We start from the raw sequence: 72,089 nt of genomic DNA on the forward strand, positions 1-72,089 counted from the left end.
AAATCAGGATCACACTTTGAAAGTGTTGGAATAATTAAGACTGGAAACAAGTCTTCCACACAACCAGGATGGGAAATCTGTTCAAAAATTACTGAGAGGGGCTGGAGTGATAGCACAGTGGGTAGGGCGTTTGCCTTGCACATGGTCGACCCGGGTTCAAATCCCAGCACCCCATATGGTCCCCTGAGCACCGCCAGGAGTGATTCCTGAGTGCAGAGCCAGGAGTAACCCCTGTGCATCGCCGCTTGTGACCCAAAAAGAAAGAAAAATTACTGAGAACTTTCTTTTGAAGATACTTAATATTTTTCACTTTTTTTTTTGGGGGGGGGGGGTCACACCTGGCAGTACACAGGGGTTACTCCTGGCTCTGCCCTCAGGAATCAGCCATGGCAGTGCTCAGAGAACCATATGGGATGCTGGGAATCGAACCCGAGTCAGCCGTGTGTAAGGCAAATGCCCTGCCTGCTGTTGCTCCAGCCCCCTATTTTTTACGGTTTAACAATTTTTTCTTATTGTTCTTTCTGTGTCACTCAGAGTCTTTTTCAGAAACACAAGGGCTAGCAGAGAAATAGAAAGCTCCAAGAGCAGTGTTTCAAAGTGTGACTCCTTGGCATACTTGGTGAGACTCTCTTGGGGAGCTTGTTTACAAGGAATATCCTCAATCCCATCCAGATGTGTTCAGAAAAGTCTTTATGAACAAGTGCCTAGGAATCTGAATTTCAATAAGTTTCCAAATGATCCTTTTAAATGTGTTTTAGTTTAATGTTGTTGCTGTTGTTGTTCCTTGTCGGGGGAGTGTGGAGAGACACACCCAGAAGTTCTAAGTTATTCCTGGCTTTGAGCTCCTGGATAATGCCTGGTGATGCTCATGGGACCGTAGGGGATGCCAGAAATTGAACCCATGCCAGTCACATACAAAGCAAGTGTCCTCCACTGTCAATTTTCTGTATTATCTCTTCAGCCCCAGTTTCTAGGTGATTCTTATGGCAGCAAGCCAGCAGTTGTCGGAGTATTGCCTTTCAGAACCACAATCTTAGCTCATGTCTAGTCCAGCAAGTCTTGTGCATGACTGTTCACCCACATCCTGTTTTTAATCAGTGGCTTGTCTATAATTTTAAAACTAAAATAAAATTGTCACACACCATCATGAGGATATACAACTGTCTTCAAGCACAGTTAGTAAAGATCAGATCTGCACCCATTACCTTCTTTATTTTGCCCACGTTTATTAAGAAAACATGACAAAACTTCATTAGTATATTATTTAATAATAAAGAATGTGGTTCACATAATTAAGCAGTTTTAGAATATTAAGTTTTTATCTAACTAATTTCTTTCGTTCTCTAGTTTAGCTAAAGTAGTGATGAGGTTTGAAGATATATTAGTAACTTCATTCTGTACATTTGAGGACAAGACAATTACATCATAATTTTACCCTCCAAACAGCAAAAATAGAAATAGTGTTTTCTTATTTCCTCTCTGGCATTTCTGGTTCATTAGTGTTTAAAGATCCAGGTAGGAAACAACTATGGTCAGGATGGAAGTCAGTTTCTTCAAACATCCTTTAGAAAAGAAAGTGTGTACTATGCAAATTTTGCTTTTTTTTTGAGGGGTCACACCCGGCAATGCACAGGGGTTACTCCTGGTTGTGCACTGAGGAATTACTCCTGGTGGTGCTCAGGGGACCATATGGGATGCTGGGAATCGAACCCGGGTTGGCCGTGTGCAAGGCAAATGCCCTATCTGCTGTGCTATCACTCCAGCTCCAAATGTTGATCATTCACATTCATCTGTGTACCAGCATTCATTGATGTAAAATTTTATAATCTGACCCTAAAGCTATTGGACCTTATTCGCCAAATTGACAGTTTAAGAAATAGAGAAAATCTTATTTCTAACCACATATGTTTACATTAACAATTTTATAATATCCCTTATTACAATTTGATTTAATGTCATGAAAAAACGCTATTTGCACTCTTCCCAATAATTATCTCCTTTCTAGCTCCAGTCTGAATTAGATGATCCTTAAATATATTCTTAAAGTATATCAGCTACCTTTAACTTAAAATTTTTCATACTCTATACATATGTTTTTGACACTATTCTAAGTATTAATATGAGGAACTGTTTGGAGTTTCTAACAGTTCCCATTAATTAGATTTGGCTCCAAATTGTTCGTTGAACTGGATAATAAAGAGACAAATGAAAATTAAACTTACATGCTCTATTGCTTATCAAAAAGCTTGTCTCATCAATAAGTGAGATTTTTAAACTGAAAACTGCAAGAATATAAGAAAGAAGGAAAATTGGATGCAACACCAATGATGAGTTCAGTTATATGTGAAGGAAAGGCTAATAGACAATCTCACAAGGATATCACAACAAAGTTCTACCATTTTGTATTTAGCAGTGGAAGGTTTCCTTTTCAGTCTTTCAGATTTGGAAACATGACACTGTTAACTATCATCATTATTATTTTTTGTTATCTGTATTTTCTCTTTGATTATTTTATTGACTCAAGTGTTCTGCAGCTATAATGTATATTTATTTTTATTTATTCTGCTACAGACAGTCTTTCATACTATATTAACTCACATTTTAAATGGTTTTATTAAGCCATCAGTCAGTAAGCCTTCAAATATAAGCTTGTTTTCATTTTCCTAATTTTTTATCTTTTCTCCTTAAAGATCATCCATTACATATAAATTGGACATTTTATTTCTCTCCACTCTATGCTTAATAATTCTCTCCCCCCACCAGAGGTAATTTTTTTCTTGAAATAATGTAGATTTTTTCCGTCTATAAATGTGTTTTGTATGAGGATTTAATACCTTCAATGACAATGTTTTTAGAATAAAATTGTGCCTATTTTTAAATCTTGTGAGTCGATGTTAACACGCTGGTATTTTTCTATTCTATATTTTTATTTCTTTTGTCAACTTCAGGTTTATTTTAAAAATATTTTAGAGATTGCAGAGATAGTACAGTGGATAGCGTGTTCGCCTTGCACATAGCTAAGCCAGATGTGATCCCCATATGGCCCCTTGAGCCCCACCAGGAATGATTCCTGAGTGCAGAGCCAGGAGTATGCCCTGAGCACAGCCTGATTGGCTTTCTCACAAAAAGCAAAAAATAAACCAAAAAACTTTAGAACAATTTTAGACATACCAAAAATTATGAAGATAGCAGTACAAAGAATTCATATATAACTATTTTACTTTTTGTATGTTTGAAATTTTATATGCATTCTGTATAATTATAATTGTATAATTATAAATAGTAGTTTATAATTAATAAACAAATGCTGATATAATATTAACTACATTCCACTCTTCCTTTATAATTTCATTTACTCAGTGTTATCTTATATTTCTGGATGTCATCCAGATTTCCAAATTATATTAAGTCATCATGTCTACTTAGGTATTTTTTGACTGCTTTTTTTTATAATTGACTTGTTTTTGACAGTTTAAGGAAATATCAGTTGGTATTTTATAAAATGCCTCCCAGTTTGAATTGTCTCATGTTTCCTAATTATTAAATTCCTTCAGAGATAAAGTATCATTAACAATACATTTTACCACAGATACATATTCTCAACAGAATCTGATTACAAATTTAATAACATGACTTTAATAACATGGTTTGAATATTTTTTGCAAGCATATCTGCTTGCAATTACTTTTTTTCTGTCTTGTCAATGTTAGAATCTTTGAAATAAAGACTCCATGCCTAAAAAATGGAGAGTTATGGCTACCTCATGGAGAGTGAAAAATGTCATATGCTTTATGACATATATTAATTATGTCACATATAATTCATCTGCATATAGTTCTGTCTTTACCATTTACAATTTATTGGTCATATAAATATGAATTTATGCATTTTATGTTATATTTCATATTATAACCATGTATTCTTAATTTGTTGTCCATCCTGGTACATATTAGTCATGGAAAATCGGGGCACAGCGGCGGGTAGGGCGTTTGCTTTGCACACAGCTGACTCAGGTTCAATTCCCAGCATCCCATATGGTCCCCTGAGCACTGCCAGAAGTAATTCCTGAGTGCAGAGACAGGAGCAACCACTGTGCATCGCAGGGTGTGACCCGCAAAAAAAAAATCATAGAGACTTAATCAATAGGCTTTTGCATCTCTTTGATATACTCCAACTATGGGAAATTTTAATTTATTTATCTTTATATTCTTTATATTCTGTAACCACAAAATACTCCAGGTTTTTCTTGTATATTTCCTGTTTGAGTTCTAGAATCTGTCACTATCATTGTACTGTCATTCCGTTGCTCATCGATTTGCTCAAGCTGGCACCAATAACGTCTCCATTGTGATACTTGTTACTGGTTTTGGCATATTGAATACGCCATGAGTAGCTTGCCAGGCTCTGTGATTTCTCTAAGTTTTCTTTCCTTGGTTCTTATAGTGGAAAATAGTATGAGGACCCAGACTTTAGTGCTTGCTATATTCATTGCTACAAGTTCCACTAAGCTGACAAAGATACATGTGTCTATACTAACCTGTTTATGCAAAATATTTCTGGTTTCTTTGTGTTAATCCCTGTGTCCATATTAAGCTAATATTGAGTGTAAACTGATGTCTCCAATATTGCTCCATTTCCACATGGATCATTCTAGCCTCTTCCCCTGCTTTGAATAAACCCCATTCCAATAGTGAGAAACAAGACATCTACCATTAGCTACTTATTTATTAATAGTCTAGTTCCCATTATATATAAATAGAAGTTTATATACCAAAATGGTTAACTGATACTCTCACTGGAAATAATCTTTTCAACTGTAGCACACATGTATGCATAGTATTTAATCTTAAATTTTATAGACTAAATTATTTCCAAAGTCACTTGGTCAGCTCCTTTTTCTTCCACTTTGTTAAGTAAGTTGTTACATATATTAGTAATATAATTAAGTTGTCATATTTCACTTTCCATGCTGGGATCCCCTAATCTTCTCAGTGGGTTTTTACTAATTTGCATATATTGAGTCATTCTCTGTGCTGTAAAGTTCTGTGGGTTTTGACAAAAATGCATAGTATAATGTACCCACAATTACAATATTATACAGAATAATTTTACCATTTTTTTCCTCGATCTTCTCAAAACATCAAGGACTACTAGTCTTAAGCACAAAACTTTTTTATTTCTATTCAATCAACATCTCACCTTTATGATTAAATTTAACCTAAGTTATTAACTAACTCCAATTACAGTAATGCTCGCTGGTCATTATAATATAAATTTTGGGAGCAAAAATGGGGGCATAAAAATATAACTCCATAACATCCTTATCCTAAACCTCACCAAAACTAAACATGCACATCCTTTGAGGAATAGAGGGATTGCTCAGTGAGAAGGGTGCTTGCTTTACATATGGGATCAATCCAGATTCAATCTCCAGCATCCTATACGGTCATAACAAGCACTGCCAGTAATTCCTAAGAGAAGGAGTAACTCATGAACATTGCCGATGAGTATGGCCCAAAAACAAACAAACAAACAAACAAACAAAACCCCATGACTTTCTCACATAAAAAATATACTTCTTTCATCCTAACTGTCCCCAATATCTTAAGCAATTTGAAATGTAATGTCAAGTCCCATTTCAATATCACATACTAAGATATAAGTGATTTTTAAATTATGGTTAATTCTGAGATAAAATTCTCCCCCAGCATTAAACTGGTGAATTCAGACAAGTACTTCAGAAGAAGATAGCTTTTCACATTCCAAAAGGGAGGAATTAGAGTGAAGAATGTAGTGACATGTCTAAGTACAAAACCTGGGAAAGTAAAATCCAGTAGATTTTTAAGGTTTACAAAGCCTTTGGTTCAATGCTCCACCTTCTGGAAGCACCTGGATAGGAACAATGCCAGATACTATTCAGAGAAGCAAACCAGCCTGTAAAAAGCCAAAAGTCCCACTCTTTAAAAACAGTGTGTGGGAGTCAGAGTACAGAAGGAAGGGGGAGCAAGGAGGCACCCAGGTCATCTCTAAATTACCTTCAGTCTCATGGCCCCTTATTTTAACCAATATTCTTTCTGTTCACTTAATAACATGTTTACTCTCTTCTTGCAAGGCTGAAAATATTTCAAATTTTTATATTCTAGATGTCTTTGACTAACAATCAATTTTACAAATTTCTCCTCTCTTATTTACTGTGAGCATTACAGAGAACCTAAGTCATACTTTTAATATTTTGCTTTTATTTCTCCTCTGTTACATATTCAATCTTATTGCCCACAAGTTCAACCTTCCAGAAAATAACATGACACAGTTTAGCCAAGTTCTTTGCCTTCTTAAAAGAATTGTTTTTATAGGGGTGGAGCGATAGCACAGCAGGTAGGGTGTTTGCCTTGCACATGGCTGACCCAGGTTCGATTCCCAGTATCCCATATGGTCCCTCGAGCACTGCCAGGGGTAATTCCTGAGTGCAAAGCCAGGAGTAACCCCTGTGCAGAGCTGGGTGTGACCCAAAAAAGCAAAAAAAAATTGTTTTTCTGGGGCCAGAGCAATGAAATAGTGGGTAGGACATTTCCCTCGCACATGACCAACCCAGATTTTATTTCACACACCCCATGTGCTCCCCTGAGAATTGCTAGGAGGACTTTCTGAGTTCAGACCCAGGAGCAACTACTTAGCACTATCAGGCGTGACCCCAAAATCAAAAATCATAAATAACTAAAAAATAATTGTCTTTGCTTTATTATCCAATACCATGTTCCTCATTTCCATTTGATGACATACCAGAAGCATGTTAATTAAGTACTTTAATGCTTGTTTTTCTAATAATATTGTTTCTGATCATTTATGTATTTTCGAATAGGATAAAGTCTTTCTTATAGCACCCCTCCTTTCTTTCTGAAATCTCACAATATTCACATTTAATATCCATATTCATACCATCAAATAGCCTAGTCCTTTTACAACAAGCTCCTCAAAACTCAGTAGGCTTTTACCATCAATTAGATCCAAACTTCTTTCTCATTTTAAGATATTTGTGAAAGACACTAACCTCTTTTCTATACCAAAGTCCATATTAGTCAGCAAGCCATAAACAATACCACATAGTGGGTGGATTGAACAAAAAAAATTTTTTTTTCACAGGTCTGGAGACTAGTAAGTGCAAGAACAGGGTTTCAGCAAAGTTCAGTTTCTGGTGAGCATGCTCTTTCTGTCTTGCAAATGTCTGCTTTGTCCTCAAAAGGCCTTTCCCACCTTCAAGGCTCTGCTGGGTAGTAAGCCTCCACAATTGTGACAAAAAAGACGGTTTTTGCCCCAGCCACCTCATTTGTTGTATTTTAGAACAGTAGCCCAAATGCACTAAAACAACTCTAAAATTCACCAGTGCAGTCCAGCAGTCCATCTGTTCAATCTGCACATGTAAACAGCATACACACACACACACACACACACACACACACACACACTATATCCACACACTGAAAACTAGTGATCTCCTTACTACTGCTATAGTGTTGACTTTTCCAGAATTGCATAAACATGGAATCATACAGTACCTAGTTTTTTCAGTCACACTTTCTTTACTTAGCAATATTACATCAATGATTCATCATTTTTTTATCCCATACTAGCCCAGTTTAATCGCTGTATTTCCAGTACACCATTGCTTTTTAATTCATTAGCCTATAAAAGGGCACTTTAATTGACTTCAAATTTTATTGAGAGTAAGGCTGTAACAAATATTTGAATGCGGGTTATTTGGTGGACATACAGTTTCACATCCTTTGGGTAAGCACTTAGATGTGTGATTGCTGAATCATATGGTAGAACTAACTCCGGTTTTTGTTAAAATAAAATCAAAATCCTAAATTGCCTTTCAAAGCAGCTATAGAATATTTCACCTTTGTAGCAATGAAAGAGTTACTCTTTCTGTTGTGTCAGTTCGCAATCTTATCAACCCTTAATTTTGTAAGATATTTTTGGCTATCTATCCCAACCTAACAAATATGCAGTAACAAACTCCACGTTTAAATTTTAAACTCTTGAATTATGAGATTATGTAGTGGACACTTTTAAAGCATTTATTTGCCAATTATCTATCAGCAATAGAGATGCATCTATTTAGATATTTTGAATATTTTAGTTGGTTTACTTGTATTCTTATTTTTGAACTCTAGAAGTTTTTTATTTTTGCATAGATTTTGGATGCAAGTGCTTTCTCAGATACATGTTTGCAAATATTTTCTCCATGTTTGTGACATTCCTTCTGATTCTTCTAACAGTGTCTTTCCTGAAACAGAATTTTTAAATATCAATGAAGTTATAAGTAGTTTCTTCCACAATTTATTTTTTCAGTATATGTGAAAATTATTTGTATGTCCAAATGCAATGATACACAGACTTACTCTTTCACTATTTTTCTAGAAAGTTTACACTTTTATGTTTTACATCTAAGTCTATAACCAATTTTAGTTAACTTCTGTGAAATGTGTATTTTGCATTTGAATATGCAATTGTTACACAGTTGCTTGTTGGAACACTTTCTCCTTTAACTATTCTTATTCCTTTGTCAAGATAAGAACAGGCACTACAATCTGTTTTATTTATTTGTATGTATATTCCTTTGCCAGTATCAGTTTTAATTATTGTTGGTTTTTAGAAAGTCTTAAATTTGCGTAATGTATTTTCTCCAGATGTGTTTTTCTTCAGTATTATATTGGCTATTCTAGGTTGTTTGCCTTCCCATTACAAACTTAATTATTCCTTTCTCAATAGCCACACAATAGCCGGCAGGAATTTATACTAAAACTATTAAGAGTTGATATTTTAATATTATTGAGTGTTTTGATCTATAAAGACATACTATTAATACAGTTATTTGACATTTCTTAGATTTCTTTCAACAGGGTTCTAGTTTCCACATATAGATTTTGTATACTTTTTTTCCTAATTTTTACCAAAGTATTTCATTTTTGGTATCATTGTAAAGAATATTATTTGTTTAGCCTTCAAATCCGGTTGTTCATTGCTGGTGGTATAAGAAATCTACTGCTTTTAAAGTATTTTTATACTGTGATCTTGATTTATCCACATATTCACGAAAAATTTTTGTAGTTATTGTTGAATATTGAGTCATTTATATATATCAATAACAATGCCATCTATAATCAGCAACAATTCATTTATTTGTTTTCAGGCCAGAGAGAGAAAGAGTGTAGTGGGTGGGGAGCTTATCTTGTATCTGCATGACCCAGGTTGGATCTAAAGCATCACGTATGGTCCCAAGTATCACCAGAAGTAATCCCTGAGCACCATGGCATGTGAACCCAAAATCAAACCAAAATAAATATTTCTTCTTTCTCAGATTGCATATCTTTTATTTTACTTCATTATCTTATTACATTGGAAAGATTGGACTGCAGCTGAATCTCATGAAGACAATGTTCATGAGAAACGAACTAGTTCCTGACGTTCCATTTGCTCTCAACAGAATGAATATCTCCAAATGCAGTAGTTATGTATACCTGGGTCAAGAACTCAACATGATGAACGACTTGGTGCCAGAGCTGCGCAGGAGGAAGAGAGGGCTTGGAACACCTTCAAGAGCATCAAAGAAACTGTTAAGAGGACCAAGAACTTTCGGCTCCAGGCACCATTCTTTCTGCACAAACATACACCTCAGAGACCTGGGCCCTACGAAAAGAGGATGAGAACGCTATCCAGGTCTCCCAAAGAGAAGTTGAAAGAACTATCCTTGGAATATCACGTTTCACTCAAGTGAGAGAAGAAATCTGGATTTCTGACCTCTGTCGATGATCGAGAATCAGAGATGCTGTCTCGTTTGCCAAGGTGTCAAAAATCAGATGGGCCAGACATGTAATGCAATTTGGAGATAACTGCTGGACTAGCGCTATTACCAGCTGTATTCCACGAGATGTCAAAAGAACACCTGGCTGCCCAACTACGAGATGGTCAGACTTCTTCATCAAGACCCTGAATGAACGGTTTGATGCTCTTCATGTTCCTGGAGCGATCAGATGCCATTGGGCTACACTAGCACGTGACAGGGATGAATAGAGATGTTACTGGTGCCCGCTTGAGAAAATCGATGAGCAACGGGATGACAAGTGATACAAGTGATACAAGTGATCTTATTACATTAGCTATGGTTTTCAGTACAATGTTAAATAGAAGTGGTAGAAAGGACTTTCCTGGCTTGTGCCCTTGTACCTGATCAAGTTTCTCATCATTGCAACACAAACTCTAAGAATTTGGACATATTCTTTGTCAATGTCAGGGAATTATCCTGTATGTCTGAAATATACATGTTTTATCCAATTTCAAACTATTTCATTTATCAAGTTTTGAAAATCCTTCTGTCTATGATACCTCTGGATTTCTGCTGATGGTTGATTATTTTCTTTTGTTCTTTGAAATTTTTATTATTAAGGCATTTCTTTATTGTATGGTTTAATTCCTGTTTTCTACTCCTAAAAGTGTACCCACAGGGGTCAAAGCCATAGTACAATGGACAGAGCATTTGCCTTGCACACAACTAACTTCAGTTCAATCATTAGCACCCCATCTGATGGGGTCACCCCAATATCCACCAAGAGTGGTCCCAGAATACAGAGCTAGTTCCACCAGATGATCCAAAAGCAAACAAATAAATAATAAACCCACAAAAAAGTGACAACCTAGCATGCAAATAACTGAATTCAATTAAATACATTTAGATTCTCTGAGCAGAATTTTCTTCCGCCCCTCTCGGAGAGCCCGGCAAGCTACTGAGAGTATGGAGCCCGCGCGGCAGAGCCTGGCAAGCTATCCGTGCATATTACATATGCCAAAAACAGTAACAATAAGTCTCTCAATGAGAGACGTTACTGGTGCCCGCTCAAACAAATCGTTGAGCAACGGGATGACAGTGAGCAGAATTTAAAAGCAAATGATTATTTTATTTTTATTCTTCAAAATAAATACACCAAAATAAATACATCATAAAATCATTTAACACACTACACCTAGGATAAAAATTTGAAAGATCAATAGACCTGGGTTAATTTCCCAACTCAGTTTTTGAGCTAATTGTATAATCCTGATTAGATTTTTTTTTGTTGCAGAAATCTTTAATACTACCATCTCTTTTATTTTTTCTTAATTTTCTTTTTTATTAGTGAATCACCATAAGGTACAGTTACAGACTTACAAACTTCCATGCTTAACATTTCAGTCATATAATGGTCAAGTATCCATTCCTCCACCTGTGCTCATTTTCCACCACTAATAGTCCCAGCATCCCTCCCTCCATCCCTACCCCATTTTCCCCACATCCCCCACCTTGCTTCTGTGGCAGGGCATTTCCTTTTACTCTCTCTCTCTCCTTTTGGGTGTTGTGGTTTGCAATAGAGGTATTGCAAGACCATCATGTTCGGTCTATAGTCTGCTTTCAGGATGCATCTCCCATCCCGAGAGGATTCTCCTAGCACCATTGCTGACTTTTTAAAAAGCAAGTTTCGGCAGCAATGAGATGCGCTTGAAATCTTGGGATGGGGGAGGTATTGGCACCACTCTCCACTGAGATGTGACCCGGGTGACCGCACATGTGTGGCCTCTCCATTGCTGGATAACCATGGTCCTGAAGGCCAGCTAAACTACTTTTGGTACCAGCAGCTTCTTGCAGAAATGTTTCTAGACTCTGAACTAAGCCATGGCCCCATGTCACCCCAGGAGGGGAAAGGTTTTTCTTTTTCCACTTTTCATTTCTGGAGGGAAAGGCATAGCGACTGCCACCTTATAAGGACCACTAAATAGAGGTACGAGCTTGCAATGATGCGATTTCTGACAGAAATTTCCCTGGACTTAGTTACTAAAATACAGAAATCCCAAACCACGCAGCTGCGACCTCATATCTCTTCATTCTCAGGAATGGAAAACAAATTATCAAAAGCTTCCTTTCCAGCAGGTCTGATTTTGGGGTGGGGGGAACTCCAAACAAAAATAGTGAGGTTTTTGTGGAAATATTGAATGTAATCAAAGTAAAGAGAAAGTAAAGTGAAAATTATCAGCTACACAGGTGGGGGGTGGGGGTGGGAGAGGAGGTATACTGGGGTTTTTGGTGGTAGAATATGTGCACTGGTGAAGGGATGGGTGTTTGACCATTGTATAACTGAGACTTAAGCCTGAAGGCTTTTTAATTTTCCACATGGTGATTCAATAAAAAATAAAGCAAGTTTCTATGAATACTATGGTCACAGGAAAACATTCTGACAAGGGCTGGAGCAATAGTATAGCGGGAAGGGCATTTGCCTTGCATGCAGCCAACCCAGGTTCGATCCCCAGGACCCCATATGTAGCCCCAAGCACTACCAGAAGTAACCCCTGAGCATCGTCAGGTGTGGACCCCCTCCCCCATACCACCACAAAATGCATTCTGACAATTAACTGGGCAATTTAGTAGCTCATTCCCTAACCAAACCTCAAGTGATAATCAATTCTTATCAGGCTTGATTGTAGCCTTATAAAACCTTAAGCAAACCCAGTTAAGTTTTACATACTCCTGACACATAGCACTTTTGTGACATAATGTGCATTTATCCAAGGAGTGCATTAAACAGTAAAAGAAAGCTAAAATAAGGGAAACTCCAAATTAAGTTGTTTTTTTAAGGATCTCAAAGAGATAAATACTTATGAGTATCCCAGGGTCTTTTTTTTCCCAATTGCTCTTAAGAGTTGTTTCATTAAGGTAAAGGTGGAGAGAGAACAGGAAGAAATTTCTGAGTCTGAAGAATAACATTCTCTATTTCAGAAAGGTATCAAAAATTTATTTTATTGCCTTACATTTCATAGGGAAATAAATATAAAATGCCAGTATGCTTGTGAACTGAAGAGCTAAATATAGCTAATGTATATTATTTATTATATTTAAATTACACATTTTCATCAATACTTATTTGTTCTTGTCTTGGACTCACAACTATGTCCAAATGTGATTTCTTCATTAATAACTGGGATATTTAGACATTGTTTGGATTATTCACCTAAGATATCTGATAAATAAAAAATATAAAGTGGTAATAAATGTTCATTGCAAAAATATAGTTTCAACATGTTTGATATAGTAGTATTTCTTTAGCCATATGACAAATTTCCAACATACTTTACCGAATTGGTTTATTGATACCATATGAGAAAAATGCATTTTTATAAATTCATAAAATAATGCAATTTACCAGTGTTACATAGTTGATAACTGTAAATGAAAAGTCTCAATTTTTTAATTATTTCTCAGTAAATTAAATCAAAATGAGTCATTATGCACCACTGAAGTCAGGCTGTCTGAAAAGTTATGCTGTGAGAAATTTACTCACATTTCCACTAAATATCTAGTTTCCTCACAACTTGTCAACACACAGAGCATAGCATAAACTTCCTTCCTGTATTTTTTTTTAAAAGCACCCCCATCAGAATAGATACATCTAACTTTTGACTTTAATTCTTGTCATCAACTACACTGAAACTTGTTCTTTCTTCTCAGTGCATCCTTTTTGGGCTTGACTCTTAACAGTAAAAAAGAAGTATTGCACTACATTTACCATTTAAAGCCACAAGAAGTAATAATGACCTATGTTATGATTTCCCAGATGACTTGTTCTAAAAATAATTCTTTGTAGAAGACTTTTAAGCCATGGTTTCTCAAATAAATATAACTCTCTCCTGGAATTAGTAGAGTAGGACAAGAAATTCTGCACTTATGCAAGAGATATTTAATATGAAATTCTAGCCTGCCATAAGAAATAAGTATTATAAATCAAATATAAGCTCTTTATTGAAAATGTACTATAATTATTTACTTCATGATATCTAAAAATGTATAGGCACCAGGATAAAGTCATTATACATGATTTGGTTTCCTATTTAATATTGATAATATCCTTACCTATGCAATATCTACATTTGTATATTTTAAATATCCCTGCTGGTGGTATAGAGCCCTGTCCTGTTTAACTGCGTAAAAGACAAAAGGCAAACAATATTTAGAAAGATAATCAAGAAATGCCTGCAGCAACTGAACATGGAATTCTCCAAATTCCCACTTCCTCCTCTGTGCATCTAACACCTGTGTACTGTTAAGTCAGAAACAGATGGAAAGGTCTTTTAACTTCCAATAAGGGGAAGACAGTACTGCACTGGTTCTGTGATGCATAATGCATACTGCTTTACATACGAATCAGTCTGATTACCTACTTGATGCTTATATGTTTAGAGAGATAATAGAAAATGAATAATTTTATGTCTTTATTATTTATTTTTCTAATCTGTAAATTTACCTTTTGCTTTTTTTCAAAAATTGATTCATTTCTTAAAAGTTTAATGAGCTGCAGCAGTTGCATTCAGTCACTATCAAATGTCTGTTCTTCCTAAACACACACATACACACACACAAATATACACGCACACACACAAATATACACGCACACATACACACACAGAGCTTAAAATCAGCAGAACTGTTTTGCTTTGTCCAGATTATCTGCACTTGTATATAGGTAAAAAGTAGTTGTATCACCAGTACAGAAGAATCATTAAAGGGTAATAAATGAAAACATAAGTGAAAGTCTGAAAGTAATGTGATATAATTTTAAAAAGACTATTGAGACAATTATTTGAAATACATAATATGAAATTAGGAGAGATGTAAAAACATTTACAAAAGAAAACTTTTTTCCCTAAGTCTTTTTCCAATTTTACACACTTACATAAAAATAATAATAATCACAAAGTTGTAGAACATTGAGAGGTCTAGACTTGTCATCAGCTTCAAACATAAGTTAAACCAGGTTAAAAAAATGACATCCCCACCTATTTGGCTTAGGTATTCTTTAAACAGCACCTGATTACCATCTTTCTCAACATGCACCTTAAAAATCTTTCTACGGGGGCTGGAGCGATAGCACAGCGGGTAGGGCGTTTGCCTTGCACGCGGCCGACACGGGTTTGAATCCCAGCATCCCATATGGTCCCCTGAGCACCGCCAGGGGTGATTCCTGAGTTCATGAGCCAGGAGTGACCCCTGTGCATCGCCGGGTGTGACCCAAAAAGCAAAAAAAAAAAAAAAAAAAAAATCTTTCTACGGATTTCATGATGTTTATTTCACTAGACTTGCATAAAATCCAACTCTCCCTGCTTTAATGCTCCCACAGATGTAAGAAATGGTTGGTGATCATCTTTGTTTATAATTCTTCATAGATTTGAACAGAAGTAGATGTTTGAATGGTGCTCAGGTCTTACAGAGTGGCAGAAATCAAACATGACCTCCTACATGCAAAGTTTGCATGCAACCCTTAGAGTTCTCTCTCCTGCCCTGAGCAGAAGTATTTTAAATAGGCTATTAGTGAGCTTTCCCTTATGCTACTGAACTTAAACATAAAATTTACTATTTTTCAATTTAATTTTTTAATTGAGATTGTGGTTTACTATACTATTAACGATAGTTTCTCATGCACTTAATTCCAACACCAAACCTATTTAGAACTTGCCAAATAACCAGAAAAATACTCTCAAATAATATAATCATTATTATTACCACCTTACAGAACTGGCAAAAAAATTCTCAATTTTATACATAGTCTATAAAATAAATATGATTCCTGCCTTCACAGGCAACATTAGAAACAACAAAATCTTGGGTCAATTTATATTTAACCTCATTACTTAATTCCCCTAGTGTCATTTTAGAGCTTGAGTTGATCTAGTTGGAAAACGATTTTTAAAAACACTAATGATAAAAAATTTTAATAAAGGTCACTGTTATGATGAAATAGGATGTCAGTGTTGCAATCTATCTGAAATGCCACTAAGCTGGGCAGAGCTGATCTAATTGAATCTTGCAACGTTTGTGAAATAAACTAACACAAAGGACACTAGAATGTATTAAAAGCGACTTTCTTCCTCTTCCACTGCGCGGTGAAGACCCGGGATAAATTTTAAGAGCTGCTTCCTCACACTTCCTCGTTTGCCTTTCCGTGGCAGAGTCCCAAACATGCTGGAGAAGCTGCCCTCCCATAACGGGGACATGGACCCACTGCTGGCAGTACTAATGCTCCGGTTTCTCCTGGAAGAAGACCTCCTCAGAACATCGTCCACATCCTTGGGGACAAAACAGTCGTCCTCTGTGCTTGTCTGGCGGCTAAATGCTCCCCTGTTGGAGTCCTCAGACATACATGTCTGATAGCTGTCCTCGCTGTCTATCGTCATGGAGCTGAGCCAGCTCCTGCAGCTGCTCTCACTGGATAATCTATGCCGGTCTAGGAAGGCTGCGGTTGGCCCAGGTAGATTTCCAAGCAAAGCCGATTCATCTATTTCCATGTTTTCCAAATTTGGGAGGTTAGCTGCATCACCTAGAATGCAAAGAACACAGATTACGATGGAATGGACATAGTTCCCTCCTTGTAAATAGATCTGAACATCCCTCACTCTGTGTAAATGACTCCCTTCAAAATTTCTCCTCAAAGGGCACAAGAAGGAAGAAAGAATAACATTGTTCACTAAGTCCTGAAAATGAGAGTGTGTATGTATATGAGCCTATTTGATAAACTTTCTCTCTTGGTTTCCTACATTTAAAACATCTCATGGTCATGAAAACAGTTCTTTTAGATTAAATTAATTTAAACAAGATTGTTTATTTGAGAACAGTTCTACCCTCTTTGACAAAATGTCAATTTAATTTGGGATTTCCAAAAGGAACATCTTTAAAACTTCAGTAATCTTTCAGCCTTTTATTTAAATTTTTTTCAGAATAGAGTTACAAAGAATATTCATAGGGAAATGCTATCATATTGGTTTTGTCCAAGGTTCTCTGATTTCTAATTACTGATATTTTTACATGATTGCAAAGTTCTTAGTACACCAACATAAGTATATGGAAAATAGTTGTAAAACCTGGCTTTATATAACCATTATGGACAAATCAAGGACTTAAAACATAGATTCAATATTATAAGTTTCTTCTTAGAATATTTAACTGCTTAGGAATGATGTTAGGTTAAAACAAAATATCTACCCACAAGTAAGTAATGATTCATTCTAAGGAATCAAATTTTACCTGTTTAGCTTAATTTTTCATGACCCTTTTATAACCTACATCTGGGCTTTCCAAATTCAAATTTTAATCACACACTAACATAGTGTCCATATTCCACTTACTACTGTATTATTTGAGTTGTCTGATGTGCTGTTGGGAGTATTTCCCATCTTGAGCATGACATAATTAGGTCACTGCTTCAAAGCACTCAGAAATGCTTTTAATTTATGCTGGTTACTTATCTACAGTGCTTTCTTATATCTTTGGTTGACAATATAAAGAGATTGTTTATGTTTTAATTTAACAAAAATATTGATATGGCCATCTATGCAATACCTAGTCCTAATGCAGTACACCCTATTTTAATTTATTTATTTATTTAATTAGTGAATCACCATGAGGGTATAGTAACAGATTTACACATTTTCGTACTTGTGTTTCTATCATACAATGTTCGAGCACCCCTCCCTCCACCAGTGTCCATTCTCCACCACCAGTGAATCCAATATCCCTCCCACCCCCTAATCTTATCCCCCCCACCCCACCTCTGTGGCAGGGCATTCCCTTTTGTTCTCTCTCTCTCCTTTTGGGTTTTGTGGTCTATAATAGGGGTATTGAGTGGCCGTCATGTTCAATCTATAGTCTACTTTCAGCACGCATCTCCCCTCCCGAAGCAGGTCCTCCAACCACAGCTTACTTGATGTTCCCTTCTCTATCTGAACTGCCTTTTCCCCCAGCATGTGAGGCCAGCTTCCAAGCCATGGAGCCAACTGCCTGGTACTTATTTCTACTATTCTTGGGTGTTAGTCTCCGTATCATGCTAAGTGAAATGAGTCAGAAAGAGAGAGACAGACATAGAAAGATTGCAATCATCTCTGGAATAAAAAAAAATAAAGTACACCCTATTTTATTTCATCTTAAGAACAGTTGATGAGTTCTTCCAATCAGAGAGTGACTGTCTTAAAGAATTTCATGCATGTGTATTTATTATAATCTAGAAAGAGTAAACTAAAATACCTCTGTTAATGTTTAAAAAATGATGCAGCATCAGTCTTAAAATGAGTTAATTTGGGGACTAAAGAGCTAGTACATGGGTTAAGATGCATGCCCACATTTAGGCAACTTTAGTCTGATCCCCAGTACCACGTAGCCCACCAAGCATCATGGATGTACAGAGACTTCAAATTACATTAGCTAGAGTAATACAAAAATAGGACAAAGTTCCAAGAACCTTTTCAAGCATGTGTACATGTGTTTATTTGTATATTTTCACATACATGGAGTGTGACTATTCCTCCTCTAAAATCACAGGTAACTCCAAAGATCATGTTTAAAAAACATGGACTAGTATCTTTGATTCATGCTAGACAAATTTTTCTTGTAACAATTGTCATCTCAAAACAAGTTAGAGGCAGAAATACTAAAATGAAATGAATTTAAGTGTGGTTTCTGAACAGGAAATTGCATTTACCGTGAAGCAGTCGCTGTTCCTGTAACTGCAGAGATCTGTACTCCACCCATTTTTCCTTCAAGGTTTGCTGCAAAAAAGAAAAACACCCTTAAATAATAGGAAATTCAAGTGAAGATAGCAATTTTTTTCTTGGTGCTGATATTTGTCATTGTTTTTTTTTTTCTCTTTTCATTCTGGCATGAACTACCCCTACCATTCATTTGAAAGATTTCCTGAATGAAAAAAGGACATTTAATATACTATTTTCTCAAGATATAATAACAACACACATTCTTCAAAAATAGGAGAGAAAACTTGGCTATAAATTGGTGTGGTGAGGAGGCATCCAGCAGAACTTGGGGTTACTCCGGCTTAGTTAGTATTCAGGGGTTGTTCTCACCAACGCTTGGAGAAAATGAAGTGTCAGAAATTAAATCTAGGTATGATAGCATGAACTCCACTTTCTTAACTATGTCTTCAGCATTGTATTTTTACTTTTAAACTTATGATAGAACCAAATTGATTAGGTTTATATCCAGGTAGTAGCCGTTTAGGCAAGGATTTACATGCTAGGTTTTCGCCAGTTGCAAGATGAAAACAATAATGACACCAAAATTGCAGGACTATGAGAACTAAATGGGCATAGTAGATTAAAATGTTGAGATTGAATTCAGTAAATTATCAGTCAGTAAAATTAACAGTCTATAAACCTGAAGTCCTGAGTCTTTTCTTTTAGAAAAAATCTGTTTTCCACACAAAGATCGGAAAGCACGCCTGTTCTGAAAGTCTTCAAGGACCAAACTTAGAACAGAACTAAGTTCCCTGATTTTTTAACAACCCCTTTCTTCAGCTGACCCAGTGCACAGTGAAGCAGCCCAAATTGGGGATAAGAGACAGCTTCAATAGTAAGCCCTAGAAAATCCCACTGACAGGACTGAGGGAATAGGATGCTAAAACAAAACAGGAAGTTGGTCATTGACAAGACAGACAAGACTCTTTTTCTTGCCTGTCTGCTATCTTCTGTTCACCCCTTTCCTTGGCATCTGTTTGTGTATTTACTTTAGTTTGGGGGAATGCTCAGTTGTACTCACAGATTACTCCTAGATTTGTGCTCAGAGATCACTCTTGAGGCTCAGAGGACTCTATGAATCCTCCCAGGATTAAACCTGGGTTGATCAAAGCAAGGCAAGCACCCTAGCAGCTGTACTCTCCAACTCTTTCTTTGGTCTCATGAGTTCGTATAGCAAATCCACCAGACAATCACAGCTCAGATTTGCCAATGAACACTTTCTCTAAAGGAAAGACAACATTGTTGGAAACCAGCAGAGCTTTATAAGATGCAGTCCAGAAAGGACAGGTGAAGGTAAAAAAGGAAGAGAAAATAGAGTACATTTTACATGGAGTAGCTTAAGAACACAAGAAAATATTAACACTGTGTAAATGTCATTTAGGTACTTAAGGGAAATGACTAGTTCCTCAGTCCAGATACTGAACTTTCACGAGGCTGGCTTTTCCAAGACTTGATAACAGCAACATTTAGCAGCTGGAATTTTATGGTTAGGGACACAATGGACACAATGTGCAAGTAATAAATCAAAGCAATAAAAAGTGATAAAAAGTTTCACTCATTTTTGTATTCTTTCTACACTGTAATATAGTATATAATGTTGTCTTATGTAGGTTTCAGACTACTCAGCTACCTTAATTACTCTCCTTTTTGCCTGCATACACCCATGGTCACTTGGAAGTCCAGTAAAGAGACCCAGAAAATAGAAGGACTAGGAAGAATTTGCAAAGTATACCAAGCCTGTTCTTATTTTTTGTACATATTTTTCTCCTACAGGAGAAAAGGGAAAGCAAGGACAGATTGAAAGTCAAAACTAGTTACAGGAGGGCCAGTGAGATTGTATGTAGGTAAGGCACTTGCCTTGCATGTGACAGACTCAGGTTCTATTCTCTGCACTATAAACAGTCCCCTGAGAACTGTCAGGGGTCAGGGGAGATTGCTGAGCAAAAAGCCAGAAGCAAACCCTGACTAAAACAGGTGTGGTTTAAAAAAACATTAGCTAAATACAAAAGCAAAAGGAAGTGCCCTTACTCACAGAAATGCAAAGCCAATGCTAGCCAAATAGATGATTTTTGTGAAAATACTGGTTTTAAAAATATAAACTCTGTTGCTTTGGCCTGATCATGCCCAAGCATTTAATTATGAAATCAGTTAGATCAAATATATATATATATGTATATATACGTATATATATGTATATATATACGTATATATACATATATATATGAGTCAGTGTTTCCAGGTAACTAAGAGATTTACTAAAGCATTCCTATTTTACTCAGCCACATTTTTGCCTTTTGTTAGCATCTCAAGTGCATATTTGGACAAATGTAACCTCTCACTTTCAGAAGAAAATTATAGCATCTGTGAAATCAGCAATACAAGTTTACATCACCTTACTGTGCATGGCACAGAGCCTATTCATAACAGCTGCTCAATTATTGGCTGGATAAATATAGGAAAGAACTTTCTGAAATGACACTCAACTATCACAATTTGGAGTGTCTCCAAATACACACTCAATGTTTTCAATCTACACAAGAGATAGCTGAACATTTCTATGACACTATATACTTTTATAGTGTTTTCACAGATACTGTGCTGTTCAATTGTCCTAATTGTCCTAGAAAATTCCAAGCTAGAACATAAAGTTTCATTCAATATTGCAGAAACCTCAAGATCTCTACATCCTGTAAATCTCAGAGCTGGGTTTCAAACTTGCTCTCCTAGCTAGCCTAGGGGGTTTTCTTTTTTCATGTTAAATATTTGAATCATAAATCACAAAAAAAGGGAATCCCTGAAAACAATCTTAAAATGAGCCATTGTTTCTTAAGAAAAGGTTGAAGCCCTATATTCTTGGAAGAACACTTACAGAAGACGCACAAACTAAAGGTCATTGTATGAAGGGGAAGTTAGAATGACCTTGACTAAAGGTCAGGTCCTAACATTTATGGGTCAAGAAATGAATTGGAATTACATTATTTCATTATTTCAATTACATTATTTCAAGATAATAAATGAAATAGAAGTGTGAAAATGATTCATTCTTTTGACTCCAGCTGATTTTAAAATGCAGAAAGAAGAATAGAGGAGCTGAAATGTTCAGAGGATTTGTAATTTATATGCAGTTATCTAATACAAAAGATAAAATTAAGTTTTCTGTGTGAAAGAATCTCAGCTGACGCTCTATCACCAAAAAAAAAATAAAGAAGACTGAAAAAAGTTGCTACTGAGAGCTCTTGCAGCCCCTAAAACTGTAGAGGGGAAGACATGCACAAATGCTGTGCTGTAAACTATATCAAGTAGCACACTCTCTGACCCTCAGAGGGAGAGCACCCAGACTAATCAATATAAAAATTCTTTCCAGATAAAATGACAATTAATAAATGTCCAGGCATTGCTTTGAAATAAAAAATATTTTAAGTCCAGTAAAAGTGAAATAAGATCAATGCTCAAAAAAGAAATGGAAATTTAAAAGAACAAAATAAGAAATAAAAGAACAAGTAGGAAATTAACTTGGAAATAAAAAATTTATTTATTAAAATCTATTAGAACAAAAACATTCTCTAGAAAACACATCTTACATCCTCGTAATATGATATTAGGAATTTTTAAAGAACACAAAAAGATAGTGATACAAAGTTTGAGAAAAGCAAGGAAGAAGTAAATAAAGAGACTACTGTATATCTAACAGGAATTTCAGAATAACTAATAAACCAAGAAGCATGAATGTGAAATTCAAAGAGATCAAGTTGATAGTTTTTCTAAATTGAAGTCACAAGTCCTTAGGTTGAAAGGACACTACTAATTCTAAACAGTATAAACTTAGAGATTATATAAAGTAAAAATTAATACAAAATGATCATTTTGTGGTGAAACTATTAGATACCAATCATATTGTGGTTGAACTATAAAGACAAAATAGAACAAAGTAAGTAAAAAAAATCAAATTTTGTTTCACGGGTCTAAGATAATGGCTCAAGGTGTACAATTCAATCCCTCTACTAGTTAATTATTCCCTCCAGTACCCAGGGGTGACCCTGACTTCTTTCAACACACTTGGGTCTGAACACTTAACCATCAGGCCTTCACCACAATGCAGAGTCTCTACAGGAGTGTCCTGGGATATGAATACCACTAGGAAGACCCCTTTGACAAAACATTGTATCAGTAAAATACTGATTTACTCTGAAGTCAGAAACTCCTTTTGAGGGAATTACCAACAAAAATAAGACAAGGTATAAAAAATGGTAGAAGTGAAAACAAAACAACAAAGAATAAATCAAAATTTAAAAAAAGTTTGATCAACCTTAAAACTAACAAAGAATCTAAAACAGTAGTTTCAAAGTATTTCCATCAAAGACCTAAAGCACTGATGATTAAGCTAGAATTACAAGAATTCTATCAGAGAACAAAATGGGGAATTACCCAACATATGCAAATAGTCTAGTAAACTTTATAGCAAAATTAAAGGTAGCCTAAGTGGCGGGAAAGGGGAAGATACAGGTACAGTGTGAGAAATGATGCTAACCTCAAAAAAATATCTAAAGAAACTGTCAGCAAATAACACCTACAAACATAAAAAATATTTATAAATTAGGACTAGGATGGGTTTCTGTTAAAAAGCATAGGGGTTCTATATAAGAAAATTTTAAGTGTCACCACAATGACAGATTTTTAAAAAAATAAATAGAAGCCATCTTTAAAATATAGGGAAAAGTTCACAAAATTTAATATCTAAGAATTACTAAAACTAGCAGGAAACTTGATATTTAAAAGACTTTCTTAATCTACAAAATATACTCCAAGAGATTCTTCATTCCTATTAGAAAAAATTAGAAGAATTGGCTTTCACATCAGGAACAAAATAAGGATGCTAAATATTTCCTATTTATCATTACAGGTCCTGGTTAGTGTGGTAAAGTGAGATAAAGAACTTAATGAATTCTCAAGATATAGTTATTAATTTTCTGGAAAGACAAAGATCATCAACAGGCAAAAATTTTTTTAAATTAGAGTTTTTAGCAAGATGTTAAAAATTACAGCAGAGACACCTTTGTTTTATATATCTATTACCTCAATCAAACCATTTACTCTTTTAAAGAAAATACTCTTAAGAAAAGGTATGTGTGTGTATGTTCGCAGGGTGGAGTTCAAAGAGATAGCTCACCAGCAGGCATATATACACAGGAATACACAGGAAGCAGGGTTCAAACCCTAGCACCACTGGCCCCAGAGTATCACAGGGCATAGCCCTGGAGGCTGCCCAGTAACACAGTTAATGGCACCACAGGTCATGAGCAGCTCCACTAACTCAGAACCTTGCATCCAACCACACAGCAGAGGCCTCTGGGCCTTGTGAGTGCTGCTTAGTAGGCTGCCCCCCCCCCAAAAAAAATACATATAATCTACTTGAATAGAATTCTGATTCTCTTAAATATTTAATACAGTGAGATTGCCTAAGAAAACTCAATATCATATAGAAATCAAATCTCTCCCATATATACACCTACACACATACCATGTGATAACAGTCAAAACACCCACATTGATGAATCTTGGCAATCTGATACCAAAACTTGAATAGACTTATTAAAAAAAAAAATAAGAGCAACCCCCCGGAAGGTTTACTCAAGCAGCAATAAAGATTTATTGCAAGGATATGACAAGTGAGTTTCAGATAAACAAATTGACAGATGGATCTCTATAAGGAGTCCCATATATGGAACTTGTTTGACAATAGAGGTTTTATTATAGGTCAATTGGTGGAAATACAACTCAAATATAAGAGACTATAAATAAATAAAATGGTACTAAGAACAACTTAGCATTGTTAAGGAAAATATAAAATGAAAATATTATTTCTGGATGCATTATAAAATTCAGTCTGAAATAAGGAAACTAAAAATATTTGGAGGAAAATATAGAAAATGACACTACCTCAAGGGATAAACAATCTGGTGCTCCCCCATAAACAAAAGATATCAAAATAGTAATACACTTGAAGTGCTAAGGGAACAAAACATCAACTCAAAATAACTCAGTTGCTTAGCAGAGGTCTATTTCAATAGTAACAGTGAAATAAAAATTAATTTTCAATGAAGATTGTCTTACATTTACCTAGGAATACATCACAAGAAGGCATAAAATTAAAGAAACAACAGTAAACACAAAAATTTAACAAGTTATTATCTTTTTACTAACAAATATTTATACAAAAAACTATGTTCTTAATTTTTAAAAACTGCAAACCTAAATGTAAACAATGACAAGGAAGATGGTGTCTTAAATCAACATTTAAAGCATTTTAAGATCCTCCAGATTATCAGGGAGTGGACAATTTTTTATATTTGTATAAAATAAATAAAATATTTTCATAATTAAAATAATAGTTAAGTATAGACGTATCATATGTTAAGATTTCATTTAAATTAAATTTAAAGAGTAGAATTTTTTGAAGCATAAAATTTTGTTGTATAAAGGAATTTTTATTCCTTGAATCTTGAACTTATTTATGTTTTAAATAACATCACTAGTTTATGTTTACATTTTTTTACCTTATTTTTAACAAAAGACTGAAAATTTAGTTCTCTTTTTAAAAGATGAGCCCACTTTTGAAAATACAAAGTAACCTTTGGACAATTTTTGAAGGTAAATGTAGCATTAAATTCCATTAACTTATCAAAAAATGCAATATTCAAGATATTTCTTTTAAAGTCAGGTAAGGTGCTTGAGTTGCACATGCCAAACTTGGGTTGGGTCCCCAGCACCATATATAATTCCCAGAGTTCTGTCAGAAATGATACATGATATCAAAGCCAAGAGCAATACAGGATATTGATGGGTATGGTAACAAAAACAAAAGCAAAATGTTGGTAAGAAAGACAAAACTGTATCTTTAAGTGCTCTTTCTATATAAAAAGTGTAAGATAATCTACAATAACTATTAGGATTGCATAAGGAAAGGAGTCTACTAGATTTAAAATTTGCACAAAAATCAATATCAGGGAGCAGTTGAAAAAATAAAAATAAAGGTTTTAATAGCATAAAATACTAGGTGCCATTTAAGAATAAATATAATAAGGGATATGTAAAAATGAAGAAATTACAAGAAAGTCTTTTAAGTATATAGAAGACCTGAATGAAAAGCTCAAAATTGAATGTTAGAAGCAAAAAAATTAAAACCATCAAGATGTGAACTTCTACCACTTACTTTACAAATGTGATTCAATTTCTACCACAACTGAATATATGATTGTTTCCCCCAAGGAATTTTACAAACTGATTTAAAATTAGATCAAAAGGATAAACAGAATGGTGACAGTATAAAACCTTTGTTGACAAGGAAGAGAACAGGGCTTGCTGATGAATTAATTAAACGTGGGGGAGAAAAAAACTGTCGGATAAAATAGAAATTCAGTAACTCCACCCTCATGAATATGCTAATTGAAAGAGCATCTTTCCTTAAAGGAAGCTTTCAAATGACCACATAAGCCTCCCAATTCCTGCTCAGACATGGCTGCCAAGGCAGATTGGTGCTCTGGGAGGAGGAGTGCAGTTGGGGTTGAAGGAAGGGTCTGTAGGGCTGGACTGAGACTCACATGTAATGATCTGGCCTCCAGGACATGGCAGAGCCTCCTCAGACTAGCAAACTGAAGACTTTTAGGAGCATCAAGAAGCCATCCTAAAGAATGTTTATCAAATGTATTGAATTGTCCATACCCTCATAGAATATGTTCACATCTTTAAAACTGGGTGTTTGCTCATAAAAGCAGGTTCAAAGACCTCCACTGGAGGGGGCTGGAGTGATAGCACAGTGGTAGGGCTTTTGCCTTGCATGCAGCCGACCTGGGTTCGATTCTCAGTGTCCCATATGGTCCCCTGAGCACGGCCAGGAGTAATTCCTGAGTGCATGAGCCAGGAGTAACCCTTGTGCAACGTCGGGTGTGAGCCAAAAAAAGCAAACACAAACAAACAAACAAACAAAAGAAAGACAGCCACTGGAGGAGAGGGGCATGGTTTTAAAAGCAAAAACAAGGTAGAATGAAAGGACACAGGGAAGGAAAATGGAAAAGCAAAAATTCCAGGCCCTGCTGCAGACACGTGCACCACTTGGGAAAATAACCAAAAGTCTAGTTCCTCCTCTCTGGTTTTTTCCACACAAAATGTAAATCAAGAGAAATCACAGGTGCATTAATGAAAAGTCCTTGAAGCAATATGCCTTCCTGTTGCCTTTTTAAGTCTCATAGACACAGAAGGAGGAAGGAAGAGAGTGATTTTGCACTAGTATGTTGAATTTAATATTCCTGCAAAGGTAATTGGGTGGCTTTTGATAACTCAGTAGTTTAGACTTATCAAGACTTTTCATCCTCAAGGGCTACCTCGATTCCTCAAATAGATCTTTATTCTACCACTCACACATTCAAGAATGAAAAACGTGCCTCACTTTATTAAATTAAATTACCTTTAAATTTTGCAGCTTGACTTCAAGCTCTGCTCTTTTGAGAATTGTTGTTCCATTAAGAGTCTCTATCCTGTTTCAAGATTTAAAAGAAGTGCGGGGGGGACAGGAAATAGCATAAGTGATTCTTTCAAACAGGTTATATCTTACAAAGTACTATACTTGAGCACAGATTATACTTAAAATGCAGCACAAATGTTGCTAGTCTCATTACACTTATAGTATCTGGACCTTCATTCAAATCTTGTGACAACATTTATACTTAAAATTAAAAAAAAATCCTCCTCTTGAGAGGGTGGCTAAAAAACAATTCTGGTTAATTTCCAAGTAATAGCTTAATTTATAGAAGTCACTAGATGGTAACTATCATTGTTCTCTTCTAGAATCTATTTTCATGAGTTCTTTCATTTAATGAATATTTATTGAAGAACCACTATAAGCCAGACTCTAGACACTGCTAAGGCTGTGGGCTAATAAAAACAACAGACACTTTGAGATAGAACATGCTATTTCTTGAAAGAGGAAAAGCATCCTTTCTCTTTTAGCGTTCTAGGAACTTTTACCTCTATAAATTTTAGAACTAGAAGAAATAGTACAATCCTGCTATTAGATAAATATACTCATACAATCCTGTCATATCTAAGCCTTTACAAATTTTATTCTAGAATTACCAATTTCATGATAAGTTTTTCCTTATATATACTAAAGTTTTTTTTAAATATTGTTTAACTTTCAATGATGTTTTGTGAGCTCAAATTATAAAGCTCTATTTGGATTACTACTTAGTTACCAGAGTAAGATAACTTCATGAATAATGGTTCTAAGCATTTTTGTAGTATTTGTTCAAACACACTTGCCAATATGTTTCTGATAAATAAACTATAATGATTTACAAAAATGCAAGGTGTTTTTAAGGTATTAAGTGAAGTAAGAGAATTAAAAGTGGAGTGTGAGTTTTCTTGCATTTCCTCTAGCCATCATTCATAAAATTATGAGGTGATAATAAGTTAAGATGCTTTTTCATAGGGTGATTTTGACTGCAAGTAAGGACTTTTGTGAAACTCTTTTAATAGGACTCCTGTGTGATCTGTCTTATTCTGGCAATAAATGTACATAAGTAAAAACCAAAGGTATCCATTATTGTACACATTTCTATTTGCCTGCACTGGACTGGAGAGATAGCACATCGGGTAGGCCCGTTGCCTTGCATGAGGATGACCCGGGTTTGATTCCTCTGTCCCTCTCAGAGAGCCCGGCAAGCTGCCAAGAGTATCCCGCCCACATGGCAGAACCTGGCAAGCTACTCGTGGCATATTCAATATGCCAAAAACAGTAACAAGTCTCACTTGGAGACGTTACTGGTGTCCGCTCGAGCAAATCGATGAGCAACGGGATGACAGTGATACAGTTATGTTCCTTAATTAGCCACCCACAGTGTGCCCACATTTTTGGGTTTTTAAAAAATCACAGTGAAACACAGAGTTACAAAGTTGATGCTGATTGGGTCTCAGTTATACAGTGTTCCAGCACCTCTCCCTTCAGCAGTGCACATTTCTCACCACCAATGCCCCCAGTTTCCCTTCTGCCCTCTGCCCCTCCCCTACCGCTCCCACCCCAACTCTATAGCAGGCAGTTTTCTCTCTTTCTCTCTTCATATACTTTAAATAAAACTTTTGATTCTAACCACTTTTTTTTCTTGGTCTCTAACTTCTACTTTTTAGATTCAGGTTTCTCTAAAGCAAAAACATCCTGCCACCACCCATATCCAAACAGGCACACACCCTGCCTTTCCCCCAAACTTGTAGAATTCATAGAGTTGGCCTCAGTTGTTTACCACCATCAGTGATCTTTCAGCACTACCTCACACACACCCAAACTCCCTTTTAAGACTAGTTTTAATCGCTAAAGAGCATTCAGAAGGTTTCTTATCAGCCGTGTGCAAGTAATTTGGTACAGCTCAAAGAAACAGATTCTGGGATCTGAAGCAGGTGGTCAAATGCCAGCCCTGTCACTTACTAGGCAGTTGTTCTCAACTAAGCCCTTATTTAAGCTTCAGTTTATCTATAAATAGACATAAAACTAATGTCACTAGGTGGCTCTGAACAATTATTGAGAAAATGCAGAGCCCAGCTTAATTCAAATAAAACCTGAATTACCTAGCATGCTGATGAGACCCCTGGCGGACTGTCTTTATTTCCATTATTAAATGCTCTATAATTCACAAGCTAACAACTACCTGGGGTTGTTCTCTATCTTTTGGATGTACTAAGCTCTTTTTGAGAACTTAGAGATCTTGCTCTTCACCTGAAATATTCCCACCAGAAGTTTATATTCTCATCCCATTTCTTCATTTAGACTTCAGATTTTCAAAAAGGCAGTGTAATATATTGTATTAAATGATTTTCATTTTTTATTAACATAAGTTAATATCGTATAGTAATTTATCATTACAAACTGACTTTTGTGGATTTATCTTCTGATTTGGCAGGCACTTTTCCTCTCTCTCTTTCGCTCTCTCTGTCTTTATTCATTTGTAGCATATCTTAATTAGCCACCTACACTGTGCCCTCTTCACACAGTTTTGGGTTTTCTTTAAAATGATTTATTTATTCAAGTTTTTTTAGAGCAAGCAATATAAAATAAATTCATATATGCCTGCCAAGGAGGCAGATTAGGGGATGACAAGGACCCCCAGGACAGTAGTGGTAGAATTGATGTTGCAGCATTGTATGTGTGAAACAATTCTGTTATGAACAGCTTTGCAAATCACAGTGTCTTAATTTTTTTATTAAAACAAAAAAAATCCTCTCCTTAAAAACACTTTTTTCAATTTTCTATCCCATTCCTCATTTTACTTTCTTTGTAGCAGCTTTCAATAACTGAAATATCAAAATTACTTATTTTGACAGGCTTTTCTTATCCATCTCTGAAATTCATAAAGCACTGAGAGAGTCTTTATCTGCCTTCCCTGGGCCTATTACAGAGCCAGAAACATAGTATTTGCTCAACAAATATTTTAATGAATAAGAAAATTCCATCTTTTAATAAATGCTAAGGTCTTATTAAGTTTTAGGGATGATATAGAGAAATATCAACTCTGTTTGGGGAAGCCAATGTCACATCAGCAAATTTGCAATAATAGTTGCATGTGTTGCAGGGAAGAGAATATTAAACAGAAATTATTCTTTCCAAATATATGTAACACACAAACAAAAAAAAACTGGTTTGAGGTATAAGAATGGGGGAAAATCAGCCTTTTTGAACTTTCATTTGTTCTAACCACACGATTATATCAACCATTAAAATTGGATCAGTTCCTCTTTGTCCAAAAAGAACATGTGCCAGTTTAATTGAATTCAACATAAATAAAAGTTTTCATGTTAATGTTTTCATGTTAATCCGCCCACACAGAAGTTTGGGCCACTGATTGATGTCCTTTTGCTTCAGATGTTGATACTGTGTTTATGTTTGAGGAAACCTTGAGAAACAAAAAGAACTGATAAAAAAAAACCAACTTTGTACCAAATCCCCAAGCTGTGGCACACTGCCTCTCTTCTTGTGATCCTGAACAAAAGTCTCCTCACTCAACAGGCTTTATGAGAGACCTCAACATTCTTAAGCCCCACAGGAAGCCAATGAATAGTTACGTTAGCAGGTTTCCCGATGATCTGATCAGGTCAACAACTTGCTTGTGGGTAAAGCCTTCTGTGCTCACACCATTGATATTTGCAAGGACATCACCTAGAACATAGAAAAAAATGAATGTTCAAGCAGTTAAATATTTCTCTTTATATCTATATCTATTTATCTACACATGTATATATATATATATATATATAAAGAGAGAGAGAGAGAGAGAGAGACAGAGAGAGAGCAAGGCCCATCAAAACTTAGCAACAAAAAGAAGTTGAGAAAATTCAATGACCCAATTATGTCCCGACTTCAATGCTAAATTTTTTTTTCTGGCTAGTTAAATATTTCCAAACTTGATAAAAAATAATGAGTTACCAGCTTTTAGGCCTGCATAGTGTGCTGGACTACACTCCTGAATCTTGCAGATCAGAGTACATGTCTCTGAGGAGCAGGGGTTCTGGGTCTGGAACCTGCATGTCTGTAAAGTAAAGGCAGACATAATTACTACTTAAAAAAAACGAAACAAAAAACAATAAAACACCAAATTGGGGCTGGAGGGATGGTACTGCTGGTAAGAGTGCTTGCCTTGCAAGCACTGACCCAGGTTCAATCACCAGCACCACAAATGGTCCTCCAGACAGTAGCGATTCCAGAGTACAGAGCCAGGAATAAGCCCCAAGCACTGCCAAGTGTCTCCCTGAAACAAAACAATCTGTAAAAAACCACATCAAGACCTTCCTTTCTGAATGCTCTCCAGTATGCCTGCCCTAAATACTCACCGGTTCATTTGTAAAAAAGTACATCTATTACCTTAAGTGGTAGGATACGTAGGTATCACTGTATCACTGTATAACTGTCATCCCCTTGCTCATTGATTTGCTCGAGCGGGCACCAGTAATGTCTCCATTGTGAGACTTGTTGTTACTCTTTTTGGCATATCAAATACGCCACAGGTAGCTTGACAGGGTCTGCCATGGGGACAAGATACTCCCAGTGACTGGCCTGGATCTCTGAGAGGGGCAGAGGAATCAAACCCAAGTTGCCCACATGAAAGGCAAACGCCTTACCCACTGTGCTATTATTGAGGCCTTGTAATTGGAATGATACCTAGGTACAAAGAGTAATTGGGAAACTTTCCTGAATCAATTTCCAATACCAATTGATAGCCAGTCTCCTTCATAAAAATGATCTGCTTAGAGTAAGAAAGAGGAATAAGACTACCTCAAGACATTACAATCCCAAACTAGCAAGCAGGAAAGACCACTTGATGCTAACATGATTGTATTATTTATTAGTAAGATAAAACAGTCTGGCCAAAAGCAAAGATAAAAAAAATCCCCATGTGCTTCTATCAAGTTAAGGTACTCATTATAGGAATATATGAAACAGTACACATCTAGCAAGGAAGACATGCCAACAACAATTATTTCAAATCAGAGTTCTGCAAATAATGACAATCTGCCCCGCATTAATTCAAAAGTACTATAATTGACTCAATTACCTTCCTTTCTGAACACTCTCCGGTATGCCTGCCCTGAATACTCACCGGTTCATTAGTCATCCAAATAAATTAGAAAAAAAGTTATGCTTTGCTCCTTGCTTTAATTTGGCAAAAGCATCTTAGTCATGTACTCAGGGTGGTGGGAGTTTGTTTTTGCTTTTTACAAATTATACCAAGAACATTGTGCAAATATTTTCTCTAGATAATGACACAATGACCTACAGCAAAATATTTTTCTTTTTCACACACCTAATTTTATAATGTCTAGTTCCATTTACATTTTAAAAAAAGAATATTGAGTTCTATTTAAAACATCCAGTTCCTAAAATCAACCCACATTATAGTAGAAGTCTTTTTGGAGAAGTGAATGTTTGATACTCACACTGATACTTTACAGGTTTACAGAAGATGGTCATATGCAAGCAATTTAATATTTTTAAACCTCTAAAGAATTTCTATTCACTCTATAAAGCATTTAGAATCCACATGTCTTTTTTTTAGGGGAGGGAAGGGCCTCACAAGTGGCATTCAAGGGGGAAAGGGGCCACTCCTAGAGATTCTCAGCTAACAGGGTGATCTTTGCAATGCAATGGTCCGAGGATGTAGTGATGCTATGGTCCTGTAGAGCCAGCGATGCCCTAGGTCACACAGAGTTGCACCGGGTGGTTCTCAAGGGACTATGTGGAACTGGGGCTCAAACTGGCATAGGTTACATTGCAAGTCCGGTGCCTTAACCCTTACACTATCTCTCCGCTCCCTGGAATTGCCATGTTTTAAAAGCAAGCCCCTTTTAAGAATCATGTGGTATCCTTCCTGTCAATATTAAAGACCACTTTAACAGCTTTACAGAAATGCACTCTTTTTTTTTTAGAGATAAAAAGAGGTCTTGTTCATGCGGAACATGAGCCCGTTATGATAGAAACTCCATTGGGATACCACTGTCATAACAATTCTTATTAGCAGTGTGAATCTGTCCTTTATGTTCAGTGATCGAAGTGAAGGGGAACGTAATGACTTCCAGTGCTGCCAGCACATATATGTTTATATGCAAATGAGAAAAATTGGTGCAAAATTTGTGGGTGAGAAGAAGAAAACGCAGAAAACAAAAGAAAATCAAGGAGAAACAAATATCTCAACTCTTTCTGTCCTCTCTCATCTCTCATTTTTAGGAACTGATGACAAAAATCACCTAAGTTTTTTGGAAAAAACCAGAAGCCACAAAGTGTTGCTCATGACCAATGACCTTAATTATAACACTCGTCATTTGCTGATGCTCTTACCTGAGTATGCACTTATATGTGTTACTTTACTTGAAACTGTAAGTACTCCATAAATTAGCACTTACAGAATGTGAACTCAGATGAATATAAACTAAAGTCTATGTTCCTATCAAGCTGTATGAGTCTCAGTAAACAATGATGTTAAACCAGAGAAGGATAGACCTATTCTTTTCTGTTACACCTTTTACCTGGTAGGCCAGAACCCAAATACTTGTTACAATGGTATATAATACAATAATAATATGAGGTTCTAGCTTGTCTTTAACATTTTTTCAGAACATCCCCCATTTTGTGATCACTGCAATTCTTAATAGAATCCAATAACATATAAAGGAATGGAGAAGCAGCTCATGGAAACCATACAATCAAAATATATTTGATAAGTATATTTTGCATTACTCGAGCAACATATACATACTGCAGTTTGGAGTTGAAGGTGCCATTTATGGTGACATATAACATGATAGGATGCTCTGGCCTGGTGATTTTGACTCTTTCTTTTTTTCTACATAGAATACATGTTTATGGTATAAGCCAGAAATATGAAGAAACAATGACTTCTAGTAGTGTAAGGGAAAATATTCTCATTTGTCACAATAAATAAGAATAATGTAGTATTCATTGAATCTGTCTTTGGAAGCAACTGCAATACATATCCTTGTGGATAACATATTTTGTTTTGTTTGGAAGCCACACCCAGCAATGCTCAGGCCTTATTCCTAGTGCTGTGCTCAGGGATCACTCCTCGCAGTGTCCAGGGGATCATATGCAACGCTACGGATTCAAACCAGGTTGACCTCAGATAAGGCAAGTGCCTTATCCCTTGTCCTCTCTCTCTCTCTGACTACAATTTAAAAAAATAATAACTGGTCACAAAAAACACAGTGTCTCTACAACAAATTGAAAGTGTTTCATGTGAATGAAAAATAAAAGACAGCCCTATGCTTCTAATACGTTATGGAAAAACCATTTTAGTTTTCACCAAATTTAAAAAGAAAGTAAAAGGTTGGGGCCAGAGAGACAGTAGAGTGGGTAAGGCACTTACTGCACATGAGGTTGACCTGGGTTCAGTTTCCAGTGCCACAGATTTTCCCCCATCACTCCAAAAGTGATCCCTGAGCATAGAGCTAGAAGTAAAGCCTGAGTGTTATCCGGTGTGCCTCCCAAACAGTAACTACAGAAAGTCCAAGATATCTTCTCTTCTCTCTGTTTCTGGCAGCTAGTGTTCCATCTTGTTTCTTTACACATAAAATATATTATACTTATTTAGCAGCTTCCAGTGCCTAATCTTAAAATGCACATTGACTTTCCAATGTGGAGATTATATTCAGCCACCAGAGTTTTCTGAAAGCAACACTAATGTTAAAATCTAAAAGTTGACATGCAGTGTAAGAATAGGATTATGTAAAACATCCTAAAAGAAACATAAGTGCAACAGAAAATGAAAAAAAGCTTAACCACTAGTGTTGCATTTAACTTGATTAGACTTTATTTGACCTAAACTAAATAAAACCATAAATAGGCCGATAGAAAATAAAAAGGAAATTCTTATACAATTACAATAGATACTTCAAATTTTCCTAAAGAATAAAGAAATGTATAAGCAAATGTTTGTATATTACATATATGTTTTTTTACTTATTTTATACAAACCAAGTGAACTTGGTTTGAATCCACATAAAAAAATTCACTTAGAGGGGCTGGAGTGATAGCTGGAGTGATAAGGCGTTTGCCTTGCACGCGGCCGGCCCAGGTTTGATTCCCAGCATCCCATATGGTCCCCTGAGCACTGCCAGTGTAATTTCTGAGTGCAGAACCAGGAGTGACCCCGTGCATTGCCGGGTATGACCCAAAAAGAAAAAAAAAATTCACTTAGATATTATTTTATATACTATATGAAATCTCTGGTATTTTTGAAATGTAACAAAACATGATACTATATACCTAAATAGATGTAGTCCACAAACACACACGAATACCCATGCTTTTAAGCATTCTGTGACTACTAATGTAAAGAGAGAAAACCTGACATACAATACAAATAATAATTAGGAAACTATATATATCAGAAATGGAAATATATCAAATGCACAAGAGTATTTCATTCTCTTAAAGTCTGAATGATAACGAGCATTTCTGTCAGTGTTAGGCTTAGAGGAAGATGGCAGCAGGAAGCTAAGCATGTCTCAGGGTTTTCTTTATTTATTTCAGTGGTTTCCTTGTGAGCACCAAAAACACAACAAAAAACTACCCCAAACAATCACATACTGGTAAAAGGTACCATTTTGATCAGTCTCTAATCCTAATTTCATTCTCTCTTTGTAAATACAACAACACTATCAAAGTTGCTTTCTTCACGGACAGTCTGAAGAATTTGAAATTTGCCCACCTGAATTTCAAAGCCAAATGTTCCATTATCCTGCTTTTCCACAGAAACAAGTTTCCTGTAAAATAAAATAAAGAATAAGCAAAACAAATAAATGTTCATGAAGATCAAAGGATCACACTTAACACATACTTTATACTCAAATTAACTCAGAGTTAAGAATAACTGATATTTATGTAAACTATCATATGACTCAGATAGTGAGAGAGATTTCTAAATATCTTGGTAAGAGACTAAATGGTAAATTAATCTTTACCTTGGAGAACAGGAAAAGTCACCTAAAGAACTTGATCTCATCAAAGCAAGCTGAAACAAACAAAAAAAAAACACAGTTAGAAAGGTCCTTAAAACTGATCTGTAAAATGTTCTAAGTTATAAGGAACTTTGTTGGTTATCACATTCTTTGGCCAGGCTCCTGAAAACTGTTACATGAAGTCAGTAATTTCCATTTCCAACTGATAGCAAAAGAGAACTGTGGAGAAAGGGTCATTAAGGCATTCTTTTTTAAAGATTAAAAGAGGCTTAGATTTTGATAAAATGAGCTTAGATAATAATACTCAGGCTAAAGATAATATCCTGTGGTAAAAGAGTTCATGTAATGTGGCCAAACTTCAAAGTTTCCCAAAAGTCCCTAATACCTAATCTGTATTTAAAATAGCCTGTGATTAATCATAGCAATTTGTTATCACACTGGAATCCAAAGAAAAATAACACACACCCATCAAGTGGCATATAAAATCCGAATATTTTCAGTTTTGGAGATGCTGATGAAATGAAAATGTTTATTATAATATTTCAATATGTAACTTTTTTAGCAGGATAAAATAATCTTTCAGGAATCACAATCCCAGTAAAACCGGGATACAAAACTACTACACTTCTACAGTTTATTTTTATAATAGTTTTGGAAGAGTTAAATAAGTGAGATTGCCAGCCAATAAGGTAAGTGATCAGCATGGCATAAATGGTATAAATAATTCCACCTTCAAACCTCTGCATGTTTTGGGAAGGTGACATAAGCTTCAATATGCATTTTTACCGTTATAAATGGAGGGAAAGTTAACACTAGAAGGCATCTTGCTTTTCAAGTGATTGCAGTGAATTGTGTGTGTTTTTTCTCACTCTTGTTTGTTACTTAAGGATTAAACAGTATCAACTAGTCATTTTTCAAGTGTTAGTCAAAGGTTTCAGAAAACATGTTTATGCTGCTCATTTTCCCAAAGGGCCTGGCTATCTAATGTGGTTGTCATCTATCAGAAACATGGAAAATGTCAGGAGATGCAGGCATGCTCAGTGCAAATGAATATAAATACAGAGGGGATAAAAAGTGGGAAAAGAGTATGAATAAGAAGGACTGCACTCATTTGTGGATTATAGAATAACATCCCATGAGTCTGACACCCAAGGACAGTAGATACACGGGCCAGGAGGAGTGCCCCACAGCTTGAAGACTGCTTCATGAGTGGTGGGGAGAAGGCAGATGGAATAGAAAGGGATCACTAAGAAAATGATGGCTGGAGGAACCAGTTAGGATGGGAGATGCATGCCGAAAGTAGATAATGGACCAAACATGATGACCTCTCTGTGTCTGTGCTGCAAGCCATAATGCCCAAAAGTAGAGAGAGAGTATGGGGAATATTGTCTGCCATGGAGGCAGGGGGAGGGTTGGAAAGGGGGGTGGTATGCCGGGATATTGGTGGTAGGGAATGTGCACTGGTGGAAGGATGGGTGTTTGCTCATTGTGAGATTGTAACCCAAACATGCAAGCTTGTAACTATCTCACGGTGATTCACTAAAATTAAAAAAAATAAGAAGTTATTGTTCAAATACAATTTTCCTGCATGTGAGGACTGCACATTGGCCCATTGACCTACCTCCCAGTTTCCATATTTTCATAATCTGTTTCCATTGTTTGCATCTGCTTATCCTTTCTCCATAAATCACATTGTAACTTTCTAAACTAGGCCATATCTAGCTATGCTGCTTATAATCAAAACTGTGTTCAGATTTTAAAATATTACCCTTACTTATCAACATTCATGAGTTCATATGTTATCTGAAGACATATATGTATATTGACTTTTTATTGCTATTATCTTGTTCTCTTGTTGTAGAGGACCACACTCAACAGTGGTCAGTGTTTACTCGTGATTCTGTGCTCAGAGATCACTCCTATAGGTGTTCAGGAATTAAACAACAGTTGGCCACATGGGAGGTAAATGTCTTAACCCCTGTAATATTTCCTTGGCACCATATATGTGTATTCATATAAAGGAATGGATTGAACACCTTGTTTCTGTTCATAATTATTTGTATGATTTAGGCTTCTGGGCTTTTTATTTTCTTTCTCCCCCCAATAGATAGGACAGAGATTGGAGGAGAATGGAAATTGAAAATAACTAAATTGGCAATTAAGATTAAGTTACTAAACAACAATACTAGTAAGTTAAGATTAAAGATCCCAGGTAGGGCCCAAAGAATATAGTACAGGGGTTAAATACTTGCAGTCAACCACATTTCATTACCTAGCACTGCATATTGTCTTCAATGTAACTTCAGGAGTAATTCTTGAACACAGGGCCAGGAAAAAGTCCTGAGTACCACCTGGTATAGCCCAAATATCAGATAAAAGGGATCCAACATAAAATATTCAAGTTCAGAAAAAATATGTTAAGTTGTTCTTCAACTTAATCCATGAAATAAGTCATCGAACAAACTCAAGTGTCCTCGATTAAAAATATGAAATCAAGGGGCTGGAGAGATAGCACAGCAGGTAGGGCATTTGTCTTGCACATGGCCGATGTAGGTTCGATTCCCAGCATCCCATATGGTCACCCAAGCACCGCCAGGAGTAATTACTGAGTGCATGTGCCGGGAGTAACCCCTGTGCATTGCTGGGTGTGACCCAAAAATAAAATATATATATATATAAAATAAAATCTAACACCCAAAATATGTGTCAAGATTAAAAATGAAACAAACAAAAATGAAATAAAAATCTCAAACTAAAACGTTCATCATAAAAAAAAAGACTAACAGAACATATTTAGTAATGCTTAGCTATATAATGGTAGAATAAATAAATAGTGACAAAATAAATCAATAAAAATTTGAGACTCTGCTATAATTTTAAATGCTCTTTTGCTAGGCAAAGAATTAGGGAATTTGTGTGAACTTCAGGATTTCATCTGACCTATTTTTAACCTGCCTTCTAAGTAAGAAATAATTTTATAAAGATTCAAGTCCAAAATTGTTCAGCACAATATAAATCCAAACCTGCCATCAACAGTTCAGATAGATAAGGGACCACCAAGTAAAGGGTGCTTGGAGGGTCCACTTAGGATGGGAGATGCATTCTGAAAATAGACTATAGACCAAACACGATGGCCATTCAATTCCGCTATTGCAAACTGCAACACCTAAAATGAGAGAGAGCAAAAGGGTGTGCCCTGCCACAGAAGCGGGGTGGGGTTGGGGGGTAAGGTGATGATGGGAAGACGTACACTGGGACCACTGGTGGTAGAGAATGGTCACTGGTAGAGGAATGGGTACTGAACATTGCATGACTGAAATGCAAGCACAAAAGTTTGGAAGTCTGTAACTGTACCTTACAATGATTCACTAATAAATTTTTTTTTAAAGCTGCCATCAAGAAAAAATTTCCTTCTCCCCCCTTTATTCTGGGGCCAAGGTTGAGTGGAAGGGGCCTAAAAGAGACAGATGAGAAACAACAGTGGCCATGTCAGGGGATTCAGGTACAATGGTGTTAAGGAATAATAGATCCAAATATCCACAAATATGCGCCTGTCAGGAGAGCAGGCTGAAGGCATGAGGGATATGGGAGGGAACCTGGGAATATTGATGGAGGAAAGGTGACACTGATGGGTTCAGTGCTGCAATATTGTATGTCTAAAACTCAACTACAAAAAAAATTGTAAATTCCAATGCTTTAATAAAAAAATAAAATAAAAGCAAAGTAAAAATAAAATAATTACTATATAAAAATTTCCTTATATCTTGGTAACTTTTCTTTTTTTCTTTGTTTTTCTCTAAATTTTTATTTAGTACTTAGTACCACAACTCACAAAGCTATTAATAATAGTTTCAGGCGTATAATATTCCAGTTCCAATCCCAATACCAGTGTGAGTGTCTCTCTCACAATGTCCCAATGCTCCATACCATCCTCTATCTCCCTTTCTGCCTTAGCAAAAAAATTTCAGTTTAATTATTGTAGTTTGCTGGTTAAAGAAACTTTGGTATATCTACACACTGGAATACTATACTGTTAAAAAGATGAAATCATAAAATTTGCACATAAGTGGATCAACAGCGAAAGTATCATGTTAAGTGAAATGAGTCAAAAAGAGAGGGACAGACAATGAAGGATTGCACTGATTTATGAAATATAAAGTAACAGAATGGGAGACTAACACCCAAGGATAGTAGAGATAAGGACCAGGGGGATTGCTCCACGGCTTGGAAGCCGGCCTCGAGTGCTGCTCAGATTGGAAAGGTACTGACAAATAAAAGATGCTTAGAGAGCCCGCTCAGGATGGGAGATGTGTACCGTGAGTAGACTTAGATCAAACATGATGCCCACTTAATACCTTTATTGCAAACTACAACACCCAAAAGGAGAGAGAGAGCAAAAGGGAATGAGCCTGTCACAGAGGTAGGGGGTGTGGGGCGGGATATGGGATGGGAGTGGTGGGAGGGATACTGGGAAGGTTGGTGGTGGAGAATGGGCACTGGTGGAGGGATGGGTACTCAATCATTATATGACTGAAATGTAAGCACAAAAGTTTGCAAGTCTGTAACTGTACCTCATAGTGATACATTTAAAAAAATAAAAAATAATAAATTTTTATGAAAAAAGTTGCAAACCATAATACCCAAAGTTAGAGAGAGAATATGGGGGAAATTTTCTTCCATAGAGGCAGGGGGAGGGGTGAGATTGGGATGGGGGCGGGGATACTGGGGACATTGGTGGTGGAAAATAAGCACTGGTAGAGGGATGGGTGTTCGATCATTGTATGACTAAAACTCAAACATGAAAGCATTGAAAATGTTTGGTGATTCAATAAAAAAAGATATATACCAAAAAAAATTATTGCAGTTTGTGTCACATACTTTATTAGTGTTTATTCTTATGGGTTTGGTGCATACAGTTTGGTGCATAACTTCGATATCACCAGTCTGTCTAAGATCCTTACCCAATATCTTTTTGTCACCTTCAGTCCACCTCATTATTTCTCCCTAATTTCCCTATTTCATCTCAGTTCTATGATCCAGGGCCAAGGGTTTATCATTATTTGATACCTTCCATGCCCTTGACTTGGTACTCTATAAAATACATATGAGTGAAAACATCAATATTTGTTCTCCCTCTGATTTATTTCACTTTAAAGTGATATCCTTAACTTAGATCCAAGTTGCAACAAGCTGCATAACTTCAACTTTTCTTGTAGCTGCATAGTATTCTGTTGTGGAAATCCATAGTATTCCATTTCAGAAGTGTATCACCACTTCTCTATCCATTCATCTAATGTTGGATATTCGGTTTGTTTGGATATCCTGATGATTACACAAGCACTGCAATGACCCGGGTTTGATTGCAAACTACCGAGAGTACCCCACCCGCATGGCAGAGCTTGGCGAGCTACCTGTGGCATATTTGATTTGCCAAAAACAGTAACAAGACGTCTCACAATGAGACGTTACTGGTGCTCGCTCAAGCAAATCGATGAGCAATGGGATGACAGTGACAGTGACAGTGGCATAGATGCCAAGTAGTGGAATCACTGAATCGCGTGGGAACTCAATTCCAAAAGTATAGTGGAGAAGTGGTAAAACTATTAGTGAGAACATTGTCTGGTTCAATCCCTATGGAAAAAAATGAAGATTTCTTCCTATTAGCCTTTCATTGTAGCTAACTGACTAGTCAAAAATGAAAATATTTACGTAACACAAAGTGAGCCCCATCGCAGATAATTCAGTTCCTCTGGACTGATTTAGGTTATCAGTGACACCCACACAAAAAAATCTATATTTCAAATTATAAATTAGTTTTCATTCTGGATTAGAAATGAGTCTGTCTTAGGTACCTAACGTTTAGATAGAAAACAATTTAAATAAATTAGGAACCATCAAATTCTCTGACACGTGCCACATCCTGACACAAAACCTGCTTGCTTTTGATCTGGGCTGTCAGACTCCGGCAACATGTAATATTCTCAGGGTTCAATCTTGCTCATGCACTAAATGATCTGCTTAAGGCAAAGAAGTCTTTCTAAGGTGTTACCAAAGATCTTGCACTTTGGAGAGAATCTTTTTTCCCTCAAAGCTCTTTCTCTAGAACATGCATGCAACTCATGTTCAGGTCTCATCAGTGGAGTCTTGCTCCCCACCCTCCCCTTCCAGTCATTATCTTTTATTAATATTGTAGCAAAGGCACCCAAACTCATGGATGAGGAACTAGTGTGCTTAGAACAGCATATGCTGGCAACAGCTGTCTTTTATTACACATTATCTAATATGAGAAATCTTGGTTTAGCAATTTGGCAGGCCTGCGATCTACACATTCATTGATGACTGCTGAGTTGATTAAGCTCTTTAACCCCTAACCAGCCACTAACATCAAGGTGACTGAGGTTGGGACTGTGGTCCTTTTACTTCTCTTTTTAATCAGATGACTGAAAAGATTAGGCACTAATCCTCCAAGTGTAGTTTGTGCTGTAAACCTGCACTGGTTTATAATGTCCCTGTTTGATGGCAAACCAAGATCAATGCTTCCAGTGATCACTTTGCAAAAATTATGTGCAATGTGTAGCTCAGTTTGCTCAAAGAAATGCAGAGTTCGCTAGCATTGCCACCTCTGCTGCTAAAGAACACACTGTGACTTCCTGGTCCCCACTTTTTGTACTCATTTCCTGAAAGTGGTAGGGTGGAGGTAGGGAGGACACTTACTTAGAGGTGAGGTTTTCTGGTTTGGTCATTTGTTGTTTTTCAGAAATTACAAAGATGAGCTCCTTTTGACTTCCAGTCCCTTGTCATCCTCTGTCTAATTATTCCACATATAGCTTTCATACCTGGAGCCATAAGAGGGTCGCTCCTCACTTAAAAAGGACTAGCCATAAAGTACTCTAAGATATAGTAAACTAAAATTGCTGAACTCAGTTTATTTCCTAACTTAGAAGTGTCCTTGGGGTACCAAATTAGAAGATTGTGTCCTAGGGATAGGAATTCTCAGTATATCCCCAAGACCCTCATTTTCCTTTTGTTTTTTTTCCCGCCTTTTTTTTGTTTGTTTTAGGGCCTTACCTAGAGGTGTTCAGTCTTTAGTTCTGGCTCTGATTCTGTGCAAGTACCTAAACTCCTTGTACTATCTCTCCAGCCCTATGAATCTTGTTTTCAAGCACAATTATTAGATACTGACTTTAAGGATATCACCATAAGTGTTAAAGAGAATTGATCAAATGGTGATACATTGTCTTATATTTGAAAGTATTCCTTAAATGATCAAAATACTTTGTGGCAGTGAATAATGCTTGAGAATTTGGTCACAGTTGGTGCTGCCAGAAATCTTCTGAAAGCTCCTAAGACAGGATCTACAAAATCTGAATTCCAGGTTAGCTCAGTAGCCAATATCCCAACTTGTTTATGTGAAATCAGCTTTCCTAGAGTTACCCACTTAGCAATAACTCAATAGCTCAAAGAAAATTAGGCAAATATAGTTTGGATTACCACAAACAGACATTCAAGCTTTGCACCTGTCTGCGTGCCACCCCACCCCCATCCCCACTGCACCCCCACCCTGATTCTCACTGAAGCATTCAGTAAAAACTACTTTCCAGAAGCAGCTGGCTCCCTCTGGGGAGAAAGAAAAAAAGGCACAATACCTCCTTTTTTGGCATCATCATATTTATAAGACAATTCTTGTTCCCACCTGTCTCTTTCCTACAGTACTTTCCCTGGGCATTTTTTTTCTCTAAAACAATGTTCAGAAGTAGAAACCAGGCTGATGTGTCTGTCACCTCCTCCAAATACAGGTATTAAGATAGTATGCACACATAGACATGTATTTTTAAGTAATCTGAATGCGGATACCCAAATGACTAAGATTCATCTGAAACTACAGGCTAAAGAGTTCATCTTGGCAGAAACCAAAGCCAGCAATAATGAGAAGTCTGAATGGTTGACGTCAGCCCTGAAAGTGTTGAAAATAACAGTGAGCACGGAAACACCTGCTCATGTGACAGCCTTGCCGGGATCTGTTTGCCCACAATTCAGTCAGTGCCAAGTGGGTGATTGTTCTCCAAAAACCAGTTCAAGGAAACAAACATGAATTTGTAAAATTCTAAAATTTTGGAATAAATTGTCATCAAGTCTCACTGATAATAACTGTCTAGATCAGAAATATCATCTACAAAAGATTTCGCATTGCCTTTTTTTTTCTTAGAAGAAAATTTCACAAAAGGAATAAAAAGATGTTGGGGTAGGAGAGGATGAGACAGGATAAAAGAAATGGCCTGATAAATGAATGAATTGGTGTGGCACATTATGTGTGTTTGTACATATGTATATATCACTGTATCACTGTCGCTCTCACCCCATTGTTCATCAATTTGCTCAAGAGGGCACCAGTAACGTCTCCACTGTGAGACTTGTTGTTACTGTTTTTGGCATATCGAATACACCACGGATAGCTTGCAAGGCTCTGCCATGGGGTTGAGATACTCTCAGTAGCTTGCCAGGCTCTCCGAGAGGGGCGAAGGAATTGAACCTGGGTTGGCTGCAGGCAAGGTGAATGCCCTAACGCCCTACCCGCTGCACTATCGTATGTATATATATGTAGTATATATTATACTAAGATATACATATTAGTAACATACACATAGTACATTGTTTAGGGGAATCTCACATGCCAAAAACTCCATTTATCTATCTCTCTGGTACCCCTCTCTCTTCTGATTGACCCTTAAAGTTCATGCTGTTCATTCAGGCTAAGTGTGAGCCCACACTTAGTACCTTTCAGATTAAATTTTTTTTTCCCCTTTCTCATCCCTCTTTCCCTTCAACGTGTTGTTATTGATGTTGTTGTCATTGTCATGATCATGATCATATTGTACATAGGGCTGGCTGTGACACTCACACATCATTTTAGCTGTGTTATTTCCCTGGGGATCACATGTTAGATTAAAGTGCTTATTTGCACACTTGGCTATGAAACTCCCTGAGTGTGCTTTCCTATAGTTTTGGCTCTTACCCCATTTCTTTCCAGTAGTTGCATTTCCCTACTGTGATACTTGGATATCATTTTTTATTATAATACGTGGGGGGGGATCTCATTCTTCTCTTTGAAGCTCATACATCGACTACTGTATTGTGGCTAGAATCCACTTGCAATGCCAGGGACTGCAGAGAGTGTTAGGCAGCAAAGCTACCAGAATCATGCTTAGAATACATGGCACACTGGGGGATTGTACTCATGACCATATGTTTGGAAGGCAGGTGCTCTTATCTGCTGTTCCATTGCTCTGGGACAATTTTCAGGATTTTCCAGCTCATATTTAGTTCTTTAAGGCACATCTCCATTCCCACATTCCTTCTTTCTCCAGCTGATACAAAAACCATTTCCTGATCATTAGTCATTCTTTCCTCAACCACATGTGGCATTCCTAGGATAAAGTTCCTAAAGCTCTCTACTGCTCAAACACAGTGGCTGCCCTTGAAGCTCACAGGACAGCTCTTTGGAGGGAAGAGTCCAAGTGTGTGGGAAGCAGCCCTCCTAGACAGCCCTCTTCCCCTCACAGGCTCACACTGAGACAACACAACCGTATGCTTTCCTCCCAAACAAACCCTGAAGACCCCCCAAATCTATACTTTAGCCACAATTAATTTTGCTCTGGAATATCTATCCATTAATGACATAAACTTGGGTTAGAAAATTTATGTTGTTTTAAGTTGTATGAAGTATAGAATAATTCATTTTATACCTACTGAATTATCCACCTCAAAAACGTACAAATGTGTTCATTATTTTTATCTTTTCATTACCTAAACTTCTGAAAACAAAACAAAATAGATATTTTAGGATTACTCATATTTATTTTATTTAATAGTGATAGTAGATTGATTAAACTTTTCATTATTATATTAAACTCAATATTATAAAATCCATTTGGAATTTAAAAAGATATATCAACAACCCAAACTATGGTAAATTTTGCCCTTATGTTTACTGGGGAAAGTAACAAAGAATCAGCAGTATACATCGTCAAAAAAAATAATCATGACACTCCCACTATGTTATACCGCTAATCCTGAAGCTAGAAAGTCTATGGGACATATGTAATAGACATAAGATTTAGGCCAAAAGTCCTACTAAAAGCACTTCTGAGTAGTTTCTGCAGAAATCCTTTATCTGAATGCTGATATATATGTACTTAGAGTGCTATAGCGAGGTATACAATTAAAGCCTGGAAAGGTGCTAAGGTTATTGCTTTTTTGTAAATGTTTATGGGGTTGGGGGTAGTGGACCATACCTGGAGGGGCTCAAGGCTTACAATTGGCTCAGTGCTTAGGGACTGTAGTGTCGGGGATTGAACTGGGACTGACTCTGTGTCAGGCAAGCACTTTAAGCTTTTGGTCCCCAAGAGATTTTTTTAAAACAAAACTGGAAAACTGTAGAATGAAAAGTAAAACTTCCAAATAAATTCTGTTAGCTATGGGTTTTTCCAAATGAGTCTTCACCTCTACAGTAACAACTTTGCAATAAAATAACAATAGAACAATTGAACACATATTACATTCAATCACATTGTAAATAACTGCATGCTTTCACCCTTAAGTCACAGAAAACATCCATATACCAGTTCTTATTTTCACTTTATAAAACAAAAACTAAGAAGTCCAGAGAGGCAAGGGTCTTGTTCAAGTTCCCACAGTTAATAAGCGGCCAAGATATTGCTCAATTAGGAACTTGCCTAACCAAAAAAGTCTTAATTCCCAGTTGCCTGAGATACATGCCCCTGTCCAGAAACAGACTGCTCACTTAGTAAAACTTGTCCTCAAAAAATATTCTCATCATGATCAAAGAAAATGTGAAACAATAATAAATTGTGCTGTATAAGTCTTTAATAATAAGTAAGCTCATTTAATTGTGAACCAGCTTGATTCTCATGGAGCAGGTAGAAAATTAAACAAGAAAAAAAAATCAGTGGTATAAATAAAAGGAAAACATGTTAATAAGTCACAAATTCTTGTGTCCATACAAAACATCTTCAAGCTTGATGTGCTTCATAACTTGCCTGTTATCTTAATAAAACTTCACATGAGAAAGACTTCTTTTTTAACTATGGCCTTCAAAAAATGAATGGTAGTTTTAAAACTGACTAATGTACAGATTTTGGAACTCCTATCCTTTCTCATCCATACTTGTAGCCACTAATTTCAATGCCCCCACAATAATATTTTTAGGATACAGTCAGATACAAATTTATCAATCTCCCCTCCCCCCACCCCCAAGAAAGAACACTTTCAAATGTACAAAATAGCAATCATACCTGCTTTCGTCCCCGAGGTAAAGTGGCCACAGTGTCTGCCAGCATTTGAATCCTTCTATTATCATCCATCTGGTTGTCTGTGAGTGTGGAGTAAGAGCTACACTCAGGACCAGCGCAGAAGTCCACCAAGTTGCCATTGCTGCTCTGTTGCATGAGCCTTTGTAAAGACATTACGAATAAAGATTACTCCAGCTAGCACATGGTTGAGTGGCCTTGCAGGATGGGGGAAGCTAAAAGTATAGCCCTCTCACAGTAGCAGGGCAGAAAGAACCCATGTGACTTCTGTGGTTTGAGGTGCTTGTTACACAAACCCTATCTTGCAGCTCACTCCCATTTCTCAATGGTTTCTTTTTTTCATTTAGCTCTTGGGAGAATCTGAAGCTAGTTTTACCATTTAAATAGAGAGAGAGAGAGAGAGAGAGAGAGAGAGAGAGAGAGAGAGAGATTTTTCTTTTTTGTCTCCTTCAAATGGCCAGAAATCTCATGCTTTCATGTTCTGTGGCAAGCGGTATTCAAAACACCATCTGCCCTTTGTTTTTGTTTTGTTTTGTTCCTTTAAGGAAAAAAATAAAAACTTCCCCAAGTCTGTCATTTATTTCCCATCAATTCTCTTAATACAAAAGTTGGAGTTGTGCAATGTAAATGTAAGGCCTTGTGAACGTTCATTTCTTGTGAATATAAGCAAAATTATAAGTCCCCTCGTATCATGTTCTCTCACAGGGCTCTTGCAGTGTACTTCCCCAAAGTACAGTTTTGCTCATTGACATTCATTAAAAAAAAAAAAAAGACATTATACCTGCCATTTGGGCTGTTATCATTCAGCATTCTTCTCCTTGCCCTTCTACTCCTTGCCCTGACAAAAATTACCTATCATCATCTTTACAAGGAATAAAGGGAGGGTGAAACTAGCAAATTTAGAAGACAAAGGTGCCCATATCCTAGAGAGGACTTTGCTCTGTCACCCACAACGTGGCTCCAGAGGAGAAATGAAGGAGAAGAAAATAACCAAGAAACCAAGGAGGTATAAGGAGGCTCCCAGCTGGCCCCTGTGTGTGCATATGGACCCAGGATACAGATGTACAATACTTAAGATTACAGTTACCTTCCTGGGAGCTGGCTTGGGGATGGGTATTTTTAAGGAAGTGGGTGTCAGAGAAGGAGCAGAGAAGGTATGGAGGAGTAATTTCTTTTTCTTTCTTTCTTTTTTTTAAATTTTGGTTTTATTTGGGGGACACACCTGGCTGTACTCAGGGCTTATTCCTGGCTCTGTGCTTAGGGATCACTTCTAGAGGGGTTTGGGGGACCATATGGCTCTGGGAATATGAATCCAGGGTTGGAGGAATGCAGGCTATACAGTCACTCCAGCCCCAGAAATATATTTTTTAAAGCTAAATTTTATATAGTACAAACATTCAACTTTTCAGGGCCAGAGAGATGGTACAGGGTAAAGATGTTTGTCTTACATACAATTGAGCCAGTTTTGATCTCCCGAAACACAGAGCTGAGTAGCCCCCAAACACCAATGAATGTGGGCCCCAGAAACAAAAACAAAAACAAACCCCGCAAAGACAATTGTCATTTTAAGATAATTTAAAAAATTAATTGTATATTTTTCAAAAGTGTTAAGTGTTGAACTAAAATGATGACTTCAGCTTAAACAGAATTTCCAAGAAAATATGAACAAATAAATCTGAGTTAGCAGTATTTCAGTAGATAGAGCCAATTAAGAAACTTTTAAAACACTAGTATAAAATATGTATAAAAACAAAATTGGATTAGTATGTGGACAAAATTATGTCACTAAAAAAAAGCATAGAGTTATCTAAGCAGGAATTACAAGCACAGGTGCCTTCAAGGACCAGATGAATTAAACAACCTGCCACAATGTATAAGACGAAGTGAATGGTGGAGACCTTGTGACAAGGAAAGACTATGTGACTGGTGGTAGAAATGCGAAGTAGTACAACCTTTATGGAAAATAGTAGGAAAAATTTTTTGAAATACTAAACATAGAACTGGGTAGATAGCTCAAATGGCTGGAGTGTGTGCCTTGTATACTCAAAGGTAGCTTGAATCCCCAGTACTGAATAAATCTTTTAATATGCTAGAAGTGTGTGTTTATGACAGAGAGACAGAGACAAAGAGAGACAGTGAGAAACAGAGATGGCGGAACAGAGAGACAGAGAGAAAGTATACATGGAGAGAGAGAGAGATTGATTGATTGATTTTAAAAATATTTCCAGCCACAAGATACATGACTTAAAGCAAACCTACTTATTTAGTCCCTCAGGAATTTTATCAAGTTAAGGTATTACTTTTATTATTTCAAAATGTAATTCACAATTTTTTTCTGATATCAAATAACTGGGCAAGTTTTATGGATGAATGCTAAAAGTCTATCATTTTCGTGTATACTACTTATTTTAACATGGTGTAAATCAGTTTTTCTACTACTACATTGCTTTTTGCCATGGTTTCATTCTAACCTTGTTTCTTTTCTGCAGCACCCAGTCCTACCAGTTGTCCCACTAGTCTTATGCTATGTCCCACATTTATGCAATTTCACCCATGCCCCCCTTGGAATATCCTGGAGGCCCACAGTGGAGTCATATGGTTCCCGGTTGAGAAATGTTTATATAAATTATAGATGTAGCACGATAGCACTGTTGACCCATTGTTCATCAATTTGCTTGAGTGGGCACTAGAAACATCTCCATTGTGAGACTTGTTGTTACAGTTTTTGGCATATTCAATACACCATGGGTAGCTTGCCAGGCTCTGCCGTGCGGGTGGGATACTCTTAGTTGCTTGCCGGGCTCTCTGAGAGGAATGGAGGAATCGAACCCGGGTTGGCCACATGCAAGCAAACTCTCTACCCGCTGTGCTATTGCTAAAAATTGAAAATAGATTATTTTTTATTTAGTTTATAAAATGTATTTGGTAGGTAGAATCTTTCCATTGTGAACTCATGGGTATAAAATCAGTGTTTAAAAGGAAGCTCTGACATTCAGTCAGTACAAGAGAGTCTCTTGCCCGCACGCCTGGTTGTCTTCTCCCCGGCCCCTCGGAGGGGATGGGCTCCAGCTCCCCTCCCCAGCCCAAGCAGAGCTCTCGGTGGCCAAAGACCACCGGAACCTAGCTGCAGCCATGCTGGAGGCTCCTCTCCACACGTTCGGACAGGCCTCATGCATGAAGGTACTGGCAGAGAAACCCAGGTGTGTGTAATCCCATCAAAGGCCAACATCCAGAGAGAGACTTAAAAGTAAGCTCTCAGAAGCGGATATCTTTAGCCTACTTCTCCCTCTAGGAGAAACTGGCAATCTTCTGAGAGTTTCCTGCCCACATGGGACAGCTTTGCAAGCTCCCCATGGTGTATTCATATGCAAAATCCAGTAACAAGCTGGATCTCATTCCCCTGACCCTGAAGAGCCCCCAGTGCAACATCGTTAGGAGGGCCAAGTCGAAGTAGACTTCTAAGATCTCAGGGAAAGGACGAAATGAGATGTTACTGAGCCTGCCCAAGAAATCGGTGATTAACGGGATATTGTGTGTGAATCTATTTTGGTTGGTCAGTTCCCTGTTCTTATTATAAGAGATCATATATTTTACTGGTTGTTAGATATGTCAAAAAACATCCTTATTCAAAAGTATCTTTTGTGAAAAAAATATAGGGAAGCAGAAAACTTTTCATACATATGTAATTTAATGCCAAATCCTTAATCACAATGGTGTTATAATATTATTTACAAATTTCTCTTAGAATATAACGTAGGACAATTTTATTAGCTTAAACTCTCCTGCGCTGGGGGTGTGGGGCAGGGCGGGGGGAGAGGGTTCGTGGAGCGGCCGGGGGCCCGGCACCATGTAATCCCATCAACGGCCAGCATCCGGAGACTTAAAACCAAGCTCTGGGACATCTTATAGCCTAGTTCTCCCTCTGGGAGAACCTGGCAAACTATTGGGAGTTTCCTGCCCACATGGGAGAGCCTCACAAGGTCCCCATGGTGTATTAATAGGCCAAAACCGTAACAAGCTGTGTCTCGTTCCCCTGACCCTGAAAGAGGCTCCAATGCGGCATCATTAGGAAGGATGAGTAGAGAGAGGCTTCTAAAATCTCAGGGCTAGGACGAATGGAGACATTACTGAGACCGCTCAAGGAATTGGATGATCAACGGGATGATGCTGCTGCTGGTAACAAAACTCCTCCTGTATTCTTCTCTTAATGTTAGATGATTCTGTAAGACCAAGCTAGCTATCTACCCAGAAGATTTTAGAAGTGCTGCAAGTACCAATATAAAATAAATTAGTATCAAATTCTTATTTAACTTTATCCTCTGAAATATGTCCCTAGTGAAGTCATTCTTTTGAGAAAATACTAAGGTTACAGTTTACTGCACATTCTCTAACTGAGAACAGAAGCCATGTAAATCTTTATATGCTCTATATATGTAGGAATACTACTCAGCTATAAGAAAAGATGAAGTCATGCAATTTGCTTCTATGTGGGTGAATCTAGAAAGTATCATGCTGAGAGAAGTCAGTCAAAAGGAGAAGGACAGACTCAGAATTATCTACTTCATATGTGGAATATGAAGAAACATAGTTGGGGTATCATAAATGACCAAAGGCAACAAAAACTGGTCTTCAGTAGAGGCTTATCCTGTGGGGGGAAGAATAGGGGATTAGAATAAGGGAAGATGCAGGATCATGGAGGAAAGTGGACAGAAGAGGAAGGTGTGGTGAATGAATGCATTCTGCATGAAGCCTATAGTTAACAATATTGTAGCCACAGTGCCTACAATAAAGGGGTTTTTTTAAAAAAAGTCATACAAATAATGAAAAGGAAGCAGATATTTTCAGATAAAAAAAAAGAATTCAAAGGAAAAATTTTAAATCGCTTTAAATATATAAGGGTTGTCCTATTTGTGGTCAAATGTTCATACATGCAGTAAGAACAACTCCTTCCCCCCAATCTAAAGGTTAAAATACATATGAAACTCCTGCTATGATGTGTCAGTGTGTGCAAAGCATACTCAAAGCTAATATTCGAATGCTCGCTATTACTTCTAGTCACCTCATTTAGTCATCAGGCTAGACATAGGAGAGGAATAAATGCTTTGTTAAAAATAAAAATTTCTCTTTGTCCTTCTGATTTGAGTTAGTTGCCAAATTCTATTTGCTTATTTTGTTTTGGCTAATTGTCTTTAGTTACTCAAGATGTCTATCTTTCTTTTCTTTTTTTTTTGAACTCCTAAAATACTGTGAGATTTTGTTTGGATTGTTAAAAACTTAAGGTCAGCTGAATTTGTAAGTGTTTTTACATTAGGAGAGTTCAGGAACCATGACAACTTGCTTTGTCTATTTGTCACCTTATCTGAGTGACTGTCCTGAGTGATTGGGGTCTCCAGATTCTCCAAACTTTCAATGCCCTGTCTGGGAGCAGTCTTCTTCAAAAAAGAGAAAACTAAAATCTTACAATCAGGATTCACTAAACAGTAGCCAACTCTGAAAAAAGGAAATAATGCAGTGATTAAGCCCCCAGAGGAGATATTTTAATATGAATATAAGCCAAATTTGAGCTTTGAATTGTGATTTATTTAAGAAAACATATACACATAAAAGAAAAACTTTAACTATAGAAATAGTATTTAGCACTAGCTAATATTATGTATATATTTTGTTAATACATATTAATAGAAAATGTACAGAAGTAGTACATAAGACAGACAGCACTAGACATATGTAACTGCATGTATTTGAGATGGCTCAGAAAAGCGCAATGAGTGAATGAAACCTACTGCAAAATAAAAATGTTGCAAACAACATTTAATTGCCATCATTAAGAAATTTACTTTTAAAAAAAATTCTTAATTCTGGTATTTCAAACTTTGTCAGAACATTTTAATTGGTTTACTTATAGTTGTTATAAAGTTGAATTGGTGAAACATTTTGACTTGCATTAATGCTTTATGTACTCACCTTTATAGTAAAATAAAAATGGAAATATATGAACCGCTCTTATGTGATTTCTGACCCCAATTATCTACCTGAAATCAAATACCTAGGTGTTCTTTGGTCCCGTTGGGGGATGTGGAGGTGGGGAGACAAAAATCCGATGTTCATAATGACCAATAACAGGGAAAAGAGAAAAAGTAAAACAACCTTTAAAAAAAATAATGAAATGTTTCTCATCAGAGTGGAATCTTAAGCACATTCTCTGCTTATGCTGCATGCACACAAGTCATGTTCTGGTATACAATTTTGATATAATTATGTACTGGAATACATAATTGCATCCTTTAGCATGGATAGTACAGGTGGGTGTCTCTGAGGAGGCCACTCAGATAAGCCTCACTTGCCTTTGCAAAGCACCAATACCAGCCTAAATACATATCTATTTTGAAGTCCTGAAAATTTTCTCAAGCTAAGCATCAGAAGGGCAGTTTGTGAATCAGAAGTCAGCAGACTTCTGTTAATACCTCATTCCAGACTGCCACAGAAATGGGCCTCTAAAGGTAAGACTTCTCCACCCTTCCGATAAAGGGTAAACTTTCATGAACAGCTTTTGTGCCAGTTGCTTCTGAACTACACCAGTGGGTTTGTGGGTTTCTGCTTCATTAAGAGCTGCATAGAAACACTTTCTTGCTTACTCCCCTTCCCCTTTAGAGCGAGATTGTGAATACCTTTATAGTTTTTTTGTTTTGTTTTGTTTTTTTGCTTTTTGGGTCACAGCCGGCAATGTACAGGGGTTACTCCTGGCTGTGCACTCAGGAATTTCTCCTCGTGGTGCTCAGGGGACCATATGGGATGCTGGTAATCAAACCTGGGTCAACCGCGTGCAAGGCAAATGCCCTACCCGCTGTGATATCACTCCAGCCCCCTCTTTATAGTTTTTAATACAAGCACAAGGAAGCAACATTATGACCTGGTAAATTACAATCCAATCAAATCATCAAGTTATGAATTGATGGCAATATCATACAAGAGATTATGCCCCTGAATTAATCTGGGTGCTTTAAAGAGAATATTGAGAGGTCAGCGAGTTAGTACAGTGGTTAGGGCTCTTGCCTTGCAGGCAGTCAAATCGCATTCAACTTCCCCACCCCTAACCGATATGGTCCCTTGAGCACTGTCAGGACTGATTTCTGAGCATAGGGAAAGGAATAATCCCTGAGTACCAGCAGGTGTGGTCCCAAAACAAAAAACGAAGCAAAAATCCAAAATATTGTGATCAGATTTTCATAGATCTACTCAGTAAAATTACTGTTATCTTTTTTAGGGGGAGGAGTGGGTTCTACCCAGCAGTGCCCTGTAGCCTACGGACCACTCCCTGTGATATGTGGCAGTGAGGGTCTGATGGTTTGGTGCTCCAGATCACTGTATCACTGTATCACTGTCATCCTGTTGATCATCGATTTGCTCAAGCAGGCACCAGTAACGTCTCCATTCGTCCTGGCCCTGAGATTTTAGCAGCCTCTCTTTACTCATTCTTCCCAGTGATGTCACATTGGGGGCTCTTTCAGGGTAAGGGCAATGAGACCCATCATTGTTACTATAGTTGGCATATTGAATACGCCACGGAGAGCTTGCCAGACTTGCAAGCAAGATGCTCTCAGTACCTTGCCAGGTTCTTTGAGAGGGAGTACTAGGCTATAAGAGGTGCTCCAGATAGGAGAGATATATATAGTACTGCTTGAGCCAGGAGTGCTGGAGACCAAACTGCAGTTCTCTGGGGTTACTGGTGCTGGACATAGAACTCTGGATCTCCACATGCCAGGCATAATCTCTAGGCTTTTGAGCTATCACCCCGGGCATCTCAGGTTACTTTGCTCATCATCCCATTGCTCATCGATTTTCTTGAGCAGGCACCAATAATATTTCCTTTTTGAGACTTATTACTGTTTTTAGCATATCAAGTACATCACGGGTAGCTTGCCAGGCTCTGCCACGCAGGCGAGATACTCTCAGTATCTTGCCAGGCTCTCCGAGAGGGGCAGAGGAATAGAACTCAGGTCAGCCATGTGTAAAGCGAATGCTCTATCGCAGTGCTATTGCTCCAGCCTGGGTATCTCAGGTATTCACTTAAATGTAGAATTGGATCTCTTTGTACATTTATTTAGTACACTCATTTTATGGAATAATCTCAGTGACTTTGGAGGTCTTAGGAGATGCTAAACCTATAGGACTGATGGCTCAATGCTCCACTACGTAGTGCTCAGAGCTAGCAGAGCTACACCTCTTGATGCACTGGGGTCCATGTGATAATTGAGACCAAATGCAAAGTCTTTTGCCTGCCTTTTGTGTGCTCGACCATTCGAGCTATCTCCCAGGCCTTGATTAATTTTTGTTGAATTCAGGTTTAGGGAGAATACTCTGAGTACAGTGGGCTATTGGAATAGAAGCATCTCTCACAGGGCCAAGTTGAAACTACAAAACACGTGTGGTCACTTGTAGATAATCAAGATGTGTGTATGTTTTTAAAAGGGTGTTTGTGGACATGTTAAAATGGTATTTTGGCATATATGCAAGATGTTTATATGTATGTGTGTGATATGTATGTATATACACCAAGTATTAAAGAATATATATATCAAGAATCATATATATACATACATATATATTTATACACACACACACACACACACACACCATCAGGGCAGAATCTTCTGCCCCCGCACCAGGCTGTCTTCACCGGGGCCCACTCGGAGTGGGGTGAATTGAATTTCTTTCCCCACCCTAAGCAGAGCCACAGCAGCCAAAAACTTCCAGAACCCAGCTGCAGCCATGCTCAAGATGCTCTCCACATGCTCAGACATCCTCACCCATGAAGGAATCGGCAGAGGAACCCAAGTGTGGGGGACCCGTGGCTGAGATCTCCAAGCCTGCTCAGATTGGGACTGGGCCTTCTCCACCCAGATCCTGTTTTCCAGTAATCTCATCAATAGCCAAGATCCAGAGACTATAAAACAAAGCTCCCAGAAGAGAGCAATGCAGAATCTCGCATGGCAGAGCCTGGCAAGCTACCTGTGGCATATTTGATATGCCAAAAACAGTAATAATAATGGGTCTCATTCCCCTGACCCTGAATGAAACAGACAAATGAAGATGTTACTGGCACCCGTTCGAACAAATCGATGAACATTGGGATGACAGTGATGCAGTGATATATCAAGTGTTAAAGAATAATGAATTTAGAAGACTATCTGCAAAATTATCTGATGTCTCAAATGAAAGACAACTTTCTGAATTACACGAGCATGAAAGAAGAGAAGAAGGCATGAGAGGATTTTGAGAATTCCAGCTCCAGGTTTAGTCACAGCAGTTCTGCTTGTAACTGTTTTATATTGTGTTCCTAGTCCTGCCACATGGTTTTCTTGAGCTGTGAATGCTGGAAGCAACAGGTCTACAAAGAGAGAAAGAATCAGCACACATTGTGCTAAGAATAATAGACTATTAAGTCCCTCAATAGCAAAATGTCAAGCCACTCATACATTTCAAAGTTTCTTCAAATGTGGCTCCTTTGCAAAGGGAAGAAGTCTGAATAAGTAACAACTCACTTTAAGCGTAAACACAAAGAAATCAGTGTCAGTACAATCAGTTTTCAAAAGATTCCTAATTCTGGTTTTGTCTAGAGTTCTTCTTAAATAGCTTTTCTTCACTTGAGAACTATTATCTTACACACACACACACACACACACACACACACTCTCAATGTAATTACTTTGTTGTTGTTGTTACTTTCTCTGTGGGGTCTGAGAGATAGTATAGGGTTAAGGCACTTTCTGTGCCTACAGTTGAACCCAGCTCAATCACGAGCACCACAGAAAGTCTCCCAAGCACCACTAGAAGTGACCCTTGAGCACAGAGTGAGGAGTAGTATCTGAGGAAAGCAGGGCATGACAAAACCAAAAGAATTTTTGAAAATTACTTGACTAGCCATGTCTCCAGACTGTGAACTAAGCTTTTGCCCCACACTGGCTGAGGAGGGGAAATATCCTTCTTCCTTGGTTTTTCTTCCCTTTGTGGGAAGAAGCAACGTGGCGTCCGCCATATTATGGGATTTTTAAACAGGTATGAATTTGGTGGTGCGGGAAGGAGGGAAAAAGAAAAACAAATGTGTTTTGAACTGGAAACAGCGGAACGCTTGGGCAGTCTCGGGCCGGGGCCGATACCGGCTCGCACTCCGCTGAGATTCGACCTGGGTGGCCATGCTTTTGCACGGCCGCTTTGCTGCTGAACGACCATGATCCAGAGCCAGCTACATAATTTCTGGTCCCAGCAAGTGCTTGCAGCCATGTCTCCAGACTGTGAACTAAGCTTTTGCTCCATGCTGCCCCAGGAAGGGAAATGATGCAATTTCCAACATAAATCTCCCTGGACTTAATTACTAAAATACAGAAATCCTCAACCATGCAGCTGCTGTTGTGGCCGCTCGACTTTATATCTCTTCATTCTCATCAGTGGAAAACTAATTATCAAATGTTTCTTTGTCAGTAGGGCCATATTTTTGGGGGATAAAATCCAACAAGAATAGTGAGTTCTGTGTTAAAACTCTAGCAACAATAGTGAGTTTTGTGTTGAAATATGGAATGTAATCAAGGTAAAGAGAAAATGAAGTGAAATTTATCAGTTATGTAGGCGGGGGTGGGGGGGCTGGGGGATCAGGGGTGGGAGGTATACTGGGGTTTTTTTGGTGGTGGAATATGGGCACTGGTGAAAGGACAGGTGTTTGAGCATTGTATAACTGAGACATAAGCCTGAGAACTTTGTAACTTTCCACATGGTGATTCAATAAAATAATTTTTTTTTAAAAAAAGAAAATTACTTGACTAAAGTAGGATGGGGTGAGGGGAGCAAAAGAGGGTGGGGAAACTCTGGGATAGTGGTGGAGGGAAGCAGACGCTCTGATGGAGAGTGTGGGATGTGCATAAAAGTCAAATGCTTTATGCACAAAACCCTACTGCTAACCAAATTCAAGTCACAGTATCGTTTAAAAGCCACTTGATTAATAAGCTAATATAGGGATATGTCCAAGAATACATGTAAAGGTCACACACAATACATGTTGTTTTGCTCTTATAACTTTGGAAAAATAAGTGATATCATCCATACATAATAAAAAGTAACTTTAGCAAAGTGGGTTGTTCCCATTGAAATGCAGTAGTGATTTTTTGAGGTTAGTTTATTGAAGTCTTTTGAGTACAACAGCTGGACTTTACATTTAGGTAAGAAAATACTCCAATACAGCACCATTGGGAAGGATAATTAGAAGAGGCTGCTAAAATCTCAGGGCTAGGATGAATAGAGATGTTACTGGTGCCCGCTCAAGCAAATTGATGAACAACAGGGATGACAGTGATACAATGATACAGTAAAAAAATAATCATAGTTTAACAAATATAAGTATGTATATAGTGTGTGTATATATGTATATACATTGTGTGTTGTATGCATGAGAGATGAAGTAGAAATCATAGATAAATTAAAATTATATAGAAAATTAGAAATAACTGTCCTTAAAACTTATGACTCACGTCATTTTACCGTTAACTTTCTGAATTTCCAGGGTAGGGTTGCCTTATATAAATTGACACAGAAATTAAGACAAATTCATTCTATAAAGCTAGATAACCTTATAAAATATTTATAGAGTATAAAAAAGAATAGGAAAAAAGGTTGAGAGGAAAAGGAAATATATAAAGGGATTCCTCCGACCCTCTCAGAGAGCCTGGCAATCTACCAAGAGTATCTTGCCCACGCAGCAGAGCCTGGCAAGCTATCCATGACGTATTTGATATGCCAAAAACAGTAACAAGTCTCACAATGGAGACATTATTGGTGCCCGCTTGAGCAAATGATGAGCAACGGAATGACAGAAAGGGAAGAATTTAAATCTCACTTACTAATACTAAAGTAAATGTCCTAATTCAGTTATTAAATTGAGTGTATCAGTGGATTTAAAAAAATAATGCTTCTCAAGCAAATATTATTCCAGGAATAAAAAGGTAGTTCAATAAATGGTTATAAAATAGTATCATAAATCAAAGTCTTGATAAGAGGGGAAATACAGGGGCTGGAGCGATAGCACAGTGGGTAGGCCATTTCCCTTGCATGTAGCCGATCCGGATTCAATTCCCAGATTTCCGTATGGTCCGCCAAGCACCGCCAGGAGTAATTCCTGAGTTCATGAAAACCAGGACCCCTGTGCATCTCCGGGTGTGACCCAAAAAGTCAAAAAAAAAAAAAAAAGGAAATACAGTGCAAAAGATTCTAAATCTTTGAATATTCAGAAATGTTCTGAAATTTCTAAGTAAGCTATGAATAGAACTAAAAATTTCTTAATTTAATGAAGGATATCTGTCATAAATGCCTATCAAATATCATATTCATGTTAAAATGAATTTTTGTTATGGGAAAGAGAACAAGGAATGATCATCATTCTCATTACTCACATTGCCATATTCCATAATACAAATGAAAAGTAAGAATTCTATAAAGAATAAAGCAAATGGCAAGAAAGATTTTTGAGAATTTGGTTGCATAACTACAATAGCTAAGACAATCTATTGAAGGATAAATTTGGTAAGGTAGTTTTACTAAAGTCCCAGAATAACATACACTTTAAAAATTGATCTCTTCTACAGCAGCAATAAATAATGATTTATAATATGAGGAAAATAAATGCTATCAATAAATTCTTAAAAGCCATAACAAAGAATTAACCTAACAAGAACCCTTAAGAACTCTTAAGAACCTAACAAGAACTTTATAAAGAAAATTTAAAGTCTAGATGAAGGGAAAATTTTGCCATGTTCCTATATAAGAGCACTATTGTGTTACTATGATCAATTGAAATATATTTAATGTATAGCAAATTATAATAAATTGGCTTTGCTTGCTTTCTTCTTCATTTGAAAAATATATAGAACATGTTCTTACACTAATCTAACAAGAAAATGTACAAGGCTTCTCAAGAAGAATTTTAAAATAATAGTGGCAAAGGATGAGGGTAAGGATGTTCATTGAGAAAATTTTGAGTATCAAAGTTTTATGAGTTAGAACTTTACTGTTTAACAGAATAGGTTAGTAAAAATTATACTAACAATATATTGTAAAATGAATAAAGAATCCCAAAGTATATCTTTGTCATTTGATAATTTTAAGCTCATCAACTTATTTGTCTCATTATAAAAAGAATAAATCCTTCAATAATGGTGGAAATGTAAAAAAAGTCATTTATTGCAATATAATAAATTTTAAGTGGTTTATATTGTTAACTGTAAAAGTAAGACAAAACATATTAAAATACCATAGTTCCCTTCCTCCAAACACATAAACCAACAGGTACCAAAAAATTATTTGTGTATATAGTTGCTAAAATCTAATAGATACTTAGAGCAAAGTATATTTATATGAAGGCTATGAACATAGAATTTATGGAAGAAATACAAACTTACTCTACAGATTCATTTTATTAAATTATTTGTTTGGTTTAGGGTTCACACCCTGTAGAGCTCACCAGTCATTTCTGACCATGTTCTGGAGACCATACCATTCTATACCATTGAACCAAGGTATAGAATGAAAGTGGCCACATTCGAGGCAAATGCCTTACCTCCTATATTAGTTCTCTGGCCCCAGAAATACTTTTATAGGTGCAGAAAAGTAAAAGAAACTTTCCTGTGGCATTTTTGTAGTTTTAAAAATTTGATTTTTAAATGTATACCAACTGAGTAGTGACTGAATGATTTATGATAATTAAGTTTAAAAGAACTGATGTACCCATTGAAAAATATAAAATAAATATTTGCATGATGACAAAGATCTTTAAAATAAAGAACAGATAGTAGAAAATAGAAATAAAATTATTTTTGCTTTTCTTAAGGAAAGATTGCATATTTATATTGTATACAACATATAGTAACATTAAAAACTAGGAACATATATATCAACCTACAAAAAGTGGTTCCCTCTGGAAAAGAAATTGTAAGCAAAAATAAACAGGAACAAAAGAAGACTTTCAAATTTTATTTTATATATTATTTAAACCTTTTTGATAAGTTTATATATATAATTTTATTTACTTTAAAAGTGAAAATAATTTGCAGTGAATATTTTAAAGTCAATCAGATTTTATTTATAATTTTATCCTATGATTTTATAGATCTTCATATTTCTATTTTTGTAGACTGAGGATTATTTTTCGGTTAGAGTCTCTCTACAGGACATTCTATTCTTTTTCTTAATGGAGTTTTTTTTCTTCCTTCCTTTTTTTTTTTTTTTTTTTTTGCTTCACACTCAGTGATGTCCTAACTCTGCACTCACCAGTGACTCCTGGGGATGCTCAGTGGACCATCTGGATGGCAGGGACTGGACCCCAGTCAGTCTCATGCAAGGCAACCACCCTACCCATTGGACTATCATCGCTCCAGTACCTTAATGGAATTTTTTAATCCTCTTAAGTCATTTTATTTTATTCCTTTATAACTTTCTCTTAACCAAGTAAAATTCATCCTCAAAAGCAACCAAAAATATCACTGAAAACCCCACAAATTAATAAGTAATACAACAATTTATCCAACTGAAATTAACTGTTGCTAAGTTCATATAACAGCAGTTATTGTCTGCCTAATTTATTTATTATTTATTCTACCTACCCTCCCTCATAACATACATGCTGTTTCACTTCAAAATATGCATGTTATATCAAATTCAGTATAAGCAAGAAAATGTCCACTTCCACTGTGCTAACTTATCACCCTGAGTTACTTCTAGTAACTTTCTTTCTTTCTCATCTTTTAGCTTAATTTTTTATTGAATCTACTAAATGGTTATGTCCAGGATTTCCCCACAAAACTAGGAAGGAAAAATTGTGGGGCTTTTAAACAATGACTTCTTAGAAATCAACAACTTACTTGGCACTGGAATTTTGTGCAATACTTGGAACAAAAAACACCCATATGAGATCTGGGTTATCTTCCCACCTGGCTTTTGAATAGAATCCAGACTCAGTCGGCCATTTGAGAACCTACAAATTCCTGTAATCTATGACTTCATGTTGTACCACATCCTGGGCACACTAACCTTCCTTCTAACACTCCTCCAGAGAACAATTCCTCCTTAGGGCTCTTCCATTTCCTCTTCCTTCTGTCTCAAGCACTACTTCCCACCCCCATCAATCTGTCAACTCTCTCTCTCTCTCTTTCTCTTTTTTTCTCTCTCTCTCTCTCTCTTTCCTGTCCCCCACTCGTCCCATTGTTCTCAATGTCTGCTTTCTGTATCTGTTTCTCTGTTCACCCACACTCCAAATCTAAGCTCAGTATTACCTACAAAAAAATTTTCCAACTATTAGGTTTTAACCAAGCCAAATCCACGTGGAGCTGCTTTGGGGAAAGTTTTCACCATGGGGTTCCCCTACTTCAGTCTGCTCACCGCCATCTTAGATAACTGGCTGTGACTTCTGTAGGGTACCTTTGACAATAAGAAAATAAGCAGACAGGAGCCAGCAGAAAGCAACTGTTAGTAAATTCCTTACTACATCCTTATTTTGTTTCAATCTAGAAAAATATGTGTGTTTGTGTGTGCATGAGAGAGAGAAAAAAAAGAGAAAAAGAAAGAGAGAGAGAGAACTACAGAGGAACAATAAAGTAACTTTGAATATGTGAAATATTTCTGTTCCAATCTACTTACAATTTTAGAAAACTTCATGATTTCTTTGAATTCAAATTTGATATAAAAATAATAAATGGTGTAATAGTTACTTTTATGTGCCTATAAACCAACACAAAACCTAGCAATTGGTGTCAATATATGATTTTTACTCATAAAAATAATAAAGTTAATGAGCCAAAGAGATAGTAAAGAAGGTAGATTACTTGCCTTGCATGTGAAAACCTGGGTTCGATTCATGACACAACCTAGAGTCCCTAGCCTCTCTAAAAGTTATCCCTTTGTGCAGAACCAGGAGTAAACCCTGAGAACCACCATGTATAATCCAAAACAAGCGAATAGATATATACTAATATGGCACTGCACTATAGTACTACCGTCCCATTGTTCATTGATTTGCTCGAGTGAGCACCAGTAACGTCTCCGTTGTGAGACTTGTTTTTACTGTTTTTCGCATATCGAATATACCACAGGTAGCTTGCCAGGCTTTGCCCTGTGGGCGGAATACTCTCCGAAGCTTGCTGGGCTCTCCTAGAGGGATGGAGGAATCGAACCCGGGTCAGCCTTGTGCAAGGCAAACGCCCTACCCACTGTGCTATAATAGTAAAGTTAATTTATTTTAAATAGGTACAGCACAAGGAAATAAGCAAATGAGAAAATCAATGACATATCCCTCTGTTAAGTATAGACGTTTGTTATGAGTCTTTAATATAGAACAGAATCAACTTTATCTAGAATTCCACTACATAATAAATATAGGTAGATAAACCCTTGAAATCAAAAGAATCTACAGCTGAATTCACAGAAGTAGCATAGAAAATATCGAAAGTAACCCCTTTAACTTTCAGGTGAAGTCCTAGGAAATGTAAATCTTGTCAATGTGACTGAAAATTAATAACCAACTATAATTACTTTGTCTCCTTGAATTCAATTCTACAAGCAATTACTGATTGTAGTAACATTTGAGCAATGCTCTAAAATGCTGACTTGCATAAGACCATGAAGCTGTTGTTATAGTGATTTGTATTTTTTCCAGATGAATATAGTGAAGCTAACACATTTCTTAGTATCCCACAACCTATATTTAGAACAGTCAGGATCAGAATATAACATCCTCCTTTTTCAAAGACAAGGTCAATCATTGTTCAATAATGCCTCCTTATAATTAAAGTATTAACACTGTGGAGAGGTAACAGTGAGCAATATACAGGCGCTGCCTGCATGGAATTCAGAAAAAAAAATGATTTTTTAAAGTATCTGGATATGATAGAAATTAAGGGAGTCATCCAATTAAAGTATCTGAGTATGATAACAATTAAATGAATAATTAAAAAATTATTTTAGTAGTTATGATTCTATGCATTATCAGAGAAAGACAAAGTATTTTATCCCACTATAACTCAGTTTCTACACCAAAAAATTAAAAATCTTGGTAAAGTGATAAGATCTGGGTCTGGAAAAATAGTACAAGATGTAGGTCACTTGCCTTGCATGAAATAGACCTGGGTTTGATCCCAGGCACAACATATGGTCCCCCATGCCCGCTGGGAGTAATCCTTGTGACCAAGCCAAAGGTAAATCCACTTGTGACCCCAAAACTAATAAAGTAAAATAAAAAATAAAATAATAGGATAAGCATTTAAGTTGACCACAATACAAAATGAATTATTTTAATTATTTATTACTCTCTGCTATGGATTGAATTGTTTTCCCCAAAAAATGTGAAAGTCTTATCACTCAGAACCTGTGAAATAAGGTCTTTACGGATGTAAACTGTTAAAATGAGATAGAAAGTGGACCGAATCCTCAATGGCTGATATCCTTGTCAGAAGAAAACACTGTGATGCTGGAGATAATGATATATGGGAAGATCACAGTATGACTGTGGAGGCAGATTTGAGGTTATAAGCTTTGTAGTTATAAGCCAATTAACATCAAGAATCAATAGACAACCTCCCACCCCACGCTAGAAAGAGGCAAAACGAACTCTCCCCAGTTTCAGAGAGAATAGGACACTGATGATTTTTTAATTTTAGTTTTTAGAGTTGTAAGAAAAAAATTCTTGATCATTGTAAACCACTAAGTTAGTGGTTTGTTATGAAAGTTCATTCCCATGAAATCCATTCTTCTTAGAAATATTATGACAATAATGAAAGTGCAATGTCCTTCAATATTAAGAGCAGGTGATTATTCAGTACCTCCAAGACTTAGATATTGACTCAAAACACAGTGGATATTGACTCAAAACACCTTGTCATATACAAATACATGACAAGAAATTATTGTGAATTTAAAAACACTGACACCTTGTCTTTAGCCAACATTTTATTTTATGTATAAACTGGAGTAAAGGTGGGGGTCATTGTGAAATGAATAATTTAATCTGAAACTGTTGAACGGCTGGCTGGCCTAGTTCCCAAAACAGAAGCCTGGGGAAATGGCCATGCAGTGTGGACACTTAATTTCCCAAAGCATCCAGCTAAGACTGCACCTTCCTCACCAGTGGAAAAGTACAGAAACAACCACTTTACCCAATAATGGGTTCTTACTAGTATTCATCAGAGAACAGTCTACTTTCAAGCAATAGTACTATTTTAGCCTTAGGAATTATTGTTCATAACTTGTAATATTCTTTAGTAAAATCTTATTTCTCTAAAATAATAAAAATTAAAAATAAGATATTGTCTCAGAACATGGTTTATTAAGCACCTCTGGGCCACATGTCCGGCCAAAACCTCTCCTTTGAATCTTAGTAACCAGCCTGGCCCCCCGCCTACGCCCATCTATGCGTCTGTCAGGACAGGCAGCCACTGAGCCCTGCTGAAGAGTTCCATCCTTATCTGTAATTTTCATTCCTGCTATTCAGAGGCTCTGTAAAAACTGCATCAAAATCTGCAACAACTTTTAGGATCCTTCACATAATTTATATAGCATCTTTCCTTACACCATTTCTGATATCCAGTGTTGAGAAAAATCTACTAATATATGGCCTTTTACATCTCTGATAGTAAAAAAGAAAATGTAGATTGTTACAATAAAACTGGTGAAAGAGGGGCTCTAGTATGGCAAGAAGGACACTTGCCTAATGTATGACTGATCCTGGTTCATTCCCTTCATCCCATAGGATTTCCCAAGATTGTCAGGAATGATCCCTAAGCACAGAGCCAGGATTAAGCCATAAGAACCACTGTGTATGGACCCAAACAAAACAAAAACAAAATTATGAGAGGATTAAGTAAAATAAATTAGCATTTTTCTCTTTTCTACATATTATTTCTTTCCCTACCTTGGCCACCTACCAGTGATAGGCTCTGGTAATTTCAAAGTCAGTCTAGGATATGTTTCCACATATACCCAAGGCAAGGATAAATGTCACATCAAAATTAGAATTAAAGCTAATGATATATGGAATGGGAAAAAATTTTAAGACTTTTCAATCTCATAAAAAATAAGAGGATTTAAAAAATTTCCCATGGGGCTGGAGCACAGTGGGTAGGGCGTTTGCCTTGCCCATGGCTGACCCAGGTTCGATTCCCAGCATCCCATATGATCCCCTGAGCACCACCAGGAGTAATTCCTGAGCATTGCCGGGTGTGACCCAAAAAAGCAAAATAACCCCAAGCACCGCCAGGAGTAATTCCTGAGTGCAGAGCCAGGAGTAACCCCTGAGCATTGCTTGCTGGGTGTGACCCAAAAAGCAAAAAAAAAAAAAAAAAAAAAAAAGCAAAATAAATAAATAAATAAGTCATTGTCACTGTCACTGTCATCCCGTTGCTCATCGATTTGTTCAAGCGGGCACCAGCAACATTTCTCATTGAGAGACTTATTGTTACTGTTTTGGGCATATCCAATACCCATGGGTAGCTTGCTAGGCTCTGCCACTCGATACTCTCGGTAGCTTGCTGGGCTCTCCGAGAGGGGCGGAGGAATCAAACTCAGGTCGGCCTCGTGAAAGGCGAAAGCCCAACTGCTTTAAATAAATAAATAAATGAACGAATTCCTGGAAAAGGTTAGAATTTTATATGCAGTCAACCTCTTATTCCTCTTATACCACATTCTAAAGACTATTCTGGTCCAATTATAAATTTATTCCCTGTAGTGATGGTAATGCTGCTGAAACCAAAGAATGCTATCCCTTTAGATACAGAACTTTAGGATCATTCACATGATTTATGTAACATCCTCCCTTACACCATCTTTCTGTAGTTGTAATTCCTGATGTGTTTAGGAAAGGGTTAAAGCCAACTAGCTCAGCTTGAACTCTTTGGCTCTTGAGGAAACTTGTTAACGGGTCTGAGCTTCTTCGGTGTCTTAAATTATGAATAATTATGCTATGTTTCACCGAAACACTTGCAATTGTACTTAGGATTAGTAATAACTTAATAATAATCATTTCCTAAAATAAAATGATTCGATTACTTTGAACAATTGTGTTCACTAAATACACATGATTCTGTATAATTTCTTCCATGTTTCACAACATAATATTCACTGTACTTACTTTACCTCTGTCTATGGAAACCCTACCTATTTTCCTAAGTCCAATTTAAAAATGATATCCTTCATGAAACTTTATTTGCTGTTCCCAAGCATATATGAGCATCTCCTCCACAGATGAACCAAAACATGCCTTGGAGAATCCCTTTCATAAACTATGGTTTGCCTTTTTACTCACATTAGATGTATCTATATTTTCTTCAATAAATGGTGATTTCACTTCACCCACTTCCATCTCAAAACAGAGTTCTTGTCTCATTCATCATTGTATCCCTCTAGCACTTAGAAAAGTGACTTTCTCACAAGAACTGCTCAGTAAGCATTTGATGAATACATCCACAATCTGCCCAAAGCAGTGACAGTTGATTTATTCTCCCAGTCAGTAGTTTGTTATTTTGGGCAACATAGAAATTTGATTAGTAGAATGTTCTATGTGTTAGAATAGTTAAATACACTTTGTGTTCACTGGATTGTTTAATTACAATTAGTATAAAATGATCTGATTGTTTAAAATGAAAATAGAATGCAATAATAATATGCACTGTATACTTTGATGATAAGTTCCCATTAATTTACTATAAATTTCCTATTTTTAAAGAACATATTACCCATAGATTAAGAAGCATCCTAATTTTAGGACTGTTAAGTTTGAAGAAAACATTCATGAGATTATAAGAAGTACTAAGTTTCTGTCTTCCAATACATCCCCATCTGTGTACCATGATAAACCATAGAATCAGGTTATGTCATGAAAAGTGTAAGACTTACCCAGTCAGTTCCACAGGGCAGAATGCAGCACCTAATTACTATCTCATTAGTCTTAGTCTTCTGTGTCTCTACATGATTGGACCTCATTTTTTGTCACTTCTGTCTCTAGAAACTATCTTTCTATGACTTGCTGCATCTTTGCTCAGTCATAATGCAATAACAGTATAATAGCCAATGACTAGTTCCCTGCATATAGTGACTCAAGTTTACATATTTCAACATGTCCTACCCCCAATTTAAGTTTATACTTAGCCTGGCATTCAAATATCATCCATAATCTAATACCTATTTTCCACTTGTTAACTTTTAATCTAAATAAATGATTTCACTTCCCCAAGATGCAATCAACTTCCTGCTGAAAATATACCTGGTATTTTCATATTTCTGTGTTTTTTAAAAAAATTCATATTTTTTCATTATGTTTAGGTGACAGTTATAATTATGTTCAAGATTCTAGTACTGATGCTCAGAAATACTGTTGCCTTCTGCCTCCAAAGTGCCCATGACCCTTCCCCACTCCTATGTTCATGCTGCTCCAATGTTCCTCCCCCCTCCATTGTTTGTTGATTGACAGTTATGGTTTGAGTACATAATGTTACTTCCCTTACCACCACCCAAGTGCTTAAGAACATTCTTTTATGCTCCCCTGCATCTTATTTGTTCCCTGTCCCTCACTACCTAGCACTCTTGGGCACGTATTGTAGTATTTGAGATGTTTTATTTATTTGTCTTTTGGGGCCATACCCAGTAGTGGAGTTTTGTTATCAATTAGTATTTCTCATACCCTTTACTTGTTTCTCTTTATACCATGGATAAATAATAGCATCCTGTCTTTTTCCTTCTGACCCTGTCCTATTTCACCCCACCTGATACGCTCCTATTCTATCCAAACTGCTGCAAACTCTATGACCCTATTACTAAATTATTTTCTAGTGAAAACATGGTATTTTACTGTGTATTTGTAACAAAATTTCTTTATCCACTCATCTGTTGTTGGATATTTTGTGTCTGTGTTTAAATGTTTCTCTCTTCCTAAATTCCATGGTCATTTCTTTCTGCTGTTCAGGTTGAGCTTATATGCAACCTCTTCTGTGAAACATTTTCCCCATGACAACAGCCAAAATAACTTTTTAAAATTTTATTTTAACGAATCACCATGAGATACAGTTACAGACTTAGAAACTTTCGTGATTACATTTCAGTTATAAAATATTAGGGTACCCATCCCTCCACCAGTGCCCATTCTCCACCACCAATGTTCCCAATATCCTCTTGCCAACCCCACTCCTTCCACCCCCTGCCTCTGTGGCAGACACATTTCCTTTTACTCTCTCTCTCTCTCCTTTTAGGAGACTTTAGTACCTTTTAGGTACTAAGCGGTCATCATGTTTGGTCCATAGTCTACTTTCAGCACGCATCTACCATTCTGAGTAAGCCCTCCAACCATCATTTACTTAGTGGGCCCTTCTCTGTCCCAGCTGCCTTTTCCTCCAGCACGTGAGACCACCTTTCAAGCCATGGAGCGATTCCCCTGGCCCTTATCTCTACTATCTTTAGGTGTTAGTCTCCTGTTATATTACTTTATATTCCACAAATGAGTGCAGTCATTCAATGTCTGTCCCTCTCTTTCTGACTCATTTCACTTAGTATGATACTCTCCATGTCCATCCATTTATATGCAAATTTCATGATTTCATCTTTTCTAACAGCTGCATAGTATTCCATTGTGTAGATTACCAATGTTTCTTTAATCAGTCATCTGTTTTCAGGCATTTGGGTGTTTTCCAGATTCTGGCTATTGTAAAAAGTGCTATAATGACAAGTGAAGATGTCATTTTTACTGTGATTTTTTTTTCATTTCCGGGATATATTCCCAGAAGTGGTATTGCTGGGTCAAATGGGAGCTCAATTTCTAGTTTTTTGAGCAATGTTCATATTGTTTACCAAAAAAAAGAGCCAAAGTATCTTATGGTTACCATTAAGTGTGTATAAGATTTAGTATCTACAATCACATATCACTTGTGACATATATCGCAGTCATTTGTTTGGTCACTCCACTACGATGACAAGGATCACTTTATATATATAGTTGAAGACCTCCAGAACCCAGCCACAGCCATGCTCAAGGCCACTCTCCATACACTTAGATGCGCTTCACACATGAAGGAACCAGCAGAGGGACCCAGGTGTGCAGGACCTGGGGCCGAGATCTCCAAGGCTGCTCAGATCAGGACTGGGCCTCTTCCACCCAGATCCCCCATTTTCCAGTAGATAGGCAGTCACACCCAGAAACTGCCCCAGCACCGTGTAATCCCATCAATGGCCAACATCCAGAGACCATAAAATCAAGGTCCAGGAAGCTCACGGCCTAGTTGTGACCACATGACATCTGATAGCCTAGTTCTCCCTTTTGAAGAACCTGGCAAGATACTGAGACTTTACTGCCCACACGAGGGAGAGCCTGGCAAGCTCCACGTCACATATTTATATGTCAAATACAATAACAATAATGGGTCTCATTCCCCTGACCCTGAAGAGCCTCTAATTCGGCACCATTGGGAAGGACGAGTAAGAGAGACTGCTAAAATCTCAGGGCTAGGACGAATGGAGGTATTACTGGGCCCACTTGAGCAAATCGACGATCAATGGGATGTCAGTGATACAGTGATATATATCCAGAATACACACATATACACATATATACATATATACATACATGTGTATTTATATAGATTTATGTATGTATATATATTTATAATCCTCATAGACAACCTATTGGTTTAGTAAAAATTGAATGAATGTATGTTAAATTAATAAATAATTTTTTCAAGGAGAAAAAATGGTTGATTGCATGCTGCATACAGATTTCTAAGATGACATGGAGGAGTTGGGAAAGATACAAAATGGTGAAATAAAATTTTCACTCTAAGCTATTTATTTCACATGCTCATTCGCTGAGATACTCAAGTGTGGAAGAGGCACACTGACATGTTTAAGGGATACAATAAGAGGTAAATTAGGCATTGCTTTTAACCTATCAGACCAAGTGAAACAAACACAAAGTGAAAGTAATGAAAAGGTGAATATTTCGGGAGTGTGTTGGCAGGGCTAGAGTGTATGGAATCTCTAAAATAGACTTGAGATAGCTATGTCACAAAAAAAGATATCATCACCATGTCACAGGGAAGAGAGAAGGGGAAAAAAAAAGATTCAAAATTACAGGAAGAAAGAAGGAATCATTTTATATCTTTTCTGCTGGTATTAAACTATCTGAAACAGAATTCAAGCACCACTCAGTTCCATAAGGCTACAGAAGAATAAAAATGAAGTCTGCATTGGAGATGCATCTGGAGAGAGATAGTAATTATTGGCCAGGACTGATTAAAATTCTTACTAAAATCTCAAAGAAGCACAGTGATCATGGCTAAGCAATGAAAGGAAAGCATAATAAGTGCTTCCCAGAGCACGTGTGAAGTGAGGAACAAAGACAAGAAAATATATTACTGGCGTCAATCCACAAGCTATGAAACTGAATGAAGAAGCCAGATTGCATCGATCTGTCGCTCCTATCTATGATATCATATTCAGTGCCACAATCAGTGTGTAGAACAGCACTTGCTCTCCCTGGGAGCCAGATTGTTAATATTCCCTGGTCTTCCTCGGGCTGCTGTCATCTTCCTAAATAATAGCTATTGTAAGGGCAGAGTTTTATTTGTTTGTGTCATATATTTT

General features: G+C 36.8%; 1 protein-coding gene across 1 annotated transcript; it reads right to left on the bottom strand.

Annotated features, from left to right (window-relative positions):
- Window positions 1-15,220: 15,220 nt before the first annotated feature.
- CYTIP (cytohesin 1 interacting protein) lies at window positions 15,221-47,594 on the bottom strand. Its single transcript, XM_004608116.2, has 8 exons — window positions 47,424-47,594; window positions 36,115-36,164; window positions 35,862-35,916; window positions 31,067-31,169; window positions 30,706-30,799; window positions 27,062-27,131; window positions 18,552-18,618; window positions 15,221-16,397 (listed from the first exon to the last, which is right to left on the bottom strand). Exons 1-8 carry the CDS (start codon window positions 47,592-47,594, stop codon window positions 15,931-15,933), a joined length of 1,077 nt encoding a protein of 358 aa, XP_004608173.1. The 3' UTR covers window positions 15,221-15,930.
- Between the last annotated feature and the right edge of the window lie 24,495 nt (window positions 47,595-72,089).

Source organism: Sorex araneus, chromosome X (assembly GCF_027595985.1).
Source record: "Sorex araneus isolate mSorAra2 chromosome X, mSorAra2.pri, whole genome shotgun sequence".
Classification (NCBI taxonomy): Eukaryota; Metazoa; Chordata; class Mammalia; order Eulipotyphla; family Soricidae; genus Sorex; species Sorex araneus.

Excerpts from the sequence above, each read along its gene's own strand:
- CYTIP (XM_004608116.2), bottom strand. The coding sequence starts at position 47,594 with ATGTCTTTACAAAGGCTCATGCAACAGAGCAGCAATGGCAACTTGGTG. Across the intron at positions 30,800-31,066 it reads CTATGCAGGCCTAAAAGCTG|GTGATGTCCTTGCAAATATC; the intron begins GTAACTCATTAT and ends TCTATGTTCTAG. Across the intron at positions 16,398-18,551 it reads GGAACAGCGACTGCTTCACG|GTGATGCAGCTAACCTCCCA; the intron begins GTAAATGCAATT and ends TTTGCATTCTAG.